Source organism: Silene latifolia, chromosome Y (assembly GCF_048544455.1).
Source record: "Silene latifolia isolate original U9 population chromosome Y, ASM4854445v1, whole genome shotgun sequence".
Lineage (NCBI taxonomy): Eukaryota > Viridiplantae > Streptophyta > Magnoliopsida > Caryophyllales > Caryophyllaceae > Silene > Silene latifolia.
The window spans coordinates 159149458-159221546 of NC_133538.1; the positions used below are offsets into that span (position 1 = coordinate 159149458).

The 72089-nt window shown below is 40.0% G+C and overlaps 2 long non-coding RNA genes across 2 annotated transcripts; both read left to right on the plus strand.

Annotated features, from left to right (window-relative positions):
- Window positions 1-34634: 34634 nt before the first annotated feature.
- LOC141634338 (uncharacterized) lies at window positions 34635-36610 on the plus strand. The gene is made up of 3 exons (XR_012539061.1): window positions 34635-34881; window positions 35611-36412; window positions 36503-36610. It is a non-coding gene; the product is annotated as an uncharacterized LOC141634338 (long non-coding RNA).
- Window positions 36611-56017: 19407 nt separating this feature from the next.
- On the plus strand, window positions 56018-56847 carry LOC141626999 (uncharacterized). Its single transcript, XR_012536559.1, has 3 exons — window positions 56018-56116; window positions 56204-56391; window positions 56484-56847. It is a non-coding gene; the product is annotated as an uncharacterized LOC141626999 (long non-coding RNA).
- The last annotated feature ends 15242 nt before the right edge of the window (window positions 56848-72089 follow it).

A 72089-nucleotide genomic window follows, 5' to 3' on the forward strand; every position in this document is an offset into this window, starting at 1 on the left:
TATTAATCTGTCCTCAAGAACAATGCACAAAACCCTACCATGAGAATTTGGAAAATAAATTTTTACAACACAAGTAATTCCACCATGCACAGTTATCTCAGTATGTTTTGCAGCAATAATATAAACTAGAATGCAAATGACTGTAAATTAAAATGGCAAATAGTCGTCTCATACACTCCCATTTCCTCTAATGGGCTATGTTACTTAGACTCATTCTACAGGTGTCTGATAAGGGTGTGTGTCTAAATGGGTCGAGCTCAACTATTCTATATGAAATATCCACATGTTTCTGGTTAAAATGAAGACCTCCAGTACGAATACTCATGTCCGAATACCAAGTGTCGGATTTGGGTATCCGAGCTTTGAGTTAAAGTCCCTTGGGTCATGATAATGATGAATGCAACAAGAATACATATGCTTAATTAAACCAGAAATCTTGTATCCATGATGTAAGAAGGCCCTTACCAGTGGATCAGGAGTTGATACGTCCTTACACATAGTCCAAGGAACAACTGTTTGCATACTGACTGCCATCTTAGCAGCCCTGCTCATATAATTATATCCCTCTTGACCAAGATGTGTTCTTAGATTCCCATACTCATTCTCAATCTTGCATAAGGGATCCAAAACCATAGTTTAGGAAGACTCATTCTCTTAAAAAAAGTACAGAACAACTATAATATTTTACACATATAATGACATTTGAGGGATTGATGCATTTTGCTAGCATCTGGGATATCAAAATAACATAACGCACGCTAATCATTTTTGTTCAGTTCGGCCATTTTCATTCTAAAAAATAAAAACAATTCTAATTTTGTATAATAATAAAACTTTTTAAAAGGACTCCAAAAAATATTACTGGATTCCCCATTGTCTGCCACCTAACTCTATCTATTAGGTGCAATTGGTTACAAGTAGAAGCCCTCTGCTCTCCGCTCTCTGAAGAATTAATGGGAACGGTTCTAGATTTTTACCTGAGACAGAATAACCGGTCCACCCTGAGAGTGATATAAGTTATGACTCTTGAGCAAGCTCACTATCTTCTTAGTGAATCCTTGCATTGCTATCTGTATAATAACAATACACATTTTAAACAATTATATAAAATGTGAATCCTTGTACGACTAGTAAATTAGCAAACATGATCCGTATTTTGGGAGTGAAGTGTTCAAAATAAGAGTAGCAGACCTTAAAAGGTTCATTGTCAGTTCTGAACCTGATGCCTGGAACATACTTTAGCCATACAGGAAACCCACTACAAAATCACAACACAAAATATTACCACGAAGGCCAACAACAATGGCAGCATGCAAAAGATTACCACGAAGGCCAACAACAATAGAAGTAGCAGCAATCACAGCAGGACCGATCAAGAACCTGGCTGCCATGGCAAAACTCGCTACTCGTTTTCCACATGCTATTATCTTTGGTTGCAACACCATGAAGAACCCTGTTCTCCCACTTCCATACCAAAACAAATTTTAATGACCTAGTTCTTCTCCATGTAATAAATTTAGTAACATTTGTTGATATCGTAGTATACTAAGTATCATTTTTTGTTTCTAAATAGTGTAGAGGCATTACCTAGACTAAACATAGCCATGCCCAAACCAGCGTCCGATAATATTGATATGGATCCCTTTACTATTATTGTTGGCATTTCGATGTTCCATCTGTTGTCATCATGTTTTACAAATATTAGTAGATGAAGCAAAATATGATGTTTTACAATTATTAGTAGATAATCTATTGTCCATCACACAAATAAATCTTCATTGTTTAACAATAATAAAACTTTCATACATTAGAATAAGCTATCGCAATTTATGAACATAACAAAACATACATATAACTAAACATTCAGCAATTAGCACACAAATAACAATGAATAATAGTAATAATCATAGGGCTGATGGAATCCCATTACCTTAACTTAACGAGTAAATCAAACCATTGCTTAAACCCGCTTCAAATACGAGTAACCTGAATCATGTTCGAGCTTATAGTTCTAATAGCCCTAAACTCAACCTTATCCGCCGCTTTACATCTGTAGTAAACTCGTAATTCATAAATCACTACACCAAATTCCATCATGAATGACACCACAAACTAATTACAGCATTCAATCAAAAAAAAAAAGATAAAAACTTAGCAGAACATATAATAAAAACCACCTGCAAATTACAAAAATCTAAAAAAAAGGATAATCATAAGTAGGGTTAGTGTGGACTAACACTACCAACAAACAAATTAGATTAAAAACAAAATTAATTAGGATTCGAATTTGGGGACAGAAAATTAGGGTTTGGTATTTTACCGGCAAGCTGATTAGGAGCGCAGTAGTAGAGCCATGGTCAAGGTCAGAGCATCAAAATGGAAGCGGCGACAATATTAGCGACGGTGGCGAGAAGAGGATGACAAGTGCGTGGTCGAGGAACGGAAAGGAGACGAGGAGTTGTGAGATGGTGAAGGAAATGATGGTTGTACAGGTGGTCGGTAAGGATAAGAGGAGGCGGTGAAGGGAGTGAGATGTGCGTGGTGGCAGTTGTGAGGGGAGTGGGCAAGGATGGGTCATTTAGAAATGAGGGGAAGGGGAACAAATGAACAATGTATAACCCTAAGTAAATTGACATCGGCTGTTATTAAGTAACCGATGCCACTGTCAAAGAAATGATAATCCCATCGGTTATTTAGTAACAACCGATGCCAATATTACCTTAAATTGAATTTGACATCGGTTATTAGTAGAACCGATGCCACTGTACCGATGCCAATTGCCTTATTTCTACTAGTGTTTGGGTGCAGCAAGAAAAATTCTGGGAATGGAGATCTACAGGGATAGGAGCAAGAAGAAGCTTTTCTTATCTCAGAAAGGCTATATTCAGAAGGTGCTAGCAAGGTTTGGCATGTCTACTGCTAAATCCATAGATACTCCTAGTGCATCGAATGCACATCTGTCTGTTGCTTTCTCACCCAAGTCAGCTGAAGAAAGGGAGTACATGTCCCGAGTTCCGTACTCTAGTGCAGTGGGTAGTTTGATGTATGCTATGGTCTGCACTAGACCTGATTTAGCACAGTCAGTCAGTGTGGTGAGCCGGTTTATGGGTGATCCAGGTAAAGAGCATTGGCAAGCTGTGAAGAGAATTTTTCGGTACCTTAAGGGTACATCTGATGTTGGTCTCATTTATGGAGGTGATAGAGAGTGCCTTGTGTCAGGGTACTCAGATTCTGATTATGCAGGAGATGTTGACAGCAGACGATCAATGACTGGTTATGTTTTCACTCTTGGTGGTTCAGTCGTCAGTTGGAAGGCTACATTGCAGCCTACAGTTACTTTGTCTACTACTGAAGCAGAGTATATGGCGTTGACCGCAGCAGCTAAAGAGGGAATCTGGTTAAAAGGATTGGTCAGTGATTTGGGTCTACATCAGGAGCAAGCTATTGTATTCTCAGTGATGTCTTAGTGCAATATGCTTGGCTAAAGATCAAGTCCATCATGAGAGGACTAAGCATATAGATGTGAGATATCACTTTCTGAGAAATGAGAAGAGGATTAAGGTGAACAAAGTGGGTACTGCTGATAACCCACCGACATGTTCACTAAGCCGATTCCGCATAGCAAGTTCCAACATTGTTTGGACTTGCTAAATATCTCAGAATCTGTAATTGCCCTCTTGGGGGCAATATCGAGGAAGGGAGAAGAGCTTTCTGGTACATCTGGCATTTATGGGAATGCATCTGGTACATCTGTCTGTTTGTGAGAGAATTCAAGTCAAGGTGGAGATTTGTTGGGTTTGTGCCTTGATTCTGTTAACCGCCGCATCGAATAACTATGCAGGGGTAACATAAACGGTATCCGTATCTGTTATTGGGCTAGGTCTGTCTTGGGCCTTTATTAGGTCATTCTGTATTAGGTCTTAGAGAGTATTATATAAACTCTCTAAGCCTCTACCTAGCGATTATGCTTATCATACCGTCTGAATCAGAATCCGAAAACTCCTCACATATCAATAAAACTCTCTCCCTTCGCGCCCGTGGACGTAGCTAACACACCGTTAGTGACCACGTAAATCTGTGCGTTTGTCTCTTTATTGTTTTTATCAGTTCTTTCTTGCTTCTGTTATAACAGGTTAGATGAGTTTATTCATCCGTCCAATTCGTCTAGATCTAAGGCCTATGAGTGGTTCTCACAGTTCTCATTATCTTCATGGTTCTCATAGGATCCCAAATCTATATATATATATATATATACATATATATATACATATATATATATATATACATATATATATATATTTACTTAAAATAGGAACTTTTGGAGCGATATCATTGGTTATAACTTTTGTTGAATGAATTATGTATCAAAATAACATACATTTACAAGTTGATATATTTATAAGAATTTAAAATCAGATAAAATAAAAGATGATATTTAGTAGACTCCTACGTATAGCTATTAATAGTAGGATAATATTACAATTTTTATCCATATTTATTGGTAGACTTCTACGATAGACTTCCGAGTACGTATAGCTATTAATAGTTGTACTTAGGAACGACTTTGGTTCTTCCCAGTATTGTATTTGCAATGTTGTTAGGTGTCTATGTCTCCTTTGCGTACTAGGACTTGTGTCCTATATGTTAATAATAGAGGAGAGATATAACTGAATGAGGTGAATTTTATTGATAAAACTGAGTACAATATATAGGAGATTATCTTGGGGAATACTCCAAGAATATTCCTATGATAATATCCTAACTATAATATATTATGTATTGATAATATATTTTCCTAATAATCTCTAATGATAATATTCTCTAATACACCCCCTCAGTCAAAACGGTAGGGTAACGAACGCTTTGACTGGACCAAAGATGAGACCGTTGTAGATGAGCCTAGTTGATCATTGTTGACGTGGTACCGTATTTGATTGCCTTGTGTGTCGTGAGCTTGCCTTTAGAAGAGCCACACATACTAATAACACTAATAAGACTAATTGTGCACGAGCGTCGAAACAACTCGTGAGACACAAACTAAATGGCCGTCAAGGTACACGAGGGTCGTAGCAGCTCGTGAAACACCGACTTAAAAAAAAAAAAAAAAAACGGCGCACGAGGCCGAAGCAAACTCGTGAAACACCGGAACTGTGAGGGCCGAAGCAAACTCAACAGTGTAATTAAATGAAAAGAAAAACAATAAAACTAAACCAAAACAAAGCACACGGCCGATGAGGCACTTCGATCCATTGGCGGGCCGAAGCCGGCAGAGTCGTACTACCCGGCCCATGAGTCAGGGGTGGTGGCAGGGCGAACCCTGACAGACGAGGAGAAGGCAGAGACGGTCCGTGGCGGAGGTTTAGGGCGGTGGCGGTTGCCGAAGCAACATGGCAGAGAAGTCGCCGTAGCAACTATAGACAACAGCAACGGAGGCAACGACGGCATCGACATGGATAGAGTCAACTAGACGACTTGACAACGGCGGGACAACGAAAACTTGGCAGAGAAGTTTATTGATAATATTTAATCCTAATATAATAACCTAGGGTCTGGGAGAAGGGTCAGGTTTGGTCGGGGTCGAGGAGGGTTTGAAGGTAAGGCTGGTGCAAGGAAAGGGCGACGAGTGGGGGTGGTCGACGCAACGGCGATCAACTGCGGTGAAGGGTAAAGATGGAGAGGTAAGGTTGTTGGGTTGGCAGGGGGAGGGTAACGGCGGTCTGTTTTGGGTATGGATTTGGATTTGGGTTTGGGTTTGAAGTTTTGTGAGGGGATTTGAGGGAAGCACTGCCATGGTTGGTTATGCCGTGAGGGCTGAAGGTAAGGGATGAAGGGGATACGGGTTTTGGCTGTTTGGGTATTGGGTGGGTATGTGTGTACATGGTGGGACCCTATATTTTTATTGAAAAATGACAAAAAATGCTAGTACTCCTAATAGTCTACGCTGAAGGGATATCAAACTTTACTTGAGTTCTTTGTATTAAACATGTAAACCCGCCGGAGATGGTGAAAAATGGCCATCTCCGGCCGGTGGTTTACACACGAGATTGTAACAAAGCGGAAGAGTTTTTTTTTTTAAAGAATCGGTTTAGGCTGATACCATGTTAATAATAGAGGAGAGATATAACTGAATGAGGTGAATTTTATTGATAAAACTGAGTACAATATATAGGAGATTATCTTGGGGAATACTCCAAGAATATTCCTATGATAATATCCTAACTATAATATATTATGTATTGATAATATATTTTCCTAATAATCTCTAATGATAATATTCTCTAATACTATAAATACTATGTAATCTGCAACCGAAACAGATGCAAAATTCACACAAAATATTCATCAATCTTTGTTTGTATTATTATTGATTTTTAAAAGATTTTATGAAAGTCATCATCTTTATATTATTTTATTGTTGGTTTTATTGAGATTTTATGTATTTCATGAGCTTCTTGGTTATGCATATTTGTTACTGTATTACTCCCTATTATTTATGGGTGTAACGTTGTTTTGTCTTAGTTTCTTTCTTTTTAATTAAGTAAATTAGAATCTTATTATTGTTGCTTGAAAACTACTCCCTCATATTCTATATGATCTTCCATATTACTTTTGGACCAATATTTAGTGGAGTGGTAGTATGTGGAGGAAAATAAAAGTAGGAGAGAGAATGTGGGGTTAGATGTTATATTAACTACAAATAATGGACAAATAAGGAAAGTGGAAGATCTTTGTGAATTTTCCGATTTAGGAAATGTGGAAGATGTTAGTGAATATGAGGGAGTATTATTTAGATCATGATGCTTCTCTTCCTTCGCAGGGAATTTCAATATCCATTGACAAAAAAAAGAAAATAAATCATTATTATTACTTCACTGTCATATATAGTAACTTTCATCCACATGTAGCAAGACGTCGCCAAGGAGTCGAATTAAAGTGCTTAAGGTGTCGTCTCAGTGTAACCCGAAACCCTCACAATCGCAGCTCTTTGCTTGCATTGGTTTTAGTCGGAATTTAATATTTTTTCATGTTATAACAGAAGCAAGAAAGAACTGATAAAAAAACAATAAAGAGACAAACGCACAGATTTACGTGGTTCACTAACGGTGTGTTAGCTACGTCCACAGGGCAGAAGGGAGAGAGTTTTATTGATATGTGAGGAGTTTTCGATTACAGATTCAGACGGTATGATAAGCATAAACTGCTAGGTAGAGGCTTAGAGAGTTTATATAATACTCTCTAAGACCTAATACAGAATGACCTAATAAAAGCCCAAGACAGACCTAGCCCAATAACAGATACGGATACCGTTTAAGTTATTCGAAGCGACAGTTAACAGAATCAAGGCACAAACCCAACAAATCTCCACCTTGACTTGAATTCTCTCACAAATAGACAGATGTACCAGATGCATTCCCATAAATGCCAGATGTACCAGAAAGTTCTTCTCCCTTCCCCCTCAGATATTGCCCCCAAGAGGGCAATTACAGACTGCGGATATTTAGCAAGTCCAAACAATGTTGGAACTTGCTATGCGGAACTGGCTTAGTGAACATGTCAGCTGGGTTATCAGCAGTACCCACTTTGTTCACCTTAATCCTCTTCTCATTTCTCAGAAAATGATATCTCACATCTATATGCTTAGTCCTCTCATGATGGACTTGATCTTTAGCCAATCATATTGCACTAAGACTGTCACAGAATACAATAGCTTGCTCCTGATGTAGACCCAAATCACTGACCAATCCTTTTAACCAGATTCCCTCTTTAGCTGCTGCGGTCAACGCCATATACTCTACTTCAGTAGTAGACAAAGTAACTGTAGGCTGCAATGTAGCCTTCCAACTGACGACTGAACCACCAAGAGTGAAAACATAACCAGTCATTGATCGTCTGCTGTCAACATCTCCTGCATAATCAGAATCTGAGTACCCTGACACAAGGCACTCTCTATCACCTCCATAAATGAGACCAACATCAGATGTACCCTTAAGGTACCGAAAAATTCTCTTCACGACTTGCCGTGCTCTTTACCTGGATCACCCATAAACCGGCTCACCACACTCGACGATCAGTGTGCTAGATCGGTCTAGTGCGACCATAGCATACATCAAACTACCCACTGCACTAGAGTACGGAACTTGGGACATGTAATCCCTTTCTTCAGCTGACTTGGGTGAGAAAGCAACAGACAGATGTGCATTAGATGCACTAGGAGTATCTATGGATTTAGCAGTAGACATGCCAAACCTTGCTAGCACCTTCTGAATATAGCCTTTCTGAGATAAGAAAAGCTTCTTCTTGCTTCTATCCCTGTAGATCTCCATTCCCAAATTTTTCTTCTTTGCACCCAAATCTTTCATCTCAAATTCAAGACTTTGAGAAGACCCTTCATTTCTCGAACATCGAGACTTGCTCTCTACAGCTATCAACATATCGTCTACATATAGGATCAGATAAATGAAAGACTCATTCTTCAGCTTGTTGTAATAAACACAACAATCATACAGACTCCTATTGTAGCCAATCTCCAACATGTAGCTGTCAAACCTTTTATACCACTGCCTCGGAGACTGTTTTAGCCCATATAAGGACTTCTTCACTTGCAAACATAGTCTTCTTTACCCGAATGAAACCGTTTGGGTGAGTCATGTATATCACTTCTTCCAACTCTCCATATAGGAAAGTCTGTCTTCACATCTAGTCGTTCGAGTTCTAAATCCCGATGTGCAACTATTGCTAGCAACACTCGATGGAAGTATGTCGACCACTTTGGCAAAAATATTTCATTGTAGTCTACCCCCTCTTTTCGATCAAACCACGAGCTACCAATCGAGCTTTATATCTTATACCCTCGGCAGCTCTCCCCTCTTTCTTCTTGAAGACCCATTTACAAGTAACAACCTTTCTCCCTTGAGGCTTCTTGGATAATTCCCAGGTCTGATTCTTTTGAAGGGACTCCATCTCATCTCCCATGGCAAAGAAGCCATTGGGCGGTCTGAACATGTAGCTGCTTCTTTGAAAGTGGATGGCTCATGTAAGTCAGGATCCACCTCCTCAGCAACCTGAAGTGCATAACCCACCATATCTTCAAAACTAAGTCTATTCGGAGGCTTCCCAAAATTAGGCCTGATTGACCGCTCACGGGCCAAACTCTGCTGATTCGGAACTGGTAATGAAGAATCTGATGGAACAGATTCGGATTCGGATTGTAGTAGTTGATCTTCTTCCTGTGTTACACTCTCATCAAGAGTGTCTTGCTTTCTCCACCTGTTTATCAACACTACTACTACTATCCGACAACATATAAGACATCACGAGGATTAACCATAGAATTTTCATCAAAGACAACATTTCTACTCGAATAACCCTACCCTCGAGATGGAGACCGGATACGGTATCCCTTGACACCATCCCCATAGCCCACGAATACTCCTTTTTTAGCTCGTGGCTCAAGCTTACCTTCACTAACATGATAATAAGCAGTACTACCAAAAGCCCTTAAAATAGAATAGTCGGCGACTTACTGACCACATCTCAAATGGAGTTTTGAGATTCGGACTCGTGTGAGGTCCCCGATTTATCGAGATAGCATGTTTGTACTAACCGCTTCGCCTAAATCTTCATGTTAGTCCAAAGATTAGAGAGCATGCACCTTGCCCTCTCCAGAAGTGTCTGGTTCATTCGCTCTGCTACACCATTTTGCTTTGAGGTGTATCTCGGACCGTACGATGTCTAGCAATCCCTTCATTCTTGCGAACTCGTCGAACTCGAACAACAAAACTCTAGGCCGTTATCGCCGCACCTCTTGACCTTCTTCCCAGTTTGATTCTCCATTAATGCCTTCCACTGCTTAAAGTGAGTAAAGGCTTCGTTTTTTTGCTTCATCAAATAAATCCAAGTCTTCCTGGAATAATCATCAATAATAGACACAAAATACCTGTGACCTCCCAAAGACTCCACCTTAGAAGGACCCCAACAATCAGAATGGATGTAATCAAGTGTGCCCTTGGTCCTATGCACTCGCTTTAAGAAACTTGTGCGATGTAGCTTCCCAAATACACAATGCTCACGAAATCCAGATTCTTGACCTTGTGACCACACGAAGATCTTCTTTTGACAGAGTCCCATCCCCTTTCACTCAAATGACCAAGCCTCATATGCCACAACTTAGTCAAATCTTCTTTATCAACATCGAGGATGCAACGACACTGAACCCGACAGAGTAGATCCCCAAGATAATATAGAGTACCATGCTTGATACCCCTCGAACCACATTCGAACCTTTGCAGACGTTCAGAACTCCACCTACACCTTGAAAGCTGAAACCCTCACTGTCTAACGTGTTTAAGGAGATCAGATTCTTTGTCATTAGTGGAACATGTCTAACCTCGTTCAATGTACAGAATTTATCATCATGTGTCCTTACCCTGACTGAGCCAATTCCAACTATCCTACAAACAGCACTATTTGCCACAGAAATAGTGCCTCCATCTACCTGTTCATAAGTTGTAAACCACTCCCTGAGCGGACATATATGGTAAGATGCTCCAGAATCTAGAATCCACACATCAGTGTGATGCGTGACCCTACCCGTAACTAGAGCATAATCATCTTCCTCGGAACCTACATATGCTACACCAAAGAGTGAGTACTAGACTTGTTCTGTTTATCTTTCTTGGGACAATCGAATTTCCAATGCCCCTTCCCTTTACGGTAGTTACTGAGACATCACTAGGTTTAGGACCTCTAGAAACATAAGAACCAGAATTACCGAAATACCGGAAGTACCGGAAGTACCAAAGAATTAGAAGAACCCCAATAAGAAGGCTTCTTATACTTTTTCTTCCCCGAATTTCCTTGTCCATAACCCCCACCGTGGTGCTAACCCCGCTGTACCGATTGTCTAATACTGTACCAGCCGCCTTATGGCGCAGTTCTCTAGTATGAAGAGACGACCTAACATCTTCTAGAGTAACAGTATCTTTACCCACAATAAAAGACTGTACGAAATTCTCATACGATAATGGTAAAGAAACTAACAGAATTAATGCGGTATCCTCATCTTCTACCTTAACATCAATATTACGTAATTCTAGTAAAATTGTGTTTAACTGATCTAAATGATCTCGAAGAGGCATACCTTCCTGCATTCTCAGACTAAACAGACGTTGCTTAAGAAGCAACTTATTGGTCAAAGACTTGGTCATATAAAGACTCTCAAGCTTTTTCCACGGACCATTGCGTAGTTTCCTCCGCGACTTCAGTGATGATATCATCAACAAGACACAACATAATCTTTGAATGTGCCTTCTCCTCCAGACTGGCCATCTCAGCGGTAGCAGCGGCAGTAGCAGCAGTTGTGCCTTCCGTCTTCTTATCTGAAAGCGGCGCCCACAACCCTTGCTGCTTTAACAGAGCCCGCATCTTGATCTGCCACAGACTAAAACTATTCCTCCCGGTAAAGCGATCGATCTTTATGTTCATCGCCGACATCTTTCTCGTTGGTCGAACCCGAAGTCTCGATACCGCTTTTTATAACGAAGCAAGAAAGAACGATAAAAAAATAATAAAGAGACAAACGCACGATTTACGTGGTTCACTAACGGTGTGTTAGCTACGTCCACAAGGCGAAGGAGAGAGTTTTATTGATATGTGAGGAGTTTTCGATTCTGATTCGAGACGGTATGATAAGCATAACTGCTAGGTAGAGGCTTAGAGAGTTTATATAATACTCTCTAAGACCTAATACAGAATGACCTAATAAAAGCCCAAGACAGACCTAGCCCAATAACAGATACGGATACCGTTTAAGTTATTCGAAGCGGCGGTTAACAGAATCAAGGCACAAACCCAACATTTCAAAATTTATTTTAAATATAATTAATATTATATATACGGAGTAATATTTAATTTTAAAAATTCACTTTATATAAGTAGTTTACAAATCATGTTCTTAATACTAAGTTATAACTTAATAGTTTTTAAGATATTTAATCAGATACTTAAAAAAGTTGGAGTCAATATAAGTAAATTGAATTCACATATAAATAGGTTTAATATGTGAATTTGATACACGTTATATATCTATGAATTTAAATGGGACGTGTATATACTCCATAGTTGATTAGGATTAGGGTGAAAATAAACCATTTTCACATATGTCCTCTTTGCTAAAGTTTAGACGATGTAATAAGTGTACGAGATCATAGCGTCGATGAAAAGGATCAATTCCTAAGTTATTAAGGTTCTATTTCATGAGAATTAATGAATTCAAAGTGTAAAAAAAAAAAATCTTCGAATAAGTCACAACACATGTGATTGTGTGACACTGTCACATAGTATATATCAACAATATGATTAAGTTACTAAGAGACGGCATTTTACTAAATTATTATATAAAGAGGCCTCTTTTTCGTGCCACTTTATGTATTTTGTAACCCTTTTATTAATTTTTTTTTTTGGGTGGAAATGTAAGTGATATTATAAATCATCCCCATCAGGGCAAAAACCAGTCACCATTACAACCTATTCCTTCCAACCAACTTTCAAATAAGACACTCTACCATAACATTGGAATATTACAGAAAAAACATGCTCTAAGCCCTAGCTTACATAAGACCTCGTTGCTTACACCATTGCTCATCATCTCGTTTTAGCTTCCCCATAGAAATAGTTATTAATCATAGTTTACTCTCCTTCTAAATACGTTTAACCTGGATGACAAGTTGCATTGCATAACCTTCAATTCTGCAAACATTCCTTGCATTCCAAATGTTATATTGCAGAGCCAAAATTAAAGAGCTGATTACCCGCCTGACAAAATAAGAACAGCCTCTTTTCCTTAGCATCTTTTCAGGATGAGTCACCCCCTTAAACTGAGTTGGAACATCTAACCACTTATACAATTCCTGGTAGCATCTCTTAGCATATATACATTCATGAAAATGATGCTGGTGAGTCTCATTTTTATCCCCACAAAGGAAACATAAGGATTGCTGAGTAATCCCAAACGTGCCAAGCCTATCAAGGGTGAGAAGCCTACCATGTTGAATAGCCATTGATTGAAATTGTGCCTACTGATATTAAATTGATTCCAGACACTCATGTGCCAATGAACTGGAGAATAGTTCTGCTCTTAATAGCAACATTAAATGTTGTTTTTTTTTAAAATTTTTTTTTTTTTTTCGGTTTTAGGGTAGAAATGCCGCAACCATTAGTAAAAAAAAAAAATTGTTTTTTTTCGTTTTTATGGAAATGCCGAGGGCATTTTAAGAATTTTTTTTTTTTCGTTTTAAGGCTAATGCCGAGAGCATTGGAAAAAAAAATCTGTTTTTTTTTCTTTTTAGTGCATGCCGTGGGCAATTATAAAAAAAAAATTGTTTATTTTTGGCCAATAATCTTTATACATTACTTATAATGTATAATTGTTAGTTGTGAAAAAGTTTACAAATTTAAGATACCTAATTATTTTAAAGAGGTTTAAAATAAATATTACAAGTTAATATGTATTAAGATTGGAATTATTGTGAGTAATTGAGGAATTGTCACATAATTTGATCATTTAAATAGGTGGTTTGGATAAATTACTCTACATAATTAAGGAATTATGTCTTGCATGATTAATTTATAGTTGATGCATTTTTATTTAGTTGAATGTTTCGTTGAATGGTTTTATTTACGTATTTTTGCAATCGGTTGTAATTTGTAATACCTAGTGTGGCCTTAGTTAATTATGTTTTCGTAATGATGGAAACATAATTTTAATGTAATTTTGAGATCTCGAAACTCCTTTAATTTTCTTTAAGTATTATGTTTTTGAAATTAGAATGTAAATAGGTTTATTTTGTAATTTTAATTGTATTTTTAAAGAAGACTAAAGATGGAGATTGGATTGCTGACTCCCGCTACATGGACCAAGATGGAACATCAAGACAAGCTTCTCGGGTCCAAGGATGGATTCCAAAGTTGTATTTATGTTCATTTTGGTAGATAGGCCACACTAGGACTTTATTTTGTTTTACGTTTTTCCATTCTTATTGCTTTTGATTGCATAATAGTTAGTGCATCATATTCCGCCTACACCAAACCACCTACTACTAAAATGCATGAAAATTGACTCATATAGTTTGGATGTTAGTTTTCATATACATACAGATGTCACACTTCTTAAGCCATCATCTTAGTTTATTCATTCACGCATGCTAGATATTAGTTCACTTAAAATGAATTAAAATAAAGTTGATGGGATCTTCCTCTAAAACTGAAATTGTGACTAGTCTTTATAGGCCAAACATCTATGAATCCCTTCTTCGTCGGTAGGCATATAGGACCTTACTCTCCATATGACCCCTTCTACGTTGGGTAAGTAGTTTGTGTTGACTTAGTTTACCTCAACATTATAATCCGAAGAGTTTCTCGAGATTATGATGGACTATAGATAGAATTTACAGAAATTTATCGACCAAGAATTCTATAAGTAGAATTAGCCAAAAGGTTGGCTTATCAATTTACAGATAATTGAGTCTTGGAATCATTTATATAATTCTTGAGGAAGGTCAATTGTATAAATGCTTGAGTCTTCGCGTTATAACAGTATTGCATTAGACTTAAATCATAACGATGAGTATGCTTATTATATTTTTCCTTCTTTTCGCAGTGTAGAATACGTTTTATTTTGATAATACTGCTTACAACAAATGGCTGGAAATAATGATATCCCTATGCCAAGTGCCACACTTGGACGCGAGTCTGGCTAAAAGCTTTCATGGACCACATGAATCGCTTCACACGATCGAAGAATGACGGCTCCAACTTTGCGGATCGGGAGGCATCATTACGGAATGTCGCCATTGCCGACGTAAGCTCAAGTACTTAACCGAGCCAATACCGCCAAACCCAGGCCCCAATGCAAGAGCTTACGAGTCAATTGCTTATAGTGACTTCGTTATGGAAGCGGGTGCGATAAAGAACGTACTCATTTTTGCAATGGAAACCAATTTGCAAACACGCTTCCTTGCCCAAGGTGCAAACAAGATTTTCACCACGCTCACTAATGAGTTCTCAAAAGCACCGAGAATCGTTACTTATGAGCATACCTGTCGCTTCTTTGATGCGAAACTCCAGAAGGGCCAACCGGTTAGCCCACACATTCTTAACATGATTGAGAATGTCGAGAAACTGGAGGAACTTGATTGCAAAATCAGTGAGAGCATAGTCATTGACCGTATGCTTCATTCACTTCATGATGGTTTTGCCCTTTTCAGGGCAAATTACTACATGAATGACATGAAGAAAAGTCCTCATGAGCTACACTCACTTCTCGTATAGACTGAGAAGGATATGAAATTGAGTGGGAGAATGAAGCAAGATGTTCTCATGATTTCCAACAAGAATAAGGGTAAAGGCAAGGCTCACGGCGACCTAACTGTAGGAAAGCCAAAGTTTAAAAAGTCAGGAAACGGTAAGAGTGGGCCTGGTGAGACTAGTGGCTCACAAAGCAAGGCAAAGAGCAAGGACGGTAACGTTGAGTGCCACCATTGTCACAAGACTGGACATTAGAGGAGGAACTATCCCGTGTACCGTGAGGACATAAAAGCAGGCCGCGTCACTCCTGTTGGTATGTCATCTTATATTCGTATGGTTGAGATTAACCATGCAAGTTTCGGAACTTGGGTACTTGATACTGGTTGTGGTTCTCATTTGTGTAATCATTTGCAGGGCCTAAAAAACATCTCACCTCTCGCAAAGGGTGATGTGGACCTGCGAGTCGGGAATGGAGCACGAGTTGCTGCAGTCTCAAAGGGAACATACGTAATCCAGCTCCCTAGTGGGTTTGAGTTATATTTATATAACTGTTACTATGTACCCAGTTTATCTAAGAACATTATTTCTGTTTCCGTACTTGATAAAGACGGTTTTTCATTTTCAATAAAGGACAATAGCTGTATTTTCTCTTTTAATGAAATGGTTTATGGCAAAGCGGTTTCCATGAATGGAATTTACATCTTAGATTAAACCACAGATATATTACACGTGAATAATAAGAAATTAAAGGTTGGTGACAAAGATCAAACTTATCTATGGCATTATCGAATGGGACACATAAATGAAAAACGTGTAAAGAAACTCATCGAGAATGGGACTATTCCCGCATTCGATTTTTCTATATTTGGCACGTGTGAATCATGTCTTATCGGCAAAATGACTCGAATTTCCTTCAAAGGTGTTGGAATGCGCGCTATTGACCTATTAGGACTCATACATACTGATGTATGTGGACCTATGTCAATTACCGCTAGAGATGGCTATAAATATTTTATCACTTTCACGGACGATTTGAGTAGATACGGATATGTCTACTTAATGAAGCATAAAAGTGAGTCCTTTGAAAAATTCAAGGAATACCAGAATAAGGTTGAGAACCAACTGGGATGAAAAGTTAAAGCACTCCGTTCAGATTGGGGTGGCAAATATCTTTCATATGAGTTTGATCAACACCTTTAAGACTGTGGAATAGTTTTACAGTTACCTCCACCTAGAACACCTCAATTAAATGGTGTGTCCGAACGGAGAAATCGAACATTACTTGATATGGATCGATCCATGATAAGTCACACGGTAGTACCGGATTCATTATGGGGTTTTGCTCTTTTGTCAGCTGCTCTTATACTTAACCGAAGTCCGTCTAAAGCTGTCGACAAGACTCCATATGAAATGTGGAAGGGAACCGTCCCTAACTTGTCCTTTGTTCGGGTTTGGGGCTGCGAGGCTTATGTCAAGTGAAGACACGAGGATAAGCTCGGCCCGCGATCGGTCAAGACATACTTTATTGGTTATCCAAAAGGAATGTTTGGTCATTACTTCTATTTGCCTACCGAACATCGAGTTTTTGTTTCAGCTAGTGCAAAGTTCTTAGAGAAAGAATTTCTCGAGAACAAGTCAAGTAATAGAACCTTCGAGCTGTCGGAGATTCAAGAACCAACAACTGAGGAACAGATGGAGAAAGTTATTCCTTCAACTGATGATACGGTTAATATTTCTCAGGAACCTAGGAGGTCGGGTAGAGTCTCTAATCCTCCAGATAGATACATTGCTATGGTCGAGGAAAATGACATTTTGATCCTCGAGAGTAATGAACCCGCTACCTATAAAGGTGCCATGACCTATTCCGACTCTAAGCTATGGTTTGAAGCCATGCAATCCGAGATGGACTCCATGTATGAGAATGACGTATGGGATCTTGTTGATTTACCTAATAAGGTACGACCTCTTCAGTGCAAATGGCTTTACAAAATAAAGCATTCTGTAGACGGGCAACCAGATACCTATAAAGCACGACTAGTGGCAAAAGGTTTCACTCAAGTGCACGGATTGCATTATGATGAAATTTTTGCACCCGTAGTTATGCTGCGTTCCATTAGGATAATCTTAGCGATTGCCGCTTTTCATGACTATGAAATTTGGCAAATGGATGTGAAAATCGCCTTCTTAAACGGTTATTTGGAGGAGGAGTTGTACATGGTGCAACCCGAAGGTTTCATAGATCCTGAAAAACCTAAGAAAGTGTGCAAGCTTAAGCGTTCCATTTATGGACTTAAGCAAGCTTCTCGGAGTTGGAATCATCGTTTCGACCAGGTGATAAAAGAGTATGGTTTCACTCGATCGGTCGGATCGAGGAACCATGCTTATATGTCAAGTCGAGTGGGAGTAAGATTGCTTTATTGATATTGTATGTCGATGACATACTCTTGATTGGGAATGACATTCCTCTCTTATCTTCGGTAAAAGGATGGTTGAAGAACCATTTCCAGATGAAAGATATGGGCAAGGCACAACGCATATTGGGAATCCGTATCTATCGAGATAGATCACGACGGATGTTATCACTAAGTCAGGAGTCTTATTTGGATAAGATTCTTGAGAGGTTCAGCATGACCAACTCCAAGAAGGGGAACCTTCCAATGACGTCTGGGATGCATTTGAGCAAGTCTCAGTTACCTACAACACTTGAAGGAGTTGAACGTATGAGTCGTGTTCCTTATGCATCTGCAATAGGATCAATCATGTATGCCATGATATGTACACGTCCATACGTGGCATATGCATTGAGTATGACGAGTCAGTACCAAGGCAATCCAGGTGAAACACACTGGATAGCTGTTAAAAACATCCTTAAATACCTACGGAGGACTAAGGATTGGGTATTGACTTATGGAGGAGATACTAAGTGATACAGTCGTTATGTACCAAAAATAAATACCTAAATATAACTAACAGAAGCTAGCGATAAGTAGGGTCGATCTCCACAGGGAGGCAGTTTACTATCTACTTGTCTATCCTATCTGTCTAATGTCACTATTTGGGGGTTTTGATTGTTGAACTAAACTAATGAAGCTAAGGCAAGAGAGAGAAGTAAGATAATTTAACAAATAAAAGAGAGAAATATGCTAGGAGTCGGTCTACCGTGGCAGCTACACTATCGGGTCAATTGAGTCGTTTAAACTATTGATAAGAAGAGCTATGGTCGTCACCTTTCGGTCCTTAAACCGCCCTAGGGTCTCCTAACTTAGCTTTCGCCCTAATTAGGTATCACCTATTGTAATTAAGCAAGCCTTCCCTTCCAATCTTTCGATCCAGGTCGGGGTTAACTAGATAAATTGGTCTTCTGCATGCATTCATTCAACCTAATAACAGTTAAATTGCCTAATACAATTCTTATCGCAAGACTAATCTAATCAAGTCGATCCTAACATATTTCTACCACGGCTTCCCTAATCCTAACATATTAAGGGGAATTAGCTAGACATGGAATAAATGAGAACAAGAAATAAAGAAGAAGAAGGAACAATAAACATTAAATTAAAGAGAGAAAAGGGAAGAAAGAATTACTGGAAGTAATCCGGAAATTAAGAACAAAGTATCAGTAGCAATGATAGAGCAAAGTAACGTCTGACAGTGTCAGATGAAAAAAAGGGAAGGGTTTACAATGATGTCCTACTCCTATTTATAAGAAAAATAGGATTTATTAACCTAATTGACGGAATTAAAGCTAAAAAGCCCAACCCATCAGCGAAACCACTCGATCGAGTGGTATAAAACCACTCGATCGAGTAAACTAAAGCTTAAACCACTCGATCGAGTGGAATAACCACTCGATCGAGTAAATCAATAAGTGCAACTACTCGATCGAGTAGAAAAAGGACTCGATCGAGCATAATTCTACTCGATCGAGTACTTTCCAGCGCACAATTTCCTGCTTCGCGCACTGAACTTCAAACGGCTGCCATTTCTTCGTTATTTGGGCAAACAGGGTGATTCCAGTGGCATTGGAAAGCTAAAAGGACAAACTTTCATCTCGATTTGGAATCACCTGAATATCTGTTGTAGAACACGAGATATGTCTCTCCAAAGTAGGCACTAGCAATTTGAAGTTCTTCCTTTGCTCGCCTAGCTATCTTTCTTCTTTGCGCATCTCAAAATAGCTACATTCCCGCTCCAAATTTACTCTTCATCCAAATGCATGCTAAACGGACGGTAAAAGGCTTGATTTTACTACTTTTGGTTCATTCCTGCAAATAAGACAAAATAACCCAAAGTAGCATATTCGGGGCATTTCGTAGCATAAAACCACGATAAAAGCATAGAAATACGTGCATAAATTAGGCTAAAAGACTATATAAAATGCACGTATCAAATCTCCCCAAACCAAACCTTTACTCGTCCCCGAGTAAACTAAATGCAAACTAATGGAACGGAAAAGATAACTCAGAGCTAGCTACAAATGCCCACTTAAACCAATTTAATGCAAGCAAACTAGCACTTATAGCAAACAGTCAAATGCAAACGAGTCATAGGATGTTTATGAAAGTAGCTGAACCGTCGACCTTGCAAGACCTTTGATAATGGACTCTCACGGGTCACTCTTCTCTCATGAAGCAAAGGGTGAACATATATATGTAAGAGAGAAAGAAAAATAGTCGCTCACCTAGACTACAACCCACATAAACATGCATGCAACTAATATGATAGACAATTCTAGATACCGTACACACATTCCAACCCAACAAGGTCCTGTCACAGCTGAGGGCTTACAAAAATATGGTAAAGTGAGGCAATGGGTAAGAAAAGGCAAAACATTTTATGGAAATGTGGAGGTATAGGCGGCCAAGCTAGTACCTAAACAAAACCATATATCAACATCCGTTTCCAACTCAATTATGAATTAAGCACATGCCCTTCATTTGGCATAAAATCTCACCAAACCGAACTAGAAACACTCCTCAAATGATATAAATAAAGCATAGGAGTGAAACCGTCTCAACAAACAACATCTTTTTCTTCATTCTTTTTCTTTCTCGATTTTTTCGGTTTCTTCTTTTTCTTTTTTTCGAATTTTTTTCTCTTTTTTCATTTTCGAATTCCTTTTTTTTTCAACTTTTTTTTTTCTTTTTTACGTCTTTTTCATCATCCTCCTTTTCTTCATAAGTTACCAACTCCGAGTCAATAGATGCAAGCCAAACTTGATACAATAGACAATATACCGCAGAACAATCTAAACTAGCTTGACAAGGCAGGCTAAATTTGGAATGTAGCTAAGGGTCAACAGGCAAATTTGGCTAATGTGGAGTTTATGGGTAAAAATGAAAGAAAGGGAAAATGTAAGCACCTCCCCGCATGTGACACCAACCACTAACCCGAATGTATGAAGGCAAAAAGCAATTGAATTTCATATACGTGCAAATTGATGATACATGTTATGCAAGGAGTAACTACTCACAATCCTACATGAAACCGGTCATAAATGACACCAGTTTATAAGGCTCTAATTCCTTAGAAATTATAAGTAGGTTGCCAAAATTTCAGGTCAAGTCTATTCGTTCAGCTAAATTAAACATTAACTCGTAGATATGCAATAAGACAAAGCTAAAAAATAACAGTCTAATGCAAGGCTTAAGCAAAAAGACAGATATAGTGCAATTTCATCATTGAAATCTACCGTTCCGACTCAACCTATATGCAAAAATAAACATGAAATTTTTTGAATTTTAACAATTTTTCAATTTTAATGGAATTTTTGAATTTTTAACAAAAATAAACAACAATGCAAACATAAATTAAACGTGATAACTGAAATGCAATGAAAACAAAATGCAGACACAGATATGGATGCATAACCTCCCCAAACCAAACCGTACAATGCCCTCATTGTACCAAAACATGGAAAGGAAATGCAAATTAGGAGAGAAAGAGAGTAAATGCGGGAAAACTTACAAGAGTACGCAAATAAGGGACCTCCCCAAACCAGCCAGCAACGTGGGAGGTCACTAATAGCTCCGAAACATCGTCACAAGAAGCTAAGTCAAGCAATGGGCGTCCAAAACAGCTCGATCGAGAGGAATAGTGGTCGATCGAGTAGAAAAGTGGTCGATCGAGTAAAAAAAAAAAAGAATTTTTTTTTTTTTTTTTTACTCGATCGAGTAGAAAGTTACTCGATCGAGTAACTCGTCTTTCTGCAGCTTAAGGATCGAGTAGAATTCCTGCAAAGACGCAATGAAAAATAGCCCGCAAACTAACTAAGCAAGCATACTGATATAGTTTATGGTATAAAAACCATTTATTACAACTGAAATTAAATAAAAAGCAAAATAAAATCGCCGGGTTGCCTCCCGGGTAGCGCTAGCTTCAGACAGGTCCCCGCTCGACCTTCTTTTCTTTGAGGCTCTCTAATTAATCATAATAAAAACAGCTCAAAGCGCGAAGCATTAGATCGTACATTTGCGCATGTGCTACACAGAAATGTAAGTAGCACCAAAGTGGAATATAGAAATAGGAAATAAATTTAAACAACTGTTTAAGTCTAACAAATTTCCTATGTGACCTCCTAAATTTATCCACGAAATAAAGGAGCGCGGGAGCAATATACGATATATTAGGGTCCCGATTCAGATTAGCAATTTTGAGATGACATGTACGGTGAAAATTCGTTAATTTATATGTCCACATGGAAGGGGGTATAGCATTAAAAGAAATAGCGCGAGTCAAACGAGGCAATATACTATTAAAACAAACAATAATAAAATTATCGTTTACTACCGCAGGTTGGTTGCTCTCAACAATGGAATCACTGACAAAAGAATGTAATACCTCATCCGTGCTAGGAGCAAATACCGACTCAGCTGTCCTTTCGTCGCCCTCAGTGGAATTCGTCCCGTAAATCTCAGCCTCAAGTGCATCTAACTCGGCTTTGAATAAGGGGGATTCACCGTAACCGTTATCATCGTCAAAATCGTCATCTAAATCAAACCCACATGACGAATCATAGCTCCCAATGGCCAACTCACTCGATCGAGTAGAATTATTACTCGATCGAGCACGCACTTTCCTCCTGATTTTCACTCGATCGAGTGATTTAACTACTCGATCGACTGATTCTTCTGAAATTTCACTCGATCGACTAATATAAGTCACTCGATCGAGTGATATTTCCTGGACAGGGCTGAAATCTTCGCGTAAGGCATTGAAATATGATAGAAACTCGTCATCCGAGTCATAGAGGTCATCCTCAGCATTGGGCAACACGGTTTCCTCAGGGGAAAAACCGCTCTCAGCAAGGTATACCTCTTCTTCTTGCATCTTAGCTACTAACTAAGCAATGTCAGTTTCGAGCTTATCAAGTCGCGAAAAAGTGCGTTTATCATAATCTTGCCTCACTTGCATTTGAGATGCAAGTGTCTCCAATAGAGATTTCAGCTCCGCAATTTCTTCTTCTTGTATATCAGGAGGATCTTGTTGTGGTGGCCATTGATAGGGTGGATGTGGCGGCACAACTAAAGCTGCTTGACTAGCTCGACTACGCTGTTGGAACGCGTAAACTTCGTCATTCTCTGCCAAACAAAAAACTGCATTATGCTCAGCAGCACCACATCTCCCGCAGTAAATCACCTGTTGTGCCATATAATGGGACATAGGTGACGGGTCAAAGGTACTCAAGCCTTCCCTTTGACAATCTTTCACCTAGAACTGTCTAGGTAGAACCTGTAAGGCCTATCAAAACAACACTTAAGGAAAAAGATTAGAACGGCCTCAAGGGAAAAATCCCCTGAGGCTAAAAACAGATAAAATGAAACAAATAAATAAATAGATGCCTCCCTGGCAACGGCGCCAAAATTTGATACGGTCGTTATGTACCAAAAATAAATACCTAAATATAACTAACAGAAGCTAGCGATAAGTAGGGTCGATCTCCACAGGGAGGCGGTTTACTATCTACTTGTCTATCCTATCTGTCTAATGTCACTATTTGGGGGTTTTGATTGTTGAACTAAACTAATGAAGCTAAGGCAAGAGAGAGAAGAAAGAGAATTTAACAAATAAAAGAGAGAAATATGCTAGGAGTCGGTCTACCGTGGCAGCTACACTATCGGGTCAACTGAGTCGATTAAACTATTGATAAGAAGAGCTATGGTCGTCACCTTTCGGTCCTTAAACCGCCCTAGGGTCTCCTAACTTAGCTTTCGCCCTAATTAGGTATCACCTATTGTAATTAAGCAAGCCTTCCCTTCCAATCTTTCGATCCAGGTCGGGGTTAACTAGATAAATTGGTCTTCTGCATGCATTCATTCAACCTAATAACAATTAAATTGTCTAATACAATTCTTATCGCAAGACTAATCTAATCAAGTCGATCCTAACATATTTCTACCACGGCTTCCCTAATCCTAACATATTAAGGGGAATTAGCTAGACATGGAATAAATGAGAACAAGAAATAAAGAAGAAGAAGGAACAATAAACATTAAATTAAAGAGAGAAAAGGGAAGAAAGAATTACTGGAAGTAATCCGGAAATTAAGAACAAAGTATCAGTAGCAATGATAGAGCAAAGTAACGTCTGACAGTGTCAGATGAAAAAAAGGGAAGGGTTTACAATGATGTCCTACTCCTATTTATAAGAAAAATAGGATTTATTAACCTAATTGACGGAATTAAAGCTAAAAAGTCCAACCCATCAGCGAAACCACTCGATCGAGTGGTATAAAACCACTCGATCGAGTAAACTAAAGCTTAAACCACTCGATCTAGTGGAATAACCACTCGATCGAGTAAATCAATAAGTGGAACTACTCGATCGAGTAGAAAAAGGACTCGATCGAGCATAATTCTACTCGATCGAGTACTTTCCAGCGCACAATTTCCTGCTTCGCGCACTAAACTTCAAACGGCTGCCATTTCTTCGTTATTTGGGCAAACAGGGTGATTCCGGTGGCATTGGAAAGCTAAAAGGACAAACTTTCATCTCCAATTGGAATAAACTGAATATCTGTTGTAGAAACCGAGATATGGCTCTCCAAAGTAGGCACTAGCAATTTGAAGTTCTTCCTTTGCTCGCCTAGCTATCTTTCTTCTTTGCGCATCTCAAAATAGCTACATTCCCGCTCCAAATTTACTCTTCATCCAAATGCATGCTAAACGGACGGTAAAAGGCTTGATTTCACTACTTTTGGGTTCATTCCTGCAAATAAGACAAAATAACCCAAAGTAGCATATTCGGGGCATTTCGTAGCATAAAACCACGATAAAAGCATAGAAATACGTGCATAAATTAGGCTAAAAGACTATATAAAATGCACGTATCACTAAGCTATGTGCAATCGGTTACGCAGATGCTAGCTTCCAAACAGATCGAGATGATTCCAAATCTCAGTCTGGATTCGTCTTTACTCCTAATGGTGCTGCGGTCAGCTGGAAGAGTTCCAAACAGAATGTTGTAGCATATTCTACTACTGAATCCTAGCTCGAATGACTCAATCACTATCTATTGTGACAATAGAGGTGCCATTTTCCAGGCTAAGGAGCCTAAGTTTAGCAACAAGTCTAGACATGTACATCGGAAGGCTCGCTTGATCCGTGATTACGTGGAGCAAGAGAAGATAGTGATTGACAAGATTGCTTCGGATGACAACATCGCGGACCCTCTCACTAAACCATTGGCATATGATAAGAGCATGAAGGGCACGTTATTTCCATGGGAATTAAACGTGTTCCTGAGTTGTACTAGTTGATTATGGATTCGATACATTATCCTTTTCATATGCTATTTATAACTTCATCGTTTTATTTCATATTTTGTTTTTCATGTGGATTGTACGGCAACATTGAACGCCACAAAGTGAACTGAATTATATTATATTTGTTTTGGTCCGTAATCGCCTACATGAGCTGATAACTCTGGCTATTATTTTGTGAAGTTTATTGATGGTGGGTTCAACGAGCCATAAGTTAAACAGTTGGCTGATCGATCACAGATGCGAGTTATAACGATATCTCGTAGGACAAATTATGACAACGTAATGGAGTCCTAAATGTTTAAAAACATTCGGTGCCAGGTCGTGGATTGGACGTCCATTGTGTTCCTAGAGTCGATTCTTTTGACTATCGATTGTCTCTTGAGATTAAGGCAGTTTTTGGGTGACTTTGGTTTCTTTTTCATGGTCGACCGTAACAGAAGGCTAAGTAGATTTTCACTGGGTCATTTCATACTGTGCTTATATCTGCAGGATTCGAGTTGAAGAAAATATCCAACCTTTATCAGGTTTAGTTATTTCTCAGGGCCACTCGAGGAGTTGTAACTGAAATGCATGGACATGCTCGAATGATGATTCGTTTATCAGTTAAGTTACTCTCTAGTCGGGAAAACCACTCTTGATATTGATCACTTGTAAAATACGACCTTTGTGAATACGGATTTTGCAAATTGTTTTACATTGAGTGGGAGAAATTTAGGATATGAGAATCGGTTATCGCACATACACTTGTGAGGACAAGTGGGAGTTTGTTGGAGCTTGTGTCCTCCACAGTTAGTGTGATAACGTATATAAATCTCTTATAGGTTCACAAGGGTATACTTAGTATTTTATCAGCTGATTAACGTTTACTTAATAACGGTTGGCTTGCTAGAAGTTTGACATTATTATCATACTGATGGCGGTGAATAACTGATCCCTAAAAGTCACACCTAAAGGATGTGTTTGAGAGATGTGATTGTATGAAAATACAATCACATTGATGCCTTATATGACTAAAAGGTTAGTCCATGTATTTGACTAAACAGTTAGTCAATGTGATGATGAGACGATTATTTAATACAATTAAATAATATTAGCTGAGACGAATTAACTGTTAATTCGTAAATTGAATATAAACTGTTATATTTAATTAATGTATATAATGTTAGCTTAAACGAATTAAGATGTTAATTCATAATTAAACGTAACCAGTTATATTTAATTAGCAAATTATAAATATGCGATATTTATAGTGAAAGTATATATTATACGAGATTGTCATAATCAATTATTATAGACCGGTATTAATAAATCGACTACAAGCTGTTGTGTGTGGACTTATTAAATACGTGCCGAAATAAATGACAATTGATAAAATATACGCATTTTATACAATACAAAACCAACCGAAAATAAGGAGATTTCTCTCCTTATTTGAAGTACACGGTTTGAGCAAGAAAAAGAAAAGAAAAAGATCTTCCCTATTTTCTCTCCTATTTTCCGTTATATTAGGTGAGAAGGAGGATTATTTTCATACACTTCTTTCTTTGTACCTAATTCTAATCATCACACATAAACTCTAAAAATTCACAAAAAATGAGGATCTCATTCTAGCAAATTGAGAGGCATTTCTCAAAACATTTTGGGTGCAACGATTAGGAGAATATCGATTTCGATATTGTTCTTAGGCCATTTTGCTAGGACCAAAGGTTAATTCTAATCTACTCTTTTTGTTTATGTAAATTCGTTTATGACTAGTTTTATTCATAATTATAATTTCGTCATAATCCGTTTTTTGAGGAAGTATACCGATATTTCTTACATAAAGAATGCGTGCAAATGATTCAGTTTGGAACTCTTGAGCCGATGATTGTCGTCTTGCCCAAAGAGTCTAAGCCCGTCGTATCACCAACCTCTGACATTCAAATCCCAGAGGAGTATAACGACAACAAAGGCTGGGCCCTTGTGACTAGGCGTCGGCGAAAGAAACAAAACAGAGAAGTGATAGTACCCTAAGTGCCAAAACGTCAAAAGTCAAATCGCCAGAAAGTGAGGAAATCCTCGCTGAAGAAAGATAGAGGGGTCGTCATGGATTTTTCACCAGATGTCACGTCGTTTAAAGAAATCAAATCGAGATTACGTCAAGTTGTGACGTTGGAGAATTATTTTCCTAAGTTCTATCTTCCTAAAGTTTCGGTGAACACCGTGTCTTCTACCGTCATTGAGGATGAAAGCTGTAAAGATGACGGGGCTAAAGAATCTCCCTCAAATCTGTCCGATGGTGCAAAGGTTGCCGCAATCTTAGACGCACTGCCTGCGCGTATGGGATGGCAACAAATGTTCCACTTGCCCGAAGAGATGCGTCAACAATTGTCTTTGGCGATTCTTTAACCGGAAGCATATGCTGATAAACTTAAAGCCGCGGGAGAGCCTGCAGATCAGTCCAAAAAATGTGTTACTTGCAATGTCGCTCTCGCTTTTAGTGATGAAGATTTGCTACTTGGATCAAAGTTGCACAATCGCCCTTTGTTTGTATCTGGATACATTCGAGAGAAGAAGGTGGGCCGCATCTTAGTCGACGGAGGTTCTGCCTTCAATATAATGCCGAAAGGCACTATGGAAGAGCTTGGGATTTTTGTAAGCGAACTAGCCAAAAGTCGCTTAATGATCCAAGGATTCAATCTCGGTGGACAAAAAGCAATTGGCATGATCCGTGTCAAAATCTCGATGGGAGATATGTTATCCACCACACTTTTCCAAGTAATTGATGCCAAAACATCATACAAGTTGTTGCTTGGTCGACCTTGGCTTCACGAGAATGGTGTTGTAGCGTCAACTTTACACCAATGCCTAAAATATTACAGAGATGGCGAAAAGAAAATAAATGGTGATGTGAAGCCCTTTTCTACGATGGAGTCCTACTTTGCTGATGCTCGATTCTACGAAGAGAATGACACGCCAATTGAGATGCTACCATCAACGATCTTTTCGACTGGGACCAAAGTTCCAAAAAAGACGGATGACGCCAAAATTCCAACCGAAAAGGATTCGACAACAGCCAAACATCATGAAAGCGTCTTCATAAAGACGAGTCAAACAAATGTGAACTCTGCCGAAAAGAAAGTTGCTCCAATCACGCAAAAAGAGACACCGATCCTTAAGTACGTGCCAAAATCAAAGCGTAAAGATGGAGAGACACCTTTCGCGGAGTGCGCACCTCGAAATGAAGCATCCACATCAACTAGAACAATTGATGACGACGATTTGCAAACTTTGAAAAACAATGTCATCGTTCCGGTTGCAAGAACGAATCGCTTTACGACGAGTAAACAACCTCTGTCCGGTTTTACGACGGCGTCGATGAAAGAGGATCAAACAGGTGACGAAGAGTCGACAAAGGGAAGATTCGATCCAAATGCTTACAAGCTCATGTCAAAGTCCGGGTACGATTTTAAAAATCCAACTCCATCGGGGAATGTGATTGAAGTCACCCCGTATGGTTTGACTCAAACGCAAAAGAAATTGCATCAACAAGGGAACAAGCTCGAAATCGGAAAGGTTGGTATTGGTTTTTCGCCTCCTGAGCCCGTTAAAATTTCTGCACGACGTAAGGCAAATAAAGTTTCATCACAATATATTGTGGCAGATCTGGCGGAAAGTGAAGGCGAGAACACAGAAATGTTGCCACAAAGGTTTGTTTACGACAAGCTGGGTCAAAGAACTTCTACTCCTCTCTCTTCCGTGTTCGACAGGCTCGGAGAAAGGGAAGAGACCGTCCGGGTGCAATTAATATCATGTTCTCAACAACAAAGGCCAAATGCGTCAGTATTAACTCGCATTGGAGGGAGGGAGGTAAAGAAATCAGTATTCAGTCGCATTGGCAGCTCAAAGGTGCAAAAAAGGCGTCGACGAAAGTAGAGGAAATCCTCGAGGACAAAAGTTGCAGTCGACCTTAGCAAAGATACCCATAGTATCATTCCCTCTCAAATGAAACGTCATCATGAAGTGGAAATAACTATGGATAAGTCACTGAAAATTAAAGGACGTACCGTCATCTTCACAAATCCGCAAGAGAAGTCAAGTCAAAGGAAAACTGCTCGGGATATTGTCTCATCCAACTATGTCACGGCACAAAAGTGCCAAGATTCGGATGATGAGATGGAAGTTGGTGAAACTCCTAAAACTCTCGAAGATGGTGTCCAAGCGACATTGATGACTTGAAGAAAATCAACCTAGGCACAAGTTGAGGTGCCATCGACTTCCAAGTCAAGAAAAAATTCCAGAAGCTATCTAACGACAAATCATCCGCCAAGTCATATAATGATAAAGTGACTTAAAAAAAATCATTACCATTACGACAAGTTTTAGTACTCCTTGACTTCCAAGTCAAACACAAATTCGCCCGCCAAGTTAGATATTGACAGGGTGATATTACAAGAACGACGGATCATCCTTACGACAAGTTAGGGTGCTCATTATCGACTTTCAAGTCAAGCCAAGTGGAGCTGCCTTCGAGACAAAACAAAATGGAGCAGCCTTTGAGTTAATTGAGGTGCCATCGTCATCGATTTCCAAGTCAAAGCAAAATGGATCGGGACCATGCCACGTTAAGACGCCAAAAAAAAAGTGCACGTGACAAGATCCCGAGGGGCAATAGTCCGGAAATCCATCATCATGCCAGCTCCTGAGCACGAGCCTAAACTGCACACCAAAAAAAAAAAACCAAAAAAAAAATGAAACAAAAAAAAACAGAAAAAAAAAGAAAAAAAAGAAAATTCCAAACACAAATCCCTTTGATGAACTACGTTGGCTTGATCCTGCGAAGTATTATTACTTTGTAGGTACGTAGGCAGCTTAAGTAAAACTCTTTTACTTAGGTGCGGCCAAACCCCCAAACAAAATCGACTTTGTTTTGCAGGAACTACGTTGACTTGATCTCATGAAATAATTTCTTATTTCTACGAGTATGTAGGCAGCTTGACTCTTACTCAAGTCCAGCCACACCTAAAAAAAAGAATACTCAACGTCCGTATCTTGGTGGCATCTTTAAGTATCAAATCATTGTTTATCCTTGGAAATGTGTTATTTTGACGTAAAAGAACTCAAGCTTCTACGCATCAAAAGTCTTTAATTGTCACGATGTAATTTTGGCGAAAATTTCACAAGTTTTAAGCTTTGGTCAAAATTATCAAAGATAGGTGAAGTCGTGGAGAAAGCTTCCAAGCACCGAGACTATGCCATAAACTTTGATGATGAAGATTCGGAGAAAGCCTCTAAGCATCGAGACTTATCGTAAAGTTGAACGATGAATAATTGGAGAACTCTCACATGAACCAAGATTACATCAAAATTAAATGGATTAGATCTCGAGAAAGCTCTCAAGCACGAGGTCTTCATCGTAAAGTCGAGTAATGAACATTGAAAATTATTATGTGGTCGTCAAGCAACAAAATCTTCGTCAAGCGATCAAAAAACAATTGGGACTCGGAGAAAGCTTCGAAGCACCGAGACTTGTCATAAAGTCAAATGCTGAGAAAAATAGAGAAAGCTCGCAATACAAAAGTTTCGTCGTCAATGAACAAACACAAGTGGGATTCGGAAAAAGCTTCCAAGGCATCGTCTCACCCTAAAAAAAAAAAAAAAAAAAAAAAAAAAATCAACTTTGTTTCTTAACGAACTAAGTTGGCTTGATCTCGTAAAGTACATTAGTTCGTGCTTTAGGGGTACTTAGGCAGGCGAAGTAAGCAATTTACTTTAGTCCAGTCATTAAAAAAAAACCTCCTTTCACTCCCGGCTCATAAGAGTATAAACTATGCACGGCAAGACAAAATGAATATGAGAGATTGAGAAATAAAAACAATATGACTCATCATGGTTCAACACAATATACACTCCCAAGTGTCAATTTTTTTTTCTAAAACAAAGGAAAATACAACATCTTCTAGCCATTCCAGTGCGCAGAATGTAAAGAATCCAAATCAAAAGTGAAAGATGTCGCTTGTTAAATTTCATCTCTGGAGAGTCAAAAGTGTGACAACTTCGAAAAACGGTGGCACGGTGTTGTTCTCTGAGCACCAGCTAAGAGCCTTTGACTTCTAGCTGCTAATAGTACAAGTTCGGTAGATATCAACGATACTCAGCGAAGGGACAAGATGGGGCAAGATGGCGTGTTTGACTCCGTTATTGGCACGTTCGTTCGACCATTAGTAAGTACTCCTTGTCAATTGTCTGAGATTTGGTCATCATGGATGCACCATATTGTCTCCTAAGACAGGAAAAGACAAACCAAATTATTTCTTTCTTTAATAAAAAAAAAAAGGAAAGAAATATAAAGTAATGGGGTGTGCTGGAGACCACGTATATCTTTCAAGAAATAAAAAGAAGACTGCCAAATTCCAAATCAAACAGTTCAAATAATATGAAACGAGGTAAAGGTGTGTGTGGCTCTTCAAAAAAAAAAAAAAAAAAAAAAAAAAAAAAAAAGGTAAAGGTGTGTGTTGTGAAACGTGACATTGAAATCAAAAATATAGAAAATGAAGTCAAAGTCTTCACATGAATTCCTTGTTCCCCTGTAAATCCGTAAAACCAAACCATTTTCAAAAAAATGGGAGCAGAGTCAAACAAATCAGCCACCGATCGCAATTTGGCTCAAATTCAAGTCCAATGTATCTCAAGCTGCCCACTAAGTCAAGTTTATTTTCGGTCGCCGTCAAAGTCGCATACCGAAGATATATAACAATTGGCTCCGCTTCGTGAGTCACAAAAGTCACATTGAGATTTCGGATGTCATAACGTGGCCTTCAATAGGTGACTGATTATTCGTCTTCGAAAGCAGATGTCGACGTGTTCTGGCGACACGGGATTATGGTGGGTTTCGTCGTCGTAAAATGAAAGTACGGGGACAGTTCCGTGAACAAGCAGACTAGCAGAGGCGTTTATAAGTTGATGAGGAGGACGCTGCTCGTGTCAGCCATCATCAAGAAGCTAGTCAAGGCCGATTTTCATTTCAGCCGAGATGGATTCAAGTCAAGGTCCACAAGTATCAGTGTAGGCGCAGATGACGGAGCTCGATCATCGGCGAATTCTCAGGCGAAGCAGGGACGTCTATCAAGTCGACCTCAATGTTTCGTAGCCACAAGCAAGGCAGATGCGGAGGCGTGAACCTTTAGTTTGAAAAGCGTCGGGAGGGCGTCCGTATGTCACAAGCAAGGCGGATGTAGAGGCATGGCATCACTATTGGAGGGACACCGCACCGGGAAATGAGGAGCCAATGTAAATCTCATCGTCAATCTAGGCGACCACCCCGATTTCGCAGTTCACGTGCCAAAGGAGGGGTCAATTTTGAACCTTGAGAATCAGGGGCTGCGCCTAGACGATAATGAGCACTGGGCCCGCGTCAATGATGTAGCGGCTACGATGACGAGAAGTCCACTACGTCGTCTGAGAAGAAATACCCTGCATTCAAAAAAAAAAAAAGGTCAATAAATTTTGAAATTTCTGCTCACCTACAAACCTGGAATCTGGTTGTTGTGCGTAGCTTTAATTTTCGTCTTCGAAAGTCGAGATGAAGTTTGAATGCATGCGTAAGATGAGTTTTGTCTCGAGGGTGCTTTGGGTCAAATTGCTTGTCCGCGAATACGGTCGATCGTGCTTCTGTCAATTATCGGTCTTAGTCGAGGGTCGAAGGTAATTGCAGAGGCGTGGTCTATGCTTAGGAGTGAAGGACTTGTAGCTTGGTTGTGAGTGGGTAATCCCAAGTCTGGGTTATTTGCTTTTATAGATGAAGATTTTGGTGCTCACTTAAACACTAAGCGATTCAATTTATCCAAATTTCAGTGTATCTTATTCAGTTAAGATAATTTTAAGTATTTAAAATTAGTCAAACACTTTCAAGGAATCCAGGGAACCGACGACTACCAAGCAAGCAAGAGTTTGTTGGGAATATAAGGTCACATTTGACGAATAAGAAAGGAATGACAACTTAGTCTGTTTAGATGGACTAAAAAGAAATGTGAAATTCGATTGCAAAGAGGAGCATCGGGATCGACTCACGCTTAAACACTCAAATTCGTGTACGTGACTCAATCCCGAGGGGGCAAATTTGTATACATAAAAATGTGTCTTACATTTTTAAAATGGTGTCAAAGTCAAATGTTGACATTTGTGAGAATATTGTTGGAGAAATGGGCCGTTGAATTTTAACCCGAACAAATAGACTCAATCCCGAGGGGGCAAATTTGTAGACATAAAAATGTGTCTTACAGTTTTAAAATGGAGTCCAAGTCAAATGTTGACATTTGTGAGAATATTGTTGGAGAAATGGGCCGTTGAATTTTAACCCGAACAAATATGACTAATTGCTATACGTCGTCGACAATTTACTAATTATCGTCGACAATTAATGTAAATTTCCAAGTTTGCCCTCCATAACATAACTCCATTTCCGTCTCACTAAAATGCAATTTCCGTCTCACTAAAACACAAGTCAATTTCCGTCTCACTAACGTCTCATTAAAATCTTTCAAACAAAAAAAAAGACGGTTTTTCAAAAAAAAAAAAAAAAAAAAAAAAAATTTACGGACGAAAAACATTTTCGTCCAGACCAAGGTCCGGACAAAGAAAATTTTCGTCTAGACCATGGTTCAGACAAAAATATTTTTCGTCCAGACCCAGGTCCAGACGGAAAATATTTTCGTCCAGACCCAGGTCCAGACGAAAAATATTTTCGTCCGGAATTTTTTATTTTTTTTTTAAAAAAAAAAAAATTTAAATTTTTTTTTTTTCCGGACGAAAATATTTTTCGTCTGGACGGAAATATTTTCCGTCTGGACCTGGGTCTGGATGAAAAATATTTTTGTCTGGACCATGGTCTGGACGAAAAATTTCTTTGTCCGGACCTTGGTCTGGACGAAAAATTTCTTCATCCAGGCCCTTTTTCGACAATTTTTTTTTTTTAAAAAAATTATTAATTTCCGTCTTAAATTAGTTTTGGGTGCGTGGATCGATAATCGCTAATTAAAATAAGTTTCAATAAATTAAAAAATTAAAATAAAACGAACTATCCCCGAACGGGGTTTATTAGTAATTATTAATTATTTTTTTACGAAAACAAAACAAGACGGAAAAAATATAAGGGGGAGTGTGAGGGAGGGGTAGTTTTGGAAGTTCATTAAAATTGTCGACGATAATTAGTAAATTGTCGACGACCTTTAGCAGGCAGGAATTAGTCCATCCTGTCAAAATATAAAATTGGTCCGCTATGCTATATTTCTAATACGAAATGTGGGACATAAATGGCAAGTCCAAGAGAAACGATGCTAAGTCCAAAATAGACCAGTGCATTAGCGGCCCACGAAATGAAGGATGAAGAGCCCACGAAACTCTCGAAGGAAAGCAAGACCATGCAATGGACAGTGGAGTTGTTGTGTAAAAAAACACTAATTGTTGTATAGAGCGGTCTTATAGCATAAGACCAGCCCAATATCTAAAAAGCCCAAAAAATTAAGTTTCTGTAAAATTTACAAATTTTTAAAAAGCCAATATTCTGTAAAATTTTAAAAAATCCCTAATTGAAAACCACTCTTCAATATGACGTAATAAGTTGAGGTAACTGCCATCTCCCCTAAAAGAAAGCAACGACTACCCAGTTACTCTCTCTACTCATTCAACTGCTAATCTCCCAAATATCCAAATCGGCTTCTTCTCATGCAGTAATCATCACTTTCATATAATTTTTTTGTGGTTTTTTCATGTTTGCAATTTCATTGTCTCTCTATCTATCACAGCAATGGCGACAAAGGAGAAATTCATCAATCAAGGTTTGTTTTATATACATTTTTTCTTCTATTTTCAATATGCACAAGCTTTATTTGGTGCGATTTGTTTGTTATGCTTGATATTTACCCCCAATTACACTTCAATTTTAATTTTTTACAATGATTTCAGTTTATTCCCAATTATACTAGGACGGATTCTCATTTTGGAAACTAAAAATGACGGGCGCTACAGCTAATATCGATGAACAGAACTTTATGCCTGTTAATTTCATTAATCCTTGAACAATTGGGTTGCAGCTGCAACCCATAAATCCCTTTTAAATTTGCCAATGATACAAGAAGTACATAATTATATGGGTTGGTCGAACACATGACACTGTTTTTATACAACTCACTGATTATTTTTCGGATTAATGAGTTGCTGTTTTGTTTCTACTGCTGGTGTGAACTCATTTACTTCCTTTGTCCCAATCATTTGTTTACCCTTTTTATTCTTTGTGACTTGTGAGGGGTATTTTAATCAAAAGTAAACAAATGATTGAGACGGCGGGAGTACATCAATTCTATAGTATACCTGACAATTTACCGTCTAATCTAGAAATCAAGTCGCGATCTAAAAATGTGAGTACATAATTTTACATGTCATTAGTTTTGATAAATTTTTATTTTTTGTTCAGTTAGGATGTTGAATATTATTGACGACTATAATTTTTTATAATAAATGTGTTGTTTCTGTTTGTAATTGCCTGAAAAATTATGATGTAAATGCAGTATTCCGACGAGTCATGTCAGATTTTGAAGAGGGACATGGAGGTGGTGTTCACAGAGCATGTCAAGAGGCTGGCCACAAAAGAGTCAGATCAAGAAAAGCAACATTCTGTTGTGAATGTTGTGTGTCTTTCTAAAGAGGATGTCATATCACAAACCCAGCGTATAATGGAAAATTCTGATTGGCAAGCCTTGATGGATGATTTGGTAGACCAAATGTTGAACAAATCTAATACTTGGTTATCCTTGTTTGAAAATGACGACAATGCTTGAACAACGAGGTTGAACAAATGGGTACATCACAACCCCAACACAATGTCCTAGTCTCAAATGATGAAGAAATGACTCATCTTGGAGATGATGTTGGAGAATATTTATGCTCCATAGATCTCGGTCAACCTAACGTAGATGTAATTTTTGTTTCAAGATTTATGAAGGGAAATAGATTGGCATTTATGGGGTTGAAACAATTCGAGAAGGATGTGAATGATTACTGTTTTTTACCCGAACCAGCCGCATCAAAGTAAGTGAACTTACTCCCTTTTAATATATCTTTGTTTTATCTTTGTACTTGTGATAGAGTATGTTATCTGTCTACTATTTTTGACAAAATAACTGTTATTACAACGAGGTTTTAGTTTCCTTTTCCGACAAACATGAGCTTCTAAGAGAGGATATTCTAACATTGGAATCGTTCCAAATGATTGACATCAACGTAATTGAGTGTTGGGCGTTGTACCTGAATGAGTTCGCAAGGAAGTCCAGCCAACAACCTATGGCATTTTGTTTTGGGTTATCTCACTCGGTTAGCACTTTCATTGTGTACTCATTATCTCGCAAATGAAACTTTTTATTCTTATTCGACAAAACAATGATGACTTTTATATCAAAACAGTTGCGTTTGAAAGAACTACTCGAAGTACAGCCATCCCAAGGAGGCACACAAATTATTCACTTTTTACATACGGCATGGCAACAATGGCCATATTGCAACCACATCTTGTGGGATTATTCCAAAGTGGACATGGTATGTTGCTTATTGGTGATTACTGAAATTATCGTATGTCTTCTGATGTCACTGATCTTTTAATACAGTGGATTTAATTAAGAAACCACATAATTTGCTTCGATTTATATGATGTCACAGTTCTTTGTTCCATACTACCATGGTGAGCATTTTGTGGACAGCGGGCCGCCCACGGGGGCGCTTGGTGAAGGTCGAAAAACAAGCGTTTGCATTTTGTAAGGAGTCGCCACCAATTTTTATGGGAAATTGGAACCGTTCGAATACCTCGTGTCATGTCAAGACACAAAGTAGTGACATGAACACTAAGCAATCGTTACCCTTAGCATTCTATGTCTAGAATGACTCTCGTGGATGCCAATGAACACGGGTGCTCACGGAGATCTGGAGTAAGGGGTGAGGGTACGTATTAGGAAGCTCTTTTGATCGAACACCTAATCCCGCCCGCCTCGATAGCGGCCTCTACTAATGATTAGGGAAGTTATTCGTACTTGATATATCGTCGGTTATATGCATGCAATGCAACATCCAAGTTTTAATCCTAGCATGTGAGAATTAACTAAGTCGGTTGACACGTAATTAGCATACAATTGGGTCGAAGTTGGAATTTAATGTTGATTTACATGTGGAAACATACAAGTAATAAAAGAAATACAATAATCATAAATTACAATAATGAAAATTACATTAATTACATTGGAATAGGCGATTTATGTCGAAAATACCTTTAAAACGGATAATTTGAGAAAAAGAATAAAAGAATAAAAAGAAATAAATTAACGAACAGGAATTAGCGATATTACGGATATTAGTTAGTTAATACGTGGACTAATTAAACTAGGTCAAGGCGAAACGGAGTTTAGGGACAAAATCATCCTGAACAGGCGCAGCAGACTGCGCCCTGAAGAGGCAAGCGCGCGGCGATTCTTTGCGTCTGTTCCATGGGTGAGTTCTGGCTGTGAAGCCGGAACTGCAAATCGTTAATTTTAATTGGTAATTTTTTGGATCGATTAAGTTATTTACTCGGATGAAAGTGATTAATACTTTTATTACATGTCAATGATGGTCATGAAAGCGATAAACATGGATGAGACGGATGCAAACGGATTATTTACATGAAATTATGATGGAAACATTAATGAGTTCTCTGTTGAAATAAGTCAATTAGGCTAAATACGACGGATATACAACGAATATGCGAATAAGCAGATGAAAATTATATCAATGACGAATTCCAGAAACTCAATATGAACAAATTGAATCTCTAAAACCCGGGTTTGAATTTAATGACGAAAACCCGTAAATATGAATTATAAGGGATTTAAGTCGGATTTATGATGAATTGAACATGCTAATGAATGATGAATTATGATACGATATACATGTGAATATTAAACTATTGTGATGAAGAATTAACAGACGAACAAGCAAAAGAAAGATTTGAATACGAATTACAGAGGACAAACGAAGAAGAAAGGAAGCAGGAACTGCGGCAGCCTCACGAAGAGGCGCAGCAGGAACTGCGCTCCTTCAAAGAGGCGCATCAGTTGCTGCGTCCTTTCTCGACTATTATCTACTGGAAATCCGCAAAAACAGGTTTTAACAAAGGGTTTTAGAAATCGATTTTAATGGTGTTTTCGACGTAAACCTTACAATTGATGATACGACAAGTAAAATACAATAAATAAAAGAGAGATTTACACCCTCAGACTTACATGTTGACGAAACGAGATGAACTAAGATATCGACTAGTGAATGCTCGACGCGAATGCAAAGAGAGTGCCCTCGTAAGAGGAAAACGATTGATTAATTTAAGTTGATTGAGTGTAGTTGGTCAAATTAGTCGGTCATGCAACGGAGAGGCTGATACCCGGAAAGATCCGAGCTTACGTGGTCGAAAGTTCAAGCACGTAGGCGCCAATAAGTAAGAACAAAGTCTAGAATGCAAAGGGAGAAGAGAAGGGCGGACACTCGCGTGAGAAATATGAGGAACGAAGGCTCCTATTTATACTAATCACACGGAGGAATCGGGTTTCGGAGACTCTTTGGAAGTGAATCTCGGAAAGATATGAAAAAAGATACGTAAGACATGCAAAGAAGGGCCTGGGAAGAGGCGCAGCAGCCACTGCGTCTCTTGGAAGAGGCGCAAAGACTGGCGTCTATTCCCGAGAGGTTTCCTCCTGTTGAAGAAAGATTTCCGCGTTTGAGTTATGGTAGGACGGAAATAATTCGATTATCTTATGAATACTACGGGATATTATTTGCCAAAAGATAGAATTTATGAAATATGGAATAGAAATATCCGGAACATTCCGAACATTCCGACTCGGGATTTAACGATTATCGAAAAATGGAGATTTGGTTTTTGACCCGGACTCAAATGTACTCTAATTACCGCCAAAACGACCGTATCGGGACGTAGATGACAACTAAGAGGTTGACATTTAATATTTGAGCAATCACTTGACGACAATCTTACGAATGTCACAAATCGTTCGCGAATCAAACATGCGGCCCAATCATCACCGGGTGGTTTGCGGGAGGTGCGAAAATGAGGTATCTACAGAGCCCCCACTTTGACCGAGGCTTGGACAAGGCGAAAGTCAAAGTATAGCCATCAGTCAATCGAAGATTACAACCTCGACGACTATGGCGACGCGAGGCGGTTCAAGGGGTCTCAACCATGGACCGTCGTCGGGAACATTTTAGAGTCTGTCGACTATCGGGGAGGGTCGTTTAAAGTCCATTAGACTACGTAAGGAAGCTCGCTTGACCATAAGAAGAAACCATACCCGAGATACCCCTGGTGAAGCGGATCAAGACGCTTCGCAAAACTCTTTGGTCCGAAGATAACTTGGTGTCCAAGGCATTAGGGGTCACATGGAACTTTGGTCGAACTCATGGGGAAACAAGAAATATTGAAAGCGGCAGGACGTCGGTAGAAATCGCTGGGGAATCCGCTTGCGTTAGTCTCAAGCGAACTCTGGCAAAACTTGAGGTTGAATCTGCTTGCGTCGGTCTCAAACAAACTCTTGTTGGGGAATATTTTGACGACTAGGAACATCTAGATCGTCGTGGGAGAAATCTTGAGTGAGCAAAGATCGCAAAATACTACTGCGCTGGATATAATGATCTTGAGCAATACTGCAAAATACTGCTATTACTGGATAAAATGCGGGCCGAAACGAAAGAAAATCATCGAAACGGACCAAAAGAATATAATAGCGTTGAAGAAGAGGCGCACCAAAGATGGGCCCACAAATAACGAACTCATAACGAATTTTTGAAAATCCGTATGGAGGGAACACAAGGAAGAGGCGCAGCAAAGAGCTGCGTCTCTTGGAAGAGGCGCAGCGCTCGCTGCGTCTTTTCCCAATTTGGCTATTTCTGCGTAAAAACGCGAACTCAGAAGGATTGTATTTCATTATTTCGAAACACAATTCTTGCAATTTCTCTCTCAAATCTTCACCATTTCCGTCGAGGTTTGATCCAAAAGCTTGCATTAAACATGACTAATCGAGGTATGTGTTCCAATCTTGCATTAATCATCTACATTTGTTGAATTTTGAGCTGCGAAAACTAGGGTTTTCGACCCTTTTGATCGAAAATTTGGGGCTTTTCCCCCAAATGGATTTGCTATGCCAAATTGATGTTAGAAACGGATAGTAGGCAATGTTAGGAACATAACCATGTATTTGCTTCGAATTTTCATCGAGTTTTGAGCCCTTGAGTAAATTTTGAGACGGTTTTACAGCTGAACCGTAAATTGCTTCGAAAATAGCCTTAGGTATGCCCATTGGCGATGAAATTTGGTATTTGGGATCCTTGGATGATGGGTAAACTTTCTACCATCTCGAAATTTTGGTTTGTGACAACTTTTTCAGGACACCTTTCTAGGGCATAATCGCCGTTATGGCGGAATGTTTCGCCGAATTTTCGACTTGAACCTGGAACTAGGCTTTGACTTGGACTTGACTTGACCCAATTTATCACATGAGTGATTGGGTTGGCGGGAATATGGCCAAAGATGGCATGGAAAGGGCGGTTTTGGCTCGAAGGCTCGAAAACTCCTTAACAAAGGCTTGTCGTCATGTGACGCGGCTCAATTTACTTTAACGTTGCGGGTGATGAGGCTTCTACTTCGGGAGGACTCCCATGGAGATAGACGTCGATCTGTTGAGGAGGCTTTAGAGCGAGGCCTTCACCGCTGCGGTGATGGGCTGCCGAGACGAGGCTCACGAGGAGGAGGTCGAGGAGGAGGAGATCCCGAGACGGACCAACGTCGGCGAGGAGGTCGCCAGGTGAGGGGAGCTCTGCGTGGGCCGAGACACAGGGAGAGTAGGCACCTCGTATGGGGCTGCAGAGGGTCACCCGTCCTCTGGACGGTGAAGAGCACAGTAAATAGGAATTCACTACTCACTACCTGTCCTCTTTCATTCTTTTAGTTCAAATTTCTTTCAAATTTCAGCCAAAACTAAAGATAGCTTTGTTTCAAATCATTATAGGAGGCCGGAACATCGGTCGTTCTCGGGTTACACGACGATGGAGCACTACGAGCGGTTGTCGGCGGAGGAGAGGGCCATGATCGAGCGTGGAGCGTTTGGTCCTCCTGTTCAGTCCGGAGGGATATCGTGAAGAGGAAGTTGCGGGCTAACCTTAGCCTGGTCCGCGCTTTCTTGGACCGATTCTGGGATACGACTTCCACGTTTCACCTGCCTTTCGGTGAGGTGGGAGTTACTTTGGAGGATTATGGCATGATTTCAGTGCAGGGTCCGCCAAAAGGGACCGAGGAGATGGTGTGGCGGAGACTCGCTATGAGGGCGGATTCGGCCGAGGCGAGGAGATTGATCGGTGGAACTTGTCGCCGAAGGCTGTTGCGATCTTAGGGTTTGGTACCTAGTACCTACGTCCGAGACTACTTTGCGGGGAAGACCCGGCGGCGGTGACGATCGATGGGAGGGAGACTGCTCCTCCTCCTTGTCTGGTGAGCGGAGGGCTCGTCGTGGCTTTGGTGGTTCTCGTCTTCGATTTACCTCGGAGACAAGGGCGAGAGGCTATCGACGAAGCTTCTTCCCTTTCTTTCTGACCTGAGTTCCCTAGGGCGCTGGGACTGGGTCACTGCTGGTTTTGCGGTCCTCATCCGCTTCATGAGGGCCATGGTTCGTCCGGAGTTGATGGAGAAGGGACTTCTCCCGGCGCGTCGGACTGGACTACTTGTTGGAGGTATGAACCTTCCTTTAAACCAAGGTAAATTCCTTTCTTTATTAAATCACGAAAGATCGTCATTGATTATTCTGTTTCTCTACGGCGTGGGTGTACTCCTACTTTCCGAGCCTCGCGCCCAAGAGGACGGAGCGGCTGGAGAAGGCCTATCCCGTGGTGAGGATTGGGTGATGTCTTGGACGAAGAGCAAGCGCTCTTCGCACAATGTCTACCGGCGGGACGTGAACGCCCTTCAGCTGAGCAGCGTGAGTATCCCACTCGTATTCATTTATATTTCTTATCCTTTGCCTTCACTTGATCATAGGAATGATCTTTGCCTTATCTTGTCGCGCGTGGGTGCCCCGGACACTTGGGCGGAGTACGCTGGAGCGCCTCCTTTTGTCGCTGAGGTCCTTCGACCTAGGAGCCCGAGTCGGCTGCTGTTGTGGACGTCGATGGGTCCTGTGTGGTATCTGGGCGAGCGTTTGGCTCGTCAGTGCTCTCGGGACGCGTTGACGGTTCCCGTTGATCCTCCGAGGACGATGTTCGGGGAGCCTCTCGAGGCCGAGAGGGAGGCGGACTGGCCGGTGCCAGTGGCGACGACCTTCTTCTCCCTGGCGAGGACTACTCGGCGTTCCTTTACGGGAGGTTGGCGTACTGGCCAGTAGTGGTGAGTATCTTTTACTTTTCCTTGACTTGATTTTGAGAATTACGACGAAAGATCGTCGATTAATGAGAATTATTTGTCCTTGCAGGAGGTCGAGGCGGCGGGCATCGAGCCCCCAGAGTACCCCGAGACCCTCGAGTACACTGACGCGACTGGGAGGACGACGATCTCCGAGTTGCGTGACTTTGACGTAGGCGCGTGACGGATCTTGGCCTAGACGACCGGCGATCGATTCGGAGGGTGAGCCTCCGGCTTATATACCTTTCGTGTAAGAACACATTTGATTGAACTTGTTCAATTTCGAGAATTTCTTTTGATAATGCAGGTCGCGCCATCCCGGTTCGTGGCACTATGGAGGGTGGCCAACCTCATGCGAGCTCGCCATCGAGGCACTCGTCGGTGGTCGAGGTCGTCAGGTATGAACCTCATTTGATTTCTTTTGATTTTTTGATTTTCGCTTTTGTTTGAATTGATTGACATGAGCCAATTTACTTCTGTTTATAGGCTGGCCGTGAGTCGGAGCGAGAGTTGACCCGATCTCGGGAGGAGACACTCGCTTGTTGAGGAGCTCGAGTTTCGGATGCCGAGATTGCTGCTCTTACTTAGGGTTCTTTGAGTTGGAGGGTGCCCAGCAGTAGTTTTGTGTAGTTTTGTACATTTGGACATCGATTTTGAACATTTTGGACTTTGTTTGGGCGCAAGCCCCCGGTTGGGACTTTGGACTTTGTTCGGGCGCAAGCCCCGATTCGCTTGTACATTTGTATATACGATGGTCCGAGTGCCTTTCTTTCTTTGGGTTGTGTTGCTTGTATCTGCAGTTAGCTCTTGAACAGGTTTGGTAGATAACGGTTTACGCCGTCATCTTTGCCGAAATTTACATAGAAATCACGCAAAACATACATTTTATACATATGGCCTTTGACCAGCGCAAAATGAGACTCGAAAGAGCACGAAAAAATGCAAAAAATGCAAAAATTTTGTCGGAAATGACCGGACGGTAGGGAGGGTTACCCCCTAAAAAAGAAAAAAAAAGAGAAATCTGTAAGTGTAGAAATGAAATGTTGAAATGAAAACAAAAGGAAATTGTTTCCCAAAAAGAAAATGAAATTTACTTCCTAAAAAATAAAAAAATGAAATTCATTTCCTAAGAATAAAAAGTTTGAGTGTCATGAAATGGCGAAGGTGTCGATGTTGCCTCGAAATGCGTGCCCGCGAAAATAGGAAACTTGAAACATGGTAAATTGCTCGTATTTACCAAAATAAAATCCCGTAGGAATAGGAAATTATTCGTTATAGAATTAGGAAAGATCCAAACGCGAAATCACGAAGTGAGATCGGGAAGAGGCGCGATGAGTGCGTCCCTTTGAAGAGAGCGCGGCGGCGCTGCGCTGTTTCCCAAGTTGGTCCGTTCTGGCGGATTTTTGGAAACAGCAATTAGTATAAATAGAAGCGTCGACGAGGCGTTAATTCACACAATTCTTCCGTCTCTTCCTCGTCTATTCACATAAAACTCTCGAAATAAATCTTCAAGAGAAAATTGTCATCATGAATACTTTGGAGATCCGTGCGAAGGAATGGACCAACGAGTTTTCGAATGTGGAGAAGCACGACATGGGTGCTTATAACCTTGGGTCTTTGTTGAGTTTGAAACTCATTAAGATTGTAAAACCGTTCTTGGATGCTTGCCTTGACTATTGGGACCCGAATTATCATGTTTTCGCGTTCCCGGAGGTGACATTTGCCCATTTCTGAAGAAATAGTCGCTATTGGTGGATGGGATCCTAAACATTTACCTGCCATTCCTTCCACTTCACAAGGGTATAAGAGCAAATTCGAGAGACTTGCTTGGGTGACCGGAGACTTGAGGTGGATCGCCTAGTTACCCCAAAAGGCGTGAGAATGTTGGATTTTGTAGACCGATTCATTAACGGGGCCGACCCTACTTGTTTCCCATGTTGCCGGGAGGAGGGCATTTGGCTTTTGTTTCTTTGCACGTGTATGTCTTCTAAGGACACGTTGATGAAGATTTGAGAGGTGATCCCCGTCTTTTGGGTCTTATTGAGCAAATGGAGCTGCGCAGAGCCCGGCTTGTTTATGCTTAGGGGAGATCATCTTGGGTTTGGATAATAGGAAATCCAACCGCGATCTGCGTTCTTGGGAGTCCGTCATTTTGCGGGTAAGAGACATCATTCCTTTTTTTTTTTTTTTTTTTTTTTTTTTTTTTTTTTTTTTTTGTTTTTTTGTTTTTGGTGTCTAATACCCTTTTGGTAGGTTTGGCTTATGGAACGCTCCATTTGCTCGAGCCCCCAGTTCATGCACTTTTCTATCATTCCCGTATGATTGCGATGAGGACGCGGTTGTACATGGTGGACTTCACCCGGGTGCATGACTATTGGAAGAACAAGTCAAGAATGATGATGTCCCGTTGATTAGGTGGGTCGTACCGTGGTGGCACCTCAAGTCCGTCACCGGAGTGTCTTCTTTGGATCCCACTAGGTCCGTGCGCATTCCGGACCGGAGTTCATGGTATGCATCTTTCCGGAAAGATTGATGAGGCAAGTTGGGCTGAAACGGACGATCCACGAGGCTTGACACCGTCCCGCAGACTGCTATGGCGCTTACTATAGAGAGCCGAAGAGAGTGGGCTATCAAATGGGCCCAAAGAAACATGTGGTTCTTGAGTTTCTCCGCCAATGCTTTGTGGGTGTCGGATTCCTATCGGAGGTGGAGAAAGGCTGCGACTTCGGAAGAGCGCGAGAGACTAAGGAAACGCGAACCCAGTTGACTACAAGGTGCGAGGGAGAGAAAGAGAAGGAGAAGCATCGACGAGAGGGAGAAGAAGAAGCCGGTTTTGGTCATTCACCCTTCGAAGAAATCAAAGACTACTCCTGTTGCGGAAATGGTGGTTGGCAAGAACGGAAGAGTCAGGCCTCGGGAAAGACCGTTGGTGATTAGGTCTGAAGTGGTGCAAGAGTGCCCGGCTCGAGGTCGTGACAAGAAATATGACAAGAGTGACAAGGGCAAGGGGAAGATGGAGGAATAGCCCGAGTCCTTATTTATTATTTGATTATTATTATTATTGTTGTCATAAAAAAGGAGGGATTTTTAGAATCCTAGCCTATTCTATTTTTATTATGTAACGTACTATTATTATTTAGAAATTGAATGGAATAAAAAAGGTTGAATGGTTATGAAACCGTTGTGATTTTCTTTTATTATTCTTGTCGAATTTCAAATGCAACGCAAATGTCCTTCTATTTACATTTTAGGTATAATGGGTTGAATCCTGTGAAGGATTGCCTACGTATTCACTTAAAAAAGCGAAATCAAACCCTTGCGCGTAGTTCGAGTAAATGTAAAAGAATAATTGTTCTAAGCAAGAGCTTGTAATGAACATAGAAACTAAGCATGAGCTTTTGCTTGTTCTCAAGGTGCGAATTTAGTTTATTTGATGATATGAGGATGACAAATTTGTCAAAATGCAAGAGCATAGTGACACTTAGCTTATTTCAGCTGGGCCAGGGGGCCGTTTATTTAGTGCCACAGGAGCGACACATGGGTTTACGCGAGGCGCGTGTGTGGTCCTATTCTAGGCATAGTATCGTTTCAATTGGTCAAGGTTTGTGGGGTTTGAAAACTCATTCCCATCTAGGTCTGTGATTCTAACCGCACCCCCTGGGAGTATGGATTTGACTAGATATGGTCCGGCCCAATTAGGTTTGAATTTTCCCCTTGGGTCGACAGGTAAAAGAGCTCTAACCGATTTGAGTACTAAGTCTCCTTCTTTGATGTTTCTTGGCCTAACCCTTTTGTTGAAAGCTCGTTTGATACGTGCTTGATATGTTTGGACATTATGTAAGGCGCGTAGCCTACGTTCATCCAGGAGGATGAGTTCTTCATATCTATCTTTCTTCCAATCGGCTTCAGGGATTTGGCTTTCGAGTAGAATACGCAAGGATGGTATTTCTAGTTCGACTGGTTGTACGGCCTCCATGTCGTAGGTCAAATAGAAAGGAGTAGCCCCAGTGGGCGTCCTAACTGATGTACGGTACCCCCATAGGGCAAAAGGTATCTTGCTTGGCCAATCTCTGTAGTTGTCAGTCATTTTCTTGAGAATTGTGACAACATTCTTGTTTGCCGCCTCTACCGCGCCGTTAGTCTGTGGTCTATAGAGCGAAGAGTGGTGATGCTTAATCTTATATTTGGCTAGCAATTGCTCGGTTTCAGCTTGGAAGTGTGACCCATTATCACTAATGATCTCATGTGGGCAACCATATCGACAGATGATGTTGTTTTGTATGAATTTTGCCACATTTTTAGCCGTAAGACCAGTGTAGGAAGCTGCTTCTACCCATTTGGTGAAATAGTCAATCGCCACTAGAATGAAACAGTGACCTCCTGTTCCTACCGGGGTTATCTTTCCGATTATGTCAATTCCCCATGCGGAAAATGGCCAAGGAGATGTCATCGTGTATAGCAACGAAGGAGGGACATGTTGTACATTCCCGAAGATTTGGCAATTGTGGCAATGTCTCACGTATTTGATGCAATCGGATTCCATTGTGGTCTAATAATACCCTAAACGTGTGATTTTCTTTGCCATCATAGGCCCACTCATGTGGGGACCGCATTCTCCGTCGTGGACTTCTTCCATCACCTTTCGTGCCTGTGAATGATCAAGGCAACGTAGGACTACACCAAGAGGTGTTCTTTTGTATAACTCTCCTTGCATCAGGATGTATTGGGAAGCTAATAGACGTATAGCACGTTGTCCCCTTTTGTCCATATCCGGTGGATAGGTACCATTAAGCTTGAAATTCAGGATTGCTTGGAACCAGGGTTCCTGTGCGATTTCCTCTTCATTGGTGATTTGGTGGACATAAGCCGGTTCTGACCGTCATTCGATACACAAGGGCATGTCTATCATGTGATTTGGCATATTTATCAAGGATGCAAGTTTCGCAAGAGCGTCTGCAAATTGATTTTCCTCCCGAGGTAGGTGTAAGTAGGTTACGTGATCAAAGAATTGAGCCACTTAGTCTATCCTAGCCTGATAGGGTGCGAGGCTTTCACTTCGGATTTTCCAAGATCCTGTAACTTGGTTGATGATTAGTGATGAGTCCCCATGTACTCGGAGGTTTTTGATGCCTAAGCTTACTGCCGCTTGTAGCCCAATAGGACAAGCTTCATACTCTGCAGCGTTGTTTGTCACCTCGAAGTCGAGTTTGACAGAAATCGGTGTATGCTCACCTTCAGGAGAAATGAGCAACACTCCTATTCCGAATCCTCTTAAATTTGATGCTCCATCAAAGTATAGATCCCAGAGTCTACATCTTTGAAGTATATCCTCGTCGGGAAATGACCAAGTATCTATGGTTTGTGCGTCGTTGATGGGATTTTCTGCGAAGAATTCGGCGACGGCGCGGCCTTTTATGACTTTTAGTGGCACATATTTGAGGTCGAATTCTGAGAGCATCAGAGTCCACCTTGCAAGACGTCCGTTGAGGACGGGTTTCTCGAAGAGGTATTTGACTGGATCCATTTTGGAATATATTTTGACGGAGTAGTGACGTAGCTTCTTCGTTGCCCACACAAGAGCGAGGCATGTCTTTTCGAGTTGCGAGTATTTGCACTCATATTCCAGGAACTTTTTACTTAGATAGTAAATAGCTCTTTCTTCGCTTCCTACAGTTTGAGCCAACATGGCACCCATGGTGGTTTCCGTTACTGTGAGATATAAACCAAGAGGTTGATCTTGTTGTGGCGGCATGAGCACTGGTGGTTTAGCCAATATCTCCTTGATTCGGTCAAACGCCTTTTGACAATCGTCATCCCACATGGTGTGGTCTGTTTTCTTGAGTTTCTTGAAGATAGGCTCGCAAATCATTGTAAGTTTCGATATGAATCGACTTATGTACTGTACTTTTCCCAGGAATCCTCTGACTTCTTTTTCTGTTTGAGGTTGTGGCATTTCGATCCAGAGCTTTGATTTTGGAAGGATCTATTTCTATACCTCTTTGACTGACGACGTATCCCAGGAGTTTCCCAGATGTTACCCCAAATGTGCATTTCTGGGGGTTGAGTCTCATGTTGTACTTTCATAGCCTTGCGAAGAATTTGCGAAGGTTCGCAATATGTCCCTCTCTTTCCTTGGATTTGACGATCATGTCATATACATATACCTCAACTTCTTTGTGCATCATGTCATGTAGGAGTGTAGTTGCGGTGCGTTGGTATGTAGCTCCGGCGTTGATCAATCCGAATGGCATTACTGTATAGCAATATGTTCCCCATTGGGTGACGAATGCGGTCTTGTGCATATCTTCCATGGCCATCTTGATTTGGTTATAACCCGCATATCCATCCATGAAGGATAGTAATGCGTGGTCTGCAGTATTGTCCACCAATATGTCAATGTGAGGTAGAGGAAAGTCATCTTTTGGACTCGCTTTGTTTAAGTCCCTAAAGTCAACACAAACACGGATTCTCCCATCCTTTTTGGGTACGGGTACTATGTTAGCTACCCAGTCAGAATACTCGGAAACTTTGATGAACCCAGCTTTGAATTGTTTATCAACTTCTTCCTTAATCTTTAGAGCCCATTCTGTTCTCATTCGTTGAAGCTTCTGTTTCACAGGTTTGAAACCTGGCTTAATCGGAATCCTATGTTCGGCGATATCCTTATCGATCCCTGGCATGTCCTTGTAGGACCAAGCGAAAACGTCTTTGAATTCATTTAGGAGGTCTATGAAATCGGCCCTTTCGGTGGAGCTCAAGGTAGTCCCTATCCTAAGTTCTTTGGGTTCTAGTTCGGTTCCTACGTTGATGGGTTCGGTATCTTCTATTACTGGTCCCCCTTCCCCTTCTTGTAATATTTCTTTGGCTACGTAGGGAGGTATTTCGGTCAAGTCTTAGTCTTGGTCATCCTCAGTATCATCATAAACAGAATTGCACTCGAAAGAACACGAGAGAGTAGCGGAAACTGATTTATTCATATTAAGATTTGAGTAAAGTTGAAACAAAGAAGCCAACTGATCCATGGTCAGTGGTGGCAAAGGAACAGTAGTCGGGGCATTTCCCGAACTACCGTGACTACTCGAACCTAAGCTAGGAGAAACGAAGGGAGTGGGGATGACAACAGGAGTAGACTCTCTAATGACTTCTCTAGACTCCGATTCTGACTCCGACTCCGACTCTGACTCGAACTCGTCGTCTTCTGGTTCTCCTTTGAACATCTCTCCTTCTCCAAAGAGTGAGCTTGAAGAGTCTTCCTTGGTTGTTGGTCCATTTGATAGATTTCCTCCATCCTTTCTGCGCTTTGTGTCGATTTACGTGATCAACGCGGTGGGGTTGAAGCGATCGTCCTGAAGTATCATAGTAATGATCTCATCCTGCGCGGCCCTAATGAATCGATCTTCTCCAAACAATAGGCTCACAGCTTGTTCGTCGAAGCAAGGTGCTTGACGGGTTTTGACGGTAGGAACCGTTTCGGGAGGAATGAAGTAGCAATCGTGAAAGATCTCGATTCCGGCTAACTTCCTCTCAAGATAATGCCAAGGTTCGGGAAATCCGTGAAAGAGTTCTGAACTTCCTTCTTGAACGAAGTACCCATTTAGAGTGGGGAGATATGGCCTCATTTGGACTCCCACGTGCTTGCGATTTTGGACTTGAGCGAGCATTTCGAGAACTTCTTCTTTTGTGGGTTTGTACCCTAGTCCAAGTGGTATCCTTGTCGAGTTGCCTTCCTTGTATGGTGCAAAGGTATTTTTCCGAGTTGGGTTCAAAGGCATTCCAGGGAAGTATCCCTGAGATTTGAGTATGTGGTTGACCACCAAGTTGGAGTAGGGATTATAGTATAAGGGTGCCAACTCACTTTCTATGACATTTACACTTTGGAAGCCCCCAAGTTCGTATATGGGATCTGCAAGGACTTGATTGTTTGATTGCTTTTCGATTATTGCCTTGATGGGTGACGAAGTGATCGTCACAATTTTGCCATTTAGTGGAATCTTGATCTTTTGATGAAGGGTGGATGTTACCGCTTTGGAAGCATGAATCCAAGGCCTTCCCAGAAGTATGTTGAATGAAGCTTCGATGTCCACTATTTGGAAGTTAACCTTTCGTTCAATTGGTCCCGTGGCTATGGTTAGGCTAGCAAGTCCAACCACTTTTCGTCGTGTACCGTCATATGCACGTACACCTTGATTGGTGCGGGTCCAATCCGACTTTTTCATGCCAAGCTTGTATGCCGTTTTGAGGGGTATGACGTTGACCGCGGAGCCATCATCTACCAAAGTCATTGGCACATTCTTCTTTAGACAAATGACAGTGATGTATAGAGCAAGGTTGTGACTAGCGCCAAAAGGTGGCAAGTCTTCATCTGAGAAAGTAATAGGATTACTTAGCTTCGGTGATTCTTGGAAGACCAAGTTGACTACATCTTCAGGAGTGGAGTTATGTGCTACATTCAATTTGGCCAAAGCTTGCAGTAAAGCTTGGCGATGCGGAAATGAGCTTACCACTAATTGCCAGACTGAAAGATCAGCCTTGGTCTTCTGTAATTGCTTGAGCAAATGATCAGTGGGGTCATCTTCGTTGTCATTTGGTGTGATGACGTTGGTTGGACCGTTTTGATTAGTGCTTTGATATGGGCGACCCGAACGAGTTAGGTGATCCACATCTTGGTCTTCACCATTTTGGACTATTTCCTTGACTAAGGAGTTTTCAATGAGGTATTCGTCTTCATCATCATCGGCCCAAACCCCATTGACTGCAGCTAGTTCCTTCATTCTCATGATGTCACTTTCTAGTCGTATGATTTGATCGACTAGTTTATCAACCACGGTGACTACTTCTTGCATAGTGGCATTTTGAGAGAAGATCAATGGTACGCGTTCTTTAGGTATTGCGTTGGGATTGCGCAAGGTCGTTACCATGTTTTCTAGTTCCCACACTTGTCTATCTACATTCCTTGCCCATGTGATGAAGTCGGAAATGGTAGGGGAGATAGTGGAGTAGAGCCTTTCTTTCTCAATTGCATGAATTTCATTTTCGGTGGGAGAAATGAGGTGTGAGCAATCTAAGGTAGATTCATCACTTGTAATCACTAGAACTCCAAGAGGATTCTGAGTGTTGTTGGGCTTACCTCCTGGTGGAATTGGAAGTCGACCATCTTCAATCATATCTTGAAGCACGTGTTTCAACTTGTAGCATTTTTCTGTGTCGTGCCCTTTGCCCCTATGGTATTCACGGAGGAATTTTCATCCCAGAATTTGGACTTCCTTTCGGGTTCGGGAGTAGGTCCAATGGGTTGGAGTTTACCTTGTTTCATTAGCCTTTTTAGAGCGTTGGAGTACGTATCCCCAAGGTTTGTGAATTTCCTTGGTGGAGTAGTTTTCTTGGATGGCTCGAGAAGGTTGACATCGTCGGTCTTGCTAGTAGAGCCGTATGAACGACTTGTGGACCCTTGATATCCTCTACCTACCGTTTTGGACAAGAGTCCTTTACGGATGTCATCTTCAATTCGCGTCCCTAGTACAGTTAAGTCCTTGAAAGTCTTGATGTTTTGATATCTCAAATGGTTGGCATATATGGGCTTGAGATTATCCACAAACTTTTCCACAAGAGTAGGCTCATCCGGGCGTTCAACTAGTTGAGTACTAGTCTTCCTCCACCTACTTAGGAAGTCGGTGAATCCTTCTTTGTCATTTTGGGTAAGAACCTCTAGAGTACGCATGTTGCCTTGGATCTCGGCATTATCCGCGTATTGTTTCGAGAACTCGATTGCGGCGTCTTCCCAAGTAGCGACCTTTTTGTGATCTAAAGTGTAGAACCATTGCTTCGGAATGGTGTCAAGAGATGAAGGAAAGATCCTTAAGAACATCTCGGGTTTGATGCCTTTGATAGACATGTAATCCTTAAAGGCGCGGATGTGGTTCAAAGGGTTCTCATGTCCTTTAAACTTAGGGATATTCGTCATGCTAAAGTTAGTTGGCAATTTGGAATTGACGGCTTCATATTTGCGATTGTTTTCCCTATAAATGTCATCCCCCTTAAGGTACATCAATTGCTCCTCTAGGTATTGGAGTCTCTTCTCGTACCGCAGTTGTTCCTATGATAGGATTCTCATCTTTAGACTCGTCATCGGAAAAACGTAGTACTTCACCTTTAAGGGGAGGCAACCTTCCCTCTACATCAAAGATACGGCCTTCGATAAGTTCAAGGCGGTCATAGGTTTGTTCTTGAGTGATTTGCATTTGGGCTAGCGCGGCTAGGATTCGATCATTACTCTCTTGAATTTGCTGGAGGTTTGTTTCATCGCTTGATCCGGGCATCTTGGAAAATGGATAAGAGATCGGCGACAAATCAAAACACGATCGACCATTCTATCACACTTGCTAAAAGAGGAAAAGTTTTGACTCGTGAAGTGGGTGTGTGCCACTTGTGTTGAGTGGATTTTGAAGAAAGACAAGGTGTTTGAAAATGTGTGTCCTAGTCAACTGTAGTGTAGTTGTAGGAGTGGACTCGAAGTGAGGTTTGAAATGGGCTTGTGGCCCGAATTTTGACACGACAATCGGACGGAGTTTTGACCGGATTTTGCGCTAATTGAAGGCCCTATTTCGAAATTCTTGTTTGAAAATAAGGATTTTGATTTTTTTGAAAATTCGTCATGGTTTTGTTTAGAAATGGTGATCACGTAGGGTTTACACACTTATACGAGGCATTATAACGGGATCTTTGAGTGCATTTAGAAGGGTTTTGGTTTAAATGGTAGGTTGCCATACCGAACCATCAAACCCGAAGTCTGTGGAGAGGCTCGTGCCAAACAAGAGTAAGGCCGATTCCTAGTCCATTTCCTCAAGTAGTGAAGGCCCTTGATACAAACAAGAGTAAGCATCATGGTATGGATGACGTCAATCGCTATCCATCCTTAGGCCCAAATAAGAATTAGGACCGTTTAGACGGGACGATTGGTCGAATGGGTCGGGTTGGGCCTAGGAAGGCCGAATAAACGATCTAGGAAGACCGAGTTATGAAAACCGACAATTGTCTTGTACAAACTTATTCCCTAACCTTGTTCAAGTTTCACCCTTGCTACACGTAAGTGTATTATCCCCAGTGAGTCGCCAAATCGTGGACAGCGGGCCGCCCACGGGGCGCTTGGTGAAGGTCGGAAAAACAAGCGTTTGCATTTTGTAAAGAGTCGCCACCAATTTTTATGGGAAATTGGAACCGTTCGAATACCTCGTGTCATGTCAAGACACAAAGTAGTGACATGAACACTAAGCAATCGTTACCCTTAGCATTCTATGTCTAGAATGACTCTCGTGGATGCCAATGAACACGGGTGCTCACGGAGATCTGGAGTAAGGGGTGAGGTACGTATTAGGAAGCTCTTTTGATCGAACACCTAATCCCGCCCGCCTCGATAGCGGCCTCTACTAATGATTAGGGAAGTTATTCGTACTTGATATATCGTCGGTTATATGCATGCAATGCAACATCCAAGTTTTAATCCTAGCATGTGAGAATTAACTAAGTCGGTTGACACGTAATTAGCATACAATTGGGTCGAAGTTGGAATTTAATGTTGATTTACATGTGGAAACATACAAGTAATAAAAGAAATACAATAATCATAAATTACAATAATGAAAATTACATTAATTACATTGGAATAGGCGATTTATGTCGAAAATACCTTTAAAACGGATAATTTGAGAAAAAGAATAAAAGAATAAAAAGAAATAAATTAACGAACAGGAATTAGCGATATTACGGATATTAGTTAGTTAATACGTGGACTAATTAAACTAGGTCAAGGCAGAAACGGAGTTCAGGGACAGAAATCATCCTGGAACAGCAGCAGAGATCGCCCTCTGGAAGAGGCGCAGCGATTCTTTGCGTCTTTCCAAGGGTGAGTTCTGGCCGTGGCAGCCGAATCGCAAATCGTTAATGTTAATTGGTAATTTTATGGATCGATTAAGTTATTTACTCGGATGAAAGTGATTAATACTTTTATTACATGTCAATGATGGTCATGAAAGCGATAAACATGGATGAGACGGATGCAAACGGATTATTTACATGAAATTTTGATGGAAACATTAATGAGTTCTCTGTTGAAATAAGTCAATTAGGCTAAATACGACGGATATACAACGAATATGCGAATAAGCAGATGAAAATTATATCAATGACGAATTCCAGAAACTCAATATGAACAAATTGAATCTCTAAAACCCGGGTTTGAATTTAATGACGAAAACCCGTAAATATGAATTATAAGGGATTTAAGTCGGATTTATGATAAATTGAACATGCTAATGAATGATGAATTATGATACGATATACATGTGAATATTAAACTATTGTGATGAAGAATTAACAGACGAACAAGCAAAAGAAAGATTTGAATACGAATTACAGAGGACAAATGAAGAAGAAAGGAAGCAGGAACTGCGGCAGCCTCACGAAGAGGCGCAACAGTTGCTGCGTCCTTTCTCGACTGTTATCTACTGGAAATCCGCAAAAACATGTTTTAACAAAGGGTTTTAGAAATCGATTTTAATGGTGTTTTCGACGTAAACCTTACAATTGATGATACGACAAGTAAAATACAATAAATAAAAGAGAGATTTACACCCTCAGACTTACATGTTGACGAAACGAGATGAACTAAGATATCGACTAGTGAATGCTCGACGCGAATGCAAAGAGAGTGCCCTCGTAAGAGGAAAACGATTGATTAATTTAAGTTGATTGAGTGTAGTTGGTCAAATTGGTCGGTCATGCAACGGAGAGGCTGGTACCCGGAAAGATCCGAGCTTACGTGGTCGAAAGTTCAAGCACGTAGGCGCCAATAAGTAAGAACAAAGTCTAGAATGCAAAGGGAGAAGAGAAGGGCGGACACTCGCGTGAGAAATATGAGGAACGAAGGCTCCTATTTATACTAATCACACGGAGGAATAGGGTTTCGGAGACTCTTTGGAAGTGAATCTCGGAAAGATATGAAAAAAGATACGTAAGACATGCAAAGAAGGGCCTGGGAAGAGGCGCAGCGAGCCATGCGTCTCTTGGAAGAGGCGCAAAGACATGCTGCGTCTATTCCCGGAGGTTTCCTCCTGCTGAAGAAAGATTTCCGCGTTTGAGTTATGGTAGAACGGAAATAATTCGATTATCTTATGAATATTACGGGATATTATTTGCCAAAAGATAGAATTTATGAAATATGAAATAGAAATATCCGGAACATTCCAGAACATTCCGACTCGGGATTTAACAGTTATCAGAAAATGGAGACGGTTTTTGACCCGGACTCCGAATGTACTCTAATTACTGCCAAAACGACCGTATCGGGACGTAGATGACAACTAAGAGGTTGACATTTAATATTTGAGCAATCACTTGACGACAATCTTACGAACTGTCACAAATCGTTCCGCGAATCAAACATGCGGCCCAATCATCACCGGGTGGTTTGCGGGAGGTGCAGAAATGAGGTATCTACACATTTCAGCCTTGTTGTGGTAAATATACTTGCAAAGAGTATTCAGTTCTTGGACAATATTCATTACGCTCACCCCCAAAGCTGCTATGACATTGTTGAAACAGTGGTATGTTTTACTATCTGATTAACTATACATCTTTAGTCTCTGAGTTTTTTAAACATATTAAGTGTTGGCTTATTGTATCTTTTGAAGCGTGGTGAATTTAGTACTTTTCTCGAGGCAGTCAACCATCCGAAAGCGGGTGAAGTTGTTGAATATGCTTTAGAGATAGTTGACTTTCAGTGGACAGTTAATGAGAACAATGACATGACTGTGTAGTTTACCTTATGTATTTTATGGAGCAATTTGATGAAAGCCGCAACCTTACTCCACTAAAAGAGGTATCTTTTCAATTTTCTTTTCAGATAACATAGGTTTCAAGTGTCAATTGCTACACTTGTTGCAATAATCATTGTAAATTTTGATTTTGTAGTCCCTGAGAAGACGTCTATATCGGCGTCGGTTTGTGCACGACTTGCAACATGTGACTTGAACAATGTTAGAGGACAGCTCCTAGAGAAAGTGGTTCAATTCACTAATGGGAAGCAGAATACGAGGACTGACGTAGAGAACCAAAAGAAAAGTAAGCGACAAAACTTGGTAGCTGCACCGAAAAAGTCACGAAGGGGGGCGAAGATATGATGTCGATCAAGCGTGTTTGTCTGTTTAAAATATTTTCTCATGTCTATCTTGTTTACTATGTTTTATGTTATCCGTGTTTTTTCCCTTTTGTCGTGAACACTAGTGATTAATGTTTTCAGTCAGACAATATGTAATAGTTTCGTCAATTTATAAAAGTACTTTTTCTAAGTAAAAAGTTGTGTTTTTAACATAAATAATCTTGCATTGTCTAATGGTGATGTCACATTTAACAACTTCTTGTTGTATATTGACAACATTACGTTTCAACAAGAAGATAGAAGTATAAAATATACCAGTTTTAAACTTGCAAAGGTTATGTTAACGTATAAGGATACAATTTCTAATTTAATAGGTCATTTATACATATTTAAACAACCTGTATTCAAATTAAATGTACCAGTATTTAACAAAGAATATTTTACATATGGACATTAACGGACTAAAATTACAAAGAAAAAACATTCATAAAGCCGTGCTTAAGGAGCTTCAAATGATTATCAGAAGCCAATAAACCTAATTAAACTTCATAAAACAATAAAAATAATTACGTTGACAAATAAAAGAATAAGTTTCAAGTTAAAAGGTATGATTCTTTACATAAACTAAGATGTAGTAAACATTGCATCTACTCAGTCTGTCTACTTTACATTTGCAAATGGTAACCCTTCAAATTTTAAAAGAAGCAAAAGTCAACAAGTACATGAAATAAGAAATCATACTTCGTCCCAAATAAAAAAAAAATTAAATAAAAAATATTAAAACTCATATTCAAATGAGCTGTTGATTTGGAGTAAAGTTTCCGAACTCCAATTGTGATGATGTTGAACTAGAACTTCGTTTTCTCCGATTAAAGTGACCTTTTATCCTCTTGCTTCTTCCCTTTGTGATAGATCGTGTAGGATCCAAAGACTTTTTGGCACCCTTTCTTCATCGGTTCTGGTGAAGTGTTTGACTTGCTTCACCGGTCTCCACTATGTTCTCAACTTTAATTGTTCTGTATTCACCATATAATTAAGAGTATCATAACATGTCAATTGAATAAGACATTAGAACTTAAAAATGTCAGTTTTACACAAAATTTAAAACAAATTCTAAGCTATGTTTGGAATCAATTACTAAATGCAGAAGATAACTAAAACATTAAGTTTCGAAAGTAAAAGTTTAAGTTTTTACACTAAAATTGTATCTCTAACTGTTACATTGCATTGCCACATAACGTTGAGTTTTGTACCTAAAATGTTCAATTATCACATAAAACTAGAAAATACAAAATTATCGTACATTAACATGTTTTCAACATAAACCGCTTGGTTTCTAGCTACCAGAACTTACAACTAAGCATCAAAAAATGTGCTTGTTCTCAACTTTAATTATTCTATATTCACCATATAATTAAGAGTATTATAACATGTCAATTGGCTAAGACATTAGAACTTAAAAAGATCAGTTTCGAAAGTAAAAGTTTAAGTTTTTATAGTAAAATTGTTTCTCTTACTATTACATTGACTTACAATATAACATTGAGTTTTGTACCTAAAATGTTCATTTATCACATAAAACAAGAAAATGCAAAATTATCGTACATCACCATGTTTTCAACATAAACCGCAAGGTTTCTAGCTGCAACAACTTAGAACTAAACATAAAAAATGACTATGTTTTCAACTTTAATTGTTCTGTATTCACCATATAATTAAGAGTAACCTAACATGTCAATTGGATAAGACATTAAAACTTAATAAGTTCAGTTTTGCACATAAAATAAAAAACAAATTCTTAGCTGTGTTAGGACGAATCAATTACTAACTGCAGAAGATACCTAAAACATTAAGTTTCAAAAGTAAAAGTTCAAGTTTTTACACTAAAATTGTTTCTATAACTGTTACATTGATTTACCTCGAGTTTTGTACCTAAAATGTTCCTTTATCACAACAAACTAGTAAATACAAAATTCATCTGCATTCACCATATAATCAAAATATGAGGATGTTCTCAACTATAATTGATCAGCATTCACCGTATAATTAAAGAGTATCATAACATGTACATTCTCATAGACATTAAATCGTAAAAAGCTCAGTTATGTACATAAAAGTTCAAGTTCTCAACTTTAATTACATTAGTAAGTTTTCAACCTACAAATTGGAAAGTTTTCAACATAAACAACTAAGTTTTCAACATAAACAACTAAGTTTCAATATCTCAAGGTAAAAATTAAAAAATAACAAGTTCTCAACTTTAATTGTTCTGTATTCAACCTACAAATTGGAAAGTTAGGTTAAATGTTGAGTTTCCACAATAAACAAGGCTGTTTTCATTCAATATTATCAATCAATAACTAATAAAACAACAACGATAAAAATAAAATGATTGTAAACTTACTTGTTGTTTGAGAGCCGCCTGCATCAACTTCAATTTCGCTTTCAACATCTTTCATGGCCATTGATTACTCCAAAACAAAAAAATTGTTGTTCCACAATCGCACAAATCTTCTCCTCCATCCCGATAGTTTATATACACATATGTATATTCTTCCGTTAAGAGATTCATGATCTATAAATTTGCTGGTTGAATTATTCATTTGTTGAATTTTTTTTTTTTTTTTTTTTTTTGAAGAAAACAGTTTCTTCATCGTCTCCCACGATTGTTGCTCAAAAAGTGGGGCTGATAACTGTTCTCAACTTTACTCATAGTATGCTCCGCCAGATTTCTTTTTTTTTTTTTTTTCTTTTTTTAGAAAATAAGCCAGATTTTCTAAAAACCTATCTATTGGACTCATACCTCCTATTTAGGCCCGTCCTATACTATAGGACGGTCCTATAGGAGAGTAGCTGGTAAAAAAAAATCATAGATGATAATGATTATATCTTTTAAATGGAGAAAGACTTGGTCTTTAATCAATAACTGCACAAAAGTTTGTTCCGTGGAGTAAGTGCATGTGACTAGGGAGGTAGTTAACGAAAGACATGGAAAAGTTGTTGCAGCATATTTACCGGAAGAAAACAAAAACAAACAGAAGCTTATATATAGAGTGATTGATCTCATTTGAGACTGATCTCGGAAATCCCCATAATCACAAAATCACAAAAAGCAACACTCTCAACAAAATACTTTAGAGAAAACAAAAACTTCTCTATAAAACATTCTCTACAAAATACTCTTCTAAGAGAAAATAAGAGAAAAGAAAAGACATTTACTTCTCTACAAAAATCTCTCCTAAGAGAAAACTAGAGAAAAAGAAAGAATTATTCTTCAATGCGACATCAAGCATCAATTGCAGTCAATTCAGGAGAAACAAGTCAAATTCATCAAAGGAGAATCAAGTCTTCAAATCAAGGCCCTCCTATTCATTCAATTGCGGAAATCGAATCAGTAGATCAATTAATAAATTGTACCCGAAATCCTTTTGATTAATAAAATTATTATTTTGTTGCATTGTTTTGTGTTTTTCTCTTTTTAATTGCAGATTTAACGCAAATTTGTTGTTACAAGCCTCATCATCGGGTACCCAAAAGACTAGTAGACAACTTTGAGGTGTCTACAGTTATCATAAGTTGGTTTGTCCTCGGTTTTGTGGATATTTATAGATGTCGTTATAGTTGTTATGGGCGAACTTCGGGACGAAGTTCATTTTAAGGGGGAAGACTGTAATACCTCGTAATTTAATAATAATTTATGAGAATAATTTATGTAATTTAAATAATTAATTAATGATATTTCTAATAATAATTACAAATAAGACGTTAATTAAATAATAAAGTAAGTAAGTCGGGAATTGGACTTAAAGCCAGTTAAGCCTCGGGCCGTGTGATATGGATTAATGGGCTGATTATATTAGGCCTAGTATGAGTAGTAGTCGGGATTTGAAGCGGGATTTAGTAATAGTATAATAAGTATAATAATAATAATAATTTGGTAATTCCTAATAATAATCGGAATAAGGCAATAGTTTCATAATTAGCCTCATATACACTCTAAACTTAGACTATAAATACCAGAATATCTGAAAAATAATTCACAAAAAAAGAAGAAGAAGATTTAAGAGACTGTAGACACCTCAAAATGTCTACCGCCCTTTAAACACCCGATGATGAGGCCCTTATTTAATTCGGAATGAAACTTACTTGAATTTGATATAAGGCTATTTATGCTCAAAATCGTCCCTAACACAACCATTTTATCACCCCGGTCCACTTCGACAAGTTACTATAATATAGCCCATTTATTTATTTCAAATGATTAAGCCCTTAAAAATAATTGTCAATTAACGAATTAAACGGCACAAAACCGTAAAATTAGGTAGATAGTCACGTATTTTTAGCAGTTGTACTTAGTTCGACATATAAAGTTGAGCCTCACAATTAATGATTTAAGGCAACCCACCTTTTTATACAGTGGTTTATGGGCTATACAAAATTAGCAGAACCATGTCTCGAATACATTTAATTATGACATATGGTTTTCATATTATATCATAATGGCCCAATTGTTATGTTACAAATCAAAAACAAATTTAGTTATGAGATGGCACATGGTTTAGGAGGATATGGATAGACATCTACAAATTCTATTATGGGTGGGCTACTGGGCTTGGATACTTAATAATAGAATCCCATGAATGTTAGGCTCCGTTTGGCAAGACATTTCAGATACCTAATTTGGTCAAAGTAGCTTATTTAACCAAAATTTCAGGTACCTTATTTTTTTGTAAGCGTTTGGCAAGTAACTTATTTGTCCAAATAAGCTACCTGAAATGAAATGCTACATAGAGTAGCATTTGAGATTTCAGGTATCTGATTTGGTTTGATTTTCCATTTTTACCCTTTAAATTTATACTATTAAATAATTATCATATCCTTTTACGTCATTTCATCAAGATCAGTTACCTTTTCAGTTTGTTGCCAAACATTTTTTTTTTATATAATCAGCTACCTTATCAGTTACTAATTTTCAGCTACCTTATCAGTTACCTTTTCAGGTTTCAGTTAACTTTTCAGTTTTTAGCTACCTTTTCAGGTTTCAGCTAGCTTTTTAGTTAGTTTTACCAAACAGAACCTTAGTGGTAAAATACCACACGCACTACAATTCAAGCTAAAGAGTTGGACAACGAGACAAAGGATGGACATTCGGGTATTCTATATCTTACGGAAATTCTAGTTCTTGCCAAATACTCCGTTTTAATTAGTATAAATACTCCCCTTTACATCTTTATTCGTACACCGAAAATCTACACAGAAAATATTATTCCATACAAAATACTACTTTCCCAGAATACCTTCACACACATACATCCATCCTATTTTGAGTATAAGGACGCCCTAAAGTCAGTTCGAGTAAGCTAATTGTCGAAACGCCGTATCCAGGTAGGCCTGAGGGTGTCATATCTACTCTTTACTTCTCACGTTATCGTAATTTAGCTTTCGTTGTTTGTAAATAATTTGTATAAAATTGTTTTAAAAACGTTTTCTTTTGTTTAAATCGTCGAATATATAATATTACAAATAAATAGTAGAGGCCGTCAGTTTGATGGGCGGTCCGGGTGCCTAACACGTTCCCAGACCGTACCTTTACCCCCGAATCCGCAATCTTTGGTTCAGACTGGAGTGACGGATCAGTCCCCATTCCAGAGATTAAAAGGGGCCTGCTCCGTTAAAATTTTTTTTTGTATGTTTTTTATAAAACCTACTGGCGACTCCCTTCTATTTACTAATTTTAAAAAGGAGATTTTTTCAGAGATCTCACAGTGGCGACTCCGCTGGGGACATAGAGGGTAAAACTCGAAACTTATTTGTAAAATTATATATTTCACTGGTGTAGAAGAAAAGCAAGGCGTTTGTTTTGTGTTGCGTTTTCACGTTTCATTTGCAATTTGTGTGTAACAAATTCCATGCATGCACTAACGTCTGTTCCAGGTTAGGCACATTTGAGATTGCGTTGTTACTCTCTGTTGTCATATATTCAACACTCTCATTCATCTATTGCGTATCTGTCTTAAATTGTTATTGATCTAATTATAGTATAAAGACAAAAAAGGCATAGATTTTTCGTAAGCCAATATTATGTCATCTTAAACTACCCTAATTTACCCTTGGTAAAGTACGTTGTATACTTAGAAGGTCCATTCCAACGACTAGGCCTTACACGTATTTTCCACCTCATGACGTCGTGTTTTCGCAACTCGCTTGGTCCATATGACTGGGTGAGCACAAAAGCGAGAAATACCCTCGTGGTATTTTAATGTCATGAGTACCCAATTTCCTACCCGCAAACCTAACCATAGATCCCGTAGAACATTTGTTAGGTCATACTATGTATGTCTTGCTTGTTATAATCTTACCTGTATTAATATTTAGCAAAAAAAAAGGTTTTAACATGAACACATAGGTGCGTCTCAACTAACAGTACTCAACAGTAATCTCAGTCCGTTTGTTTTGGTAAATTTCTACCAATTAGGGTTAAAGTGACCGCCCTTTTTAGCATCGTAACGGGGGGTTAAATTATATGTGATTTTTAACGGAATATGTACGTAATTAAGACGGAGTAACGATATGAATAAAGTAAGGGACAAAATAAGGAGATAATGACACAAGAGATTTTGGTGACGCGGAAAACCCGATGTGGGAAACAACCGCGGGGGGAGTCGGAATCCCACCAATAGTCCACTATATGATAATCGGAGTACAAGTACAATATTCGACGGTCCGAATCTGATGACAACTAACCCGTCTTGTGCATAAGCGAGACAGACGGAATATTAGTCGGATGTCAGTGGATATTCGACGGATTAATACGTGGGACTTTGGTTGTAGTAGTTTTCATGTAGTAAGATGGTGATAATGATTGGGTAATCATTATCTAAAGATGGAGGTCATGATTACATGGTGTTGGGCATGTCCATAATGTATGATGAGGTAATTTGTTTTATACGTGGGTAATCATGTGTACAGGAGGAAAGTTTGGTAGTATACGCCGTCTTGTGTGTGATTGAATATGGATCCCTTCTCATGTTAGTCTTCCTTATATTTATAGTGAATAAACCCTAGTGGGTTTATTAGGGCTTCCCACTTAATTGCCTTGTTCCTCAAGGTAGAGTTTGGTATCAATTAGGACTTTCCTTATTCGGAATTTGGTAACGATTTGGACTCCCTTATCTTACCCGAGATCTCATTAGTATCTCAGTCCAAGTCGAACTCTTCTTCACCTGTTGTCCTTCCCCGGATTATTCTGCTTCCAGGCATGCCTCCCTAGCTCGTTCCATGGGCCCGACTCCCTATGTATGTCATGGGTCCATTGCTTATTAATTACCCACTTATCTCGTGCCACGTAGTCCAGGCAAAATACGGTAATTTTGGCCCTAACAGTTGCCCCCAATTTCGCTTCTCAGCTTCGTTGAGGAGGGAAATTAACTCTTCAAGCTCTTCCTACTGTCGTTATTCTGCTACCGGTAAACCGTTGCTATCCTTCTGGATTATGCTGCTATTCTGCTGGAAGGAGCTATAGCCAACCTACTGTGATAGACCGGGAAACTTTCTTTGAATAGATCTGTCAAGCTCGATGGAGAAGTCTGCCGAGAGCAAGTCAGTCCGCCATCGGATCTAACTCCTGCTAGATATACTTGATATAATTCTGCATCCTTACTCTGCACCCGAATCTCGGTACCCCTCGCTTGATTCTCGAATCGTACTCTCTTGTCCTTGTAGATCGATTTACGCTCTCCTTGATTCTCGCGGGAAGTAGATGTAAGGCTGATTTTTTTTTACGATGTAGACTCGTGGACTCTTGTTAGCCGACTTTTCAAAGCGGACTCCGTGATTTCTGGGAGGATGCTCGAACAATCGTGGACTCTAGGATCCCGATCGGCGATGTTGGGGTCCTCGATGGTCGGTGCGGGAATCGGACGGGTTCTCGAGTCCGGGTCACCGGTGCTCGGGAACCAAACGGCCGATCTTTGGGCCTGATGCCTGAATCTGGGAACCAGACGGCTGGCGCTAGAATCCTGTTGGCGGATGCCTGACACTAGGGACCAGGTGGCAGATGCTAGGATCCAGACGACTAGCTCTGGGAACTGGATGGTTGGCCGTGGGAACCAGAAAGCTGATGCTGGGAGCCAGGCGGCTGAGTCTGGAAACTGGACGGCTGACTTTGGGAACTAGAAAACTGATGCTGGGGGCCAAATGGCTGAATCCTGGGAAGCACTTCCCACATGTCCTTACCATTCTGTTATTTGGTCACCAAGGGTGAATCTGGTGGTTGGAGCATTCGACATAAGTTTGTTGTGCACTTGTTTATGTAGGCGATACCTGCAAAATGATAGCAGCAATGCATGTACATGCATAGACTCTCTAATGTATGATGCAGACTATATGATGATTAGATATGCTATAGACTATCATATGTCGTGAATGCAATGTCAACCATGACTATATGCTCTGTCTCTGTCATTTCGTTTGTCTTTGTCTGGAATTTAGTTCCCACTTTATGATTTTCCAGGAGGCTGCCCTGGTACCAGGTACACAGTCCCTGACCACGTTTGCAAGTGTTTGATAAAATATTTTATCCATGACGTAAAATATTTTATCAGTAGGATAGCTAGTTAAAGCTTACCTCTCATTGTCCTTTTCCGGTTAACAAGGAATGTTGCGTTCCTTGTGGTTCCAGCGTTTGTAGCTCATGCTTGTAGCTTCGTGCATGCACCTATGTATATGACCCTACGTCGTAGCTACGGATTTATCGGGGATTAACGATGAGGTACTGGTGGTCTTAGTATCGCCGTGCTCTGCTACCTCCATCCTACTGTATATCCTCCATGTGGCTGACTTAGTAAACGTCTCATAGCCCACATGGCAGGGGCTGGACCCTTAGAGTTTTCTTTGCCTGACAAGCAACCGACGTTAGTATTCAAAGCCTTTCTTCCTAGAAGCGTAAAATTCCAAAGAAGTACAAATTACCTGGTGCTATCTCATGGTGTTCCAAGGCAACAGCTAGATCTAGGAAGCCACAGCCTGGACTACTTGGTTTAAAAACGACTCAACTTACTTTGTAAAACAAAAGAACTAAAATTTTATGAAAAGTAAAAAAAAACAAACCAATACCTAAAGCGTATGCTACCCCACCCCCCCCCCTTTTTTTTTTTTGCTTCACGGGCTGTTGAAAGGTCCTCTGTACACTAAGGTTTCAGCACTTTGTCAGACAAAGTACTGTCGGGGATTATACAAGATTTGACCTTGTATGGCCATCAATCTGTACGCCCTATTACCTGGCGCTTTCAACCTGTCATTGTCCTTACCTCTTGTAAGCAAATTTTTCAGCCTTGTGACTTTTGGTATTTTCAAATACCCTTCATAACACTGGGTCCCCTATTGCGAGTGTCCTGATTCTGACGTTTTTATCATATGTCCTTGCTTCTTATTGCTTGTACGATGTCATGCGTATGAGCACTTTTCCTTAGTTCATCTTTTGTGGCTCTTTCTTTCTGCTATCGTTTCAGGTTCTCAACATTGGGTTTGTTGTTTGACCAAGATTGCTCGATGGACTGTTGGCTTCTGGCTGTCGCGTGAGGGATGTAGTCTCTGCCCCCTGCATGACTTTCACGGCTTTGTTGTGGATGGCATGCAAAATAGTATGAGACCATGCTTGCTTTTTGCTTTTTTGCTGAGGGTAGTGTCATTTATTCTTGTCTTTTTTTTTATTCCATGTTATGGTTCCCAGGGAACCAGGCTGGTGGAAGCAGATGTTGCTGTGATTTTTCGCTCTAGGAAGCTGATGTAAGGATGTGTTCTGCAGCATTCTGATTTCTGCCTCTCTCCTATATATTCAGGGTGCTCGGAGCTTTTATGTACTAGAGGTACGCTGATTAAATTGCCCCCATGCCATTGATTCATGTCCTGCATGCTGATGGCGGAGCTACCTGTTCTGCTGGCTCGGTGGCCCGATCTGCACGCGGGAAGGCTGTTTCTGCAGGCCGAAAGTTTGCTACAGGGAGCGCTCTGCATTCTGCGCCCTACATTCTGCGCTCTGCATCATATGCTGTAGGAGGAGTGATTTGATCTGGGGAAGGAGTGTCAGGTTCTGGAGCCTAAGTAACCACTCCTGCTGGCAGGGAGATCTCCTGCAAGAAATTATTCTGATAGGGCCAGCATTTGGCATAGCCAACGACCTTCCAATGCTCAAGGCAGTTATTCAAAATATAACAGGGTAACAAAATTACGAAGTTACAAATTACTTTAAGAGCGACATATGGACATGAATCTTCCTGTTTTTTGTTTACCTATGGTTTTAGCACATGAATGATAAGCATAAGTGATAAGATACCTAGCTTGAATGCTACCTCCAGGCTGTGAGGACGTCTGACTCCAGGTTCAGGTCCCTGGATGGAGACCTGTCTGGTTTCAGATATTTTCAAGTGCCTGACTCTCAGGGTCGCAGCAAACTTGGACGATCAGGTTCTCTCCTGGTCCCCTCGCGGGGACCTGGATACCAGGCCTACTCCTGTCCCTCTTATTGGAAATTCCACTAGTGTGCCATGTATAACTCTGCTTCCTATTTTTAAGGTCCCTGATGTTTTCATCAACCTAGGTCTGGGGTGCTGGACTAAAGTCAGGTGCAAAGTCTACCATGGTTTGTGACTTAACGGTCATTCGAGGTTGGAACTTCAGGTTGTGAGCACTTAGGTGTATGGTTCAATTGGTCATTGTTCATTTATCCTAATAGCTCTAGTTTTCTCATATAGGCTTTCAGGGGGTAGTTAGTTATCACATGTATATGATGAGACTAAAACTAAGAAAGAAATTTACAGAAAGCTATAACAATTACAAGAAACAGTTTTTCAAAGTGACATGTACATGGTCTCTGCAGGATGCAGAGACTTATTGAGATAATATTTTGGGTACCAGTATGACGCTAACTGAAGCCTTGGTTACCGACAGGTATGGGGACCAGGTGTTGGGACCAGGCGCGGGGACCAGATACCGGGTCCAGGTGCAAGATCAAGTACAAGGACTAGGTACGGTAACCAGGGTTTTTCTGGTTCCGGGTTGGACGACAGTGGTGGTACCAGGCTTCCCCTGGTTCTGGTTCAGACAGTAGAGGTGGTGCGCTCAGATAGTGTCTCAGTTTCGTGAATGTCTTTCATGCTTCTCCGCCCAATCAAGCTTTTGGTGCCTCCCAAGTATGCCGTAAAATAACCTGCATCTGCCCCCTTTCGCTTATTGGCTCCTAGGTAATGCTCCTTGTCCAAGCCGTTGCTAGATTCTGGCTGTCTGGGGTGCTGGCGAAAGGGTTGTTGCGATAACTAATCCTGGTTGCTTTTCTGGTGTCTGCTGACTACTTTCTACTTCCTGCTTCCTGGATTTCCGTTTTTGCTTCCTCCTGCTTCCTGGATTTCCGTTTCTGGTTCCTCCTGCTTTCTGGAAGTTAATAGGAGATAGTTGGTCAAGACTTCTTTATTCTACTAGATCTCAGCGTCGGGACCTGGTTCTGGGTGCTGATGAGGTCAGCTCCCCGAAAATGTTGCTGGTTGGGTTAGCTACCCGAAAATGTTGTTGGTGAGTTCAGCTACCTGAAAATGTTCCTGAGGCTGCTGACGTTCCTGAGTCATAGCTAGTTTCTGCAAGAGAAGGTTAAACATAGCAAGGTAGAAATATTGGTGTAGCTGCTGCCTGGCGACTTGGCCCTTTGTATTTTGCTTTGTTCCGGGATTTTTCCACGAGATGTAGACTGGGTACGAAACTCATTTAAGAAGCTCCTTATGTGTAGTTACCCTATGAGGGTGACAATTTGCTGCAATCAGCATCCAAGCGCCTGGCGGACTGCGTGTTGATTGCTATTGTTGTGTAGCGGCTCTTATATTTCGATTGTTTCTTTACGAGCTCTGATAGTTCCAGTGGGACACTCATTCTGGTTTGTCACTTGCTAGATTTGATCTGCTTCCTATCATATAATCGTAGGATAAAGCGAGACATGCCACGTTAGTTTTCATGAAATTCAAACAATTGAAGATGAGGATTACCTGCGTACTCTGAATCTTTAGCATTGTTCATTTCGGGTACAACTTATCCATCTTGACTGAATTTATTGTATCCAACAAGATTTTTCTTATGGTGTAGTTGTAGGGTAAAATCCGTATATTACCCTTTAATTATAGGATTATAACGCAAAATTTACATGTGATTATAGTCATAAAACGAAAAACACAATGAAACGATAAAGATATAGAAATAACCTTCGGTCCTAGTGCAAAAGGCAATGAGAGATCAAGTTAGACCTCCTCCTAATCGTTGCACCCAAGATGTCCGAGTAATGCCCTTGTGCTAGAGATAATCCCCTAATTGCCTTGCAATATCGAGGGGATTGTTTTGTGAGTTTGTGTTGGATGAGAGATCCGGAATTCGGGAGGCACAATTCCCAAAACCCTAATTATTTTAGCAAAATGAATATTAGGTTAGACAAGAGGAGAAGCTCTCCTTTTGTCTATGTAGGTCTCGGCCAAACCGAGTGAGAGGAGGGAAATGGGCTTTTCATTTCCTCTTCACTTAAACTCGTGGTCCGGTCCATAATTCGCTAAGTGTATATGACGCGGTTTCATTATAAACTGTTATCGGTTATCGGAAATTAAGGCATCAACTAATAATACGGGTTAGTTGAATTATTAATACATGTCCGACAAAACAAAATTGTATAATTATATTCAATATACATTTAATTAAATATAAAACGCTTATATTTAATTTTACGAATTAATCAAGTTAGTTCGCTTTTAGCACATGATATTTAATCCGTATTAAATATAATATCTCAACATCACATTTTGACTAATTATTAGTCAAATAACTCTGACTAACTGGTTAGTCAAATTTTGCATCTACATGACTGTATTTTCATACCGTCACATCTCTCAAAACGTATCCTATAGGTGTGACTTTTAGGGACCAGTTGATCACCGCCATCCGTATGACAATAACGTCAAACTTATCTAGCAAGCCAACCGTTATTGATAAACGTGGATCAACTGATTATGATACAAAGTATACCCTTTGATCCTTTTAGAGATTTATAAGTCCTTGCACTAATTGTTAAGGACACCATCCCCAACAAGCTCCCACTTGTCCGTATAAGTGTATGTGCAATGACGTTATCCGCACTAAACGGAGGACACAGCTCCAACAAACTCCCACTTGTCCGTACAAGTGTATGTGCGAAAACCGATTCTCATATTCATTTAAAATTTCTCCCACTCAATGTAAAACAATTTGCGATCCTGGATCCACAAAGGTCGTATTTTACAATCGATCAGGATCTAGAGTGGTTTCCCCGACTAGAGAGTAACTTAACCGATAAAACGAATCCGTATCCGAGCATGGCCATGCATTTCGATTCTGACTCCTCGAGTGGCCCTGAGAAATATCGAGTACCCGATAAAGGCTGAATATTTCCTTCAACTCGAACTCCTTCCGATCTAAGCACGACATTTGAAATGACCCGAAACAATCTACTTGGCCCCCTATTACGGATGACCGTGAGAAAGAAACCAAAGTCACCCAAAATCTGCCTTAGTCTCAAGAGACAGTCGATAGTCAAAAGAATCGACTCTTAGGATCACCATGGAAGTCCTATCCACGACCTGGCACCGAATGTTATAAAACATTTAGGACTCCACGTTGATGTCACAATTGTGTCCTACGAAATATCCGTATAAATCGCCTCTGTGATTGGTCACTCAACCTGTTGACTTATGGCTAGTTGAACCCACCATCAACCAACGTCACAAAATAATTGCCCGAGTTATCAGCTCATGTGGGCAATTAAGGACTGAAAAATATAATGTTCGTTCAATTCACTTTGTGGTGTTCAAAATTTGTCGTACAAATCCACATGAAAAACAAAATATATATAAAATATCAAAACGATGATGTCGTATAGAGTACAAAAGGGAATGAATCTAATCCATAAAAGAGTACTACAACTTAGGAACACGTTTAATTCCCATGGAATTAACGTTCCCTTCATGCTTATCTTGTCGTAATGCTTTAGTGAGAGGATCTCGCTATGTTATCATCTCAGAGCAATCTTTTCTATCACTACCGCCTTTTGCTCCACGTAATCCCGGATTAGATGAGCTTTCCGTTGTACATGTCTAGACTTGTTGCTAGACTTTGGCTCCTTAGCTTGGAAGATGGCACCACTATTGTCGCAATAGATGGTGATCGGGTCATTCGAACTAGGCACTACAGATAGTCCATGTAAGAATTGACGCATCCATATCGCTTCCTTTGTAGCTTCGACGCGGCATAGTACTCGGACTCGGTCGTAGAATCTGTTTAACATTTGTTTCGAACTCTTCCACCGATGATCAGCGCCATTAAGAGTAAAAACGAATCCAGTCCGAGATTTCGAGTCATCACGATCCGTTTGGAAGCTAGCATCTGCAGAATCGGTTGCGCATAGCTTTTGTTCGCCTCCATAAGTCAATGCCCAATCTTTAGTCCTCCGTAGGTACTTAAGAATGTTCTTGACAGCCAACCAATGTGGTTCACCTGGATGCTGTTGGAATCGACTTGTCATACTCAATGCATATGCCACGTCCGGACGTGTGCATATCATGGCATACATGATGGATCCTATTGCCGAGGCATAAGGTATCCGTGCCATGCGCTCTTTTGCTTCCGGTGTTTCTGGTGCCTGAGATTTGCTCAAATGCACCCCTGGAGACATAGGAAGGAACCCCTTCTTGGAGTTAGTCATGCTGAATCTCTCTAGGACTTTGTCTATGTAAGACTTCTCGATCGAGAGATAGCATCCGTCGTGATCTATCTCGATAGATACGGATGCCTAGAATTCTTTGTGCCTCTCCCAGATCTTTCATCTGGAAATGGTTTTTCAACCATACTTTCACCGAAGTTAAGAGAGGTATGTCATTCCCAATCAGGAGTATGTCGTCAACATACAATATTAGGAAGACAATCTTGCTCCCACTCGACTTGATATATAGACATGGTTCCTCGACCGATCGAGTAAATCCATTTTCTTTTATCACTTGGTCGAAGCGATGATTCCAACTCCTTGATGCTTGCTTAAGTCCATAAATGGAACGCTTAAGCTTGCACACTTTCTTAGGATGTGCTGGATCGATGAAACCTTCGGGTTGTACCATGTACAACTCTTCCTCCAAAAAACCGTTTAAGAAGGCGGTTTTCACGTCCATTTGCCAAATTTCATAGTCATGAAAAGCGGCAATCGCTAAGATAATCCGAATGGAACGCAGCATGACTACGGGTGCAAAATCTCATCGTAGTGCAAACCTGGCACTTGGGTGAAACCTTTAGCAACTAGTCGTGCTTTGTAGATATCTTGTCGACCTTCCACAGAATGCTTTATCTTGTAAAGCCATTTGCATTGAAGG